At 48.1% G+C, this 70,801-nt stretch overlaps 4 protein-coding genes and 1 pseudogene across 4 annotated transcripts; 1 reads left to right on the top strand and 4 right to left on the bottom strand.

The window, feature by feature from the left end:
* Positions 1–30,586: 30,586 nt before the first annotated feature.
* LOC125507389 (chitin-inducible gibberellin-responsive protein 2-like) lies at positions 30,587–31,867 on the bottom strand. The gene has a single exon (XM_048671973.2). It carries the CDS (start codon positions 31,865–31,867, stop codon positions 30,587–30,589), a length of 1,281 nt encoding a protein of 426 aa, XP_048527930.2.
* A 741-nt stretch (positions 31,868–32,608) lies between these two features.
* On the top strand, positions 32,609–32,747 carry LOC125511811 (small nucleolar RNA Z247; annotated as a pseudogene).
* Positions 32,748–36,190: 3,443 nt separating this feature from the next.
* Positions 36,191–40,759, bottom strand: LOC125510778 (calmodulin-binding protein 60 B-like). The gene is made up of 9 exons (XM_087524556.1): positions 40,744–40,759; positions 40,618–40,681; positions 40,060–40,535; positions 39,321–39,481; positions 38,493–38,687; positions 37,601–37,793; positions 37,431–37,529; positions 37,193–37,290; positions 36,191–37,105 (listed from the first exon to the last, which is right to left on the bottom strand). The coding sequence occupies exons 1-9, from the start codon at positions 40,757–40,759 to the stop codon at positions 36,926–36,928; spliced, it is 1,482 nt and encodes a 493-aa protein (XP_087380682.1). The 3' UTR covers positions 36,191–36,925.
* Positions 40,760–40,855: 96 nt separating this feature from the next.
* Positions 40,856–42,382, bottom strand: LOC147973057 (cysteine-rich receptor-like protein kinase 44). Its single transcript, XM_087521845.1, has 4 exons — positions 42,198–42,382; positions 41,791–42,049; positions 41,437–41,665; positions 40,856–40,980 (listed from the first exon to the last, which is right to left on the bottom strand). Exons 1-4 carry the CDS (start codon positions 42,366–42,368, stop codon positions 40,953–40,955), a joined length of 687 nt encoding a protein of 228 aa, XP_087377971.1. The 5' UTR covers positions 42,369–42,382; the 3' UTR covers positions 40,856–40,952.
* An 11,964-nt stretch (positions 42,383–54,346) lies between these two features.
* LOC125506037 (putative purine permease 11) lies at positions 54,347–56,022 on the bottom strand. The gene is made up of 2 exons (XM_048670921.2): positions 55,832–56,022; positions 54,347–55,555 (listed from the first exon to the last, which is right to left on the bottom strand). Exons 1-2 carry the CDS (start codon positions 55,902–55,904, stop codon positions 54,504–54,506), a joined length of 1,125 nt encoding a protein of 374 aa, XP_048526878.1. The 5' UTR covers positions 55,905–56,022; the 3' UTR covers positions 54,347–54,503.
* Positions 56,023–70,801: the final 14,779 nt, after the last annotated feature.

The following is a 70,801-nucleotide window of genomic DNA, read 5'->3' as shown; positions in this document are numbered from 1 at the left end:
AAAGAGGGGGGCCGACCCCCTTGCCCTAAACCAATTCGGTTTGGGCCTAGGGGGGGGCGCCCCATACTCCTCTTGTTGCCCTCCTTTTCCACTAAGGCACATGTAGGCCCATTAAGCTCCAGTGGGGTTCCGGTAACCTCCCGGTAGTCCCGTAAAATCCCGATTTCACCCGGAACACTTCCGATATCCAAATATAGGCTTCCAATATATCAATCTTCATGTCTCGAACATTTCGAGACTCCTCATCATGTCCGTGATCACATCTGGGACTCCTAACAACCTTCGGTACATCAAAACATATACATTCATAATAAAACTGTCATCGTAGCGTTAAGCGTGCGGACCCTACGGGTTCAAGAACTATGTAGACATGACCGAGACACGTCTCCGGTCAATAACCAATAGCGGAACCTGGATGCTCATATTGGCTCCTACATATTCTACAAAGATCTTTATCGGTCAAACCGCATAACAACATATGTTGTTCCCTTTGTCATCGTTATGTTACTTGCCCGAGATTCGATCGTCGGTATCTCAATACCTAGTTCAATCTCGTTACCGGCAAGTCTCTTTACTCGTTCCATAATACATCATCTCGCAACTAACTCATTAGTTGCAATGCTTGCAAGGCTTAAGTGATGTGCATTACCGAGAGGGCCCAGAGATACCTCTCTGACAATCGGAGTGACAAATCCTAATCTCGAAATATGCCAACCCAACAAGTACCTTCGGAGACACCTGTAGAGCTCCTTTATAATCACCCAGTTACGTTGTGACGTTTGGTAGCACACAAAGTGTTCCTCCGGTAAACAGGAGTTGCATAATCTCATAGTCATAGGAACATGTATAAGTCATGAAGAAAGCAATAGCAACATACTAAACGATTGAGTGCTAAGCTAATGGAATGGTTCATGTCAATCACATCATTCTCCAAATGATGTGATCCCATTAATCAAATGACAACTCATGTCTATGGTTAGGAAACTTAACCATCTTTGATCAACGAGCTAGTCAAGTAGAGGCATACTAGTGACACTCTGTTTGTCTATGTATTCACACATGTATTATGTTTCCGGTTAATACAATTCTAGCATGAATAATAAACATTTATCATGATATAAGGAAATAAATAATAACTTTATCATTGCCCCTAGGGCATATTTCCTTCACTACCTAGCACAGAAAAATTGTCTCTTGCAGAAGGAGAACTCTTGGATCAAGAGGATGGCACCAGGTATAAAAGTTTAGTTGGTGCACTTCAGTATTTGACTTTGACTCGGCCTGATATTTGCTTTGCTGTAAACAAAGCTTGTCAATTCCTTCATGCACCTACAACATTACACTGGACAGCAGCTAAGAGCATACTGATTTATGTAAAGGGTACCTTGGGGCTTGGCTTGACTTTCAATAAATCATCATCCACATTGGTTAGTGCTTTCTCTGACTCTGTTTGGGCAAGGTGTGTGGATGATAGAAGGTCTACAGGAGGGTTTTCCATATTCCTTGGACCAAATTTAATTTCATGGTGTGCAAGGAAGCAAGCTACGGTGTCCAGGTCAAGTACTGAAGCAGAGTATAAAGCATTGGCAAATGCAACACCAGAAGTTATATGGGTTAAGTCCATGCTCAAGGAACTTGGGACATATTGTTCTCCAACTCCATGTCTGGTGTGACAACCTTGGTGCAACGTATCTTTCAGTTAATCATGTTTTTCATGCATGGACTAAACACATTGAGATTGACTATCACTTTGTAAGGGAAAGAGTTGCAAGCAAGGAATTGGAGATACGGTTTGTGCATTCAAAAGATCATGTCGCAGATGGCTTTACAAAAGCACTACCAACCAGACCATTTGAAGAATTCAAGCGTAATCTTAACTTGAACAAGTTATGATTATAGGAGGGTGTTGAACGTATAGGTACAGGTGGGTCCGCGCTGGTTCAGCTGTAACTAGAGATAGGTTGTAATCTTTTTCTTATCTCTATCTTAAACCCCCTGTATTCTCTCATGCGGTTGATCCCAACAACCTTTCTTGTATCACAAACCACAATATCAATATATAACATGCGGGTGCCTGTTATGGGCATTGAGACGCTTCGATACAATTTCACACACTGCGCCCTCCACAAGAATTTAGGTACGGAGGGAGTACAATATATAGTATTTGTTTCAAAGAGGCAGTAAGGATGTGCAGGCATCATTATTTCAGATGAACTCATGATGACAAGTTGCTTGTTTTTCAGGCACGGAGATTATTCAGTTGAGGTTGTGGCGAGAAAGAACCATAAATTCGGAAGGCAATGCCTAAGATGGCCTTTATGGACGGACTCAAGTACTCTGGGACCAGGGATGAAACAGAGCATGCATGGAGATGCAGCTAGCGGGAACAGAGGAGCTGCTGCTTCATGCTCTGTTTGGGGCAACCAATGCATGCCTTTTTACATTGGTCTAGAAAGATAATTTTGCCATTTTGAAATTTGACCGTAATGGTTGATTTGTTGAGAAAGCCAAGCGACAACAAATCGAAGTACTGGAGATCTATGACCTCTTCGTCGCTGCTTCCAGCTGGGTATATGCTCCTCACAGCCCCTTTTGATGTCATAGTAACACACCGATCATTATATTTCTTATATAATCCTTCACTGTAATTAAATTAAACTGTGTCGCACATACCAGAAATGAGAAGCACAGACGGTTGTTGGCAATTCTTCAAAAGACCCTTCTTTTTCAAATACACTCCTGGCTTGAACAAGCATCGGAAGATGAGCTTGGAGAGCTTTTTTTTATTATTTTAGATAAAAGGCCACAGCCCGACTTTATAAATAAAGCCATTAGGCAGAGTTAACATAGATCCAAAAGACCAGCATGAGAACATGCAGAGTATCAACCCAGACAACACAAGAGAATAGTCTAAGTACATGGCTCCCAGGCCAGTACACGGCTCGCAGGCCGGAGGTAGAAAGATAACGAAAGTAAGCCTCCAGCGCCTAAGTGCCTGCTTGGACTGGGGATATTGAGATAGCGGAATTTCGGATCTTGGCCAACATGGCGTCGAGAGTGTCCCTGTCTTCCTCCTTAGTCAATAATCTCCACTGCTGCAGGAATATACAAGTCTTAAATAAGCAATCAACAGGCTTAGCAGGGAAAACATGTTCAATAGTAAATTTATTCCTTGTCATCCAAAGGGACCAGCACATGGCTGCGAAGCCCACCCAAAACAATCTCCTCTGGGCCCCAACCAAAGAATTGACCAGGATGCGCAGGTCAGAAAAGGAGGTCGGTGCCCAGGAAACATGCATCCAGGATCTGATACAACACCAGAACAGATTAGCCAACACATAGTTGAAGAAAATATGTGACGTGTCTTCTCTCATTCCACACAAAGCACACCTATCAGATGCCGGTCCATTTCGCTTGCGAATTTGGTCACCCGTCGGCAAACGCCCACGAGAGGCTTGCCAGAGGAAAACCTTGACCTTAGGAGGAATACGAGCCCTCCAGATCCAATTGAATTTGGAGGTGGTGGACCCAGCAATGAGCTTACCATATAGAGATTTAACCGAGAAACGAGCAGAGGGGGAGTGGGGCCAAACAACTGTGTCTTCCTCCTCCGAGAGCGAAGGGAAGAGAGCAACAAGACACTGCCAGTCTTCCAACTCTGCGGGAGAGAGAGAACGACGCAGACGCAGGTCCCAATTATTCAACGCGAGCTCAAAGATTGAGATCTTAGGGTCCGGGCAGTAAGAAAAAAGCACAGGAAAAGCAGTAGCCAACGAAGAAGAACCACACCACCAATCCAGCCAGAACCTGGTGGACCTACCGTTGTGAACCACGAATTTGATGAGGCCAAGGTTGTCAGAATCGTGATTTTGAATCGGATCGGAGCTCCGATGGTAAGATCGCAAATTGTAGAATCTTCACTATCAGGATCGTAGAAACGTAGATTCTATGAACTAAAATCGTAGAATCATAGGGGTTAGTTTGGATCGTAAAGTCGTAGAATCGTATAACAGAATCGCGATTCTGACAACCTTGGATGAGGCCTTGAAAAATAGGCCCGAGTTTAACAAGGTTCTCCAGAATTGAGATGCCCCCGAGGCACGAGCAAACATAGGACTAGAAGAGGGAAAGTACTTCGTTTTGAGGATGTTGAACCAGAGGGGCTTGTCCCGGGGTATGGTCATGATCTTCCACCACCATTTGATGATCAGACATTTGTTCATGACAAGAGTGTTAATAATGCCCTGCCCCCCAAGGCTTTTTGGCTTACAAATAAGGTCCCATTTGATGAAGCGATATTTGCGCTTGTTATCAGCCGCGTTCCAATAAAAGGCACCTCTATGTTTATCAAAGCCAGCATGGGTTCCCATTGAAAGAAGGTACAAGCCCATCAAGAACATCGGGAGAGATGAGAGGCATGCATTAATCAAGCCCATCAAGCTATCATTTTGTGCAGGTACGAGGGACTTGAGCGTGGCCTCCTACTGGATTGATACCTTGGTTCTCAAAAACTGAGGGAAATACTTACGCTACTCTGCTGCGTCATCCCTTTCTCTTCGGGGAAAACCAACGCAAGCTCAAGATGTAGCAAGAAGGATTTCTGGCGCCGTTGCCGGTGAGTCTACGCAAAAAGTCAATATACCAAGTACCCATCACAATCCCTATCTCTCGCATTACTGTCGGGTGGTAGGTGCGACATATGCCAACGGGTGGCTTATCATTGTGGGAGCCAGTAAGACATCGCCGGTGCCTGGAAACGGGATGAGGCGAAGACATGCACGCCGACGAATCTTACCCAGCTTCGGGGCTCTCCGTGGAGATAACACCCCTACTGCTGCTCTGCGGGGTCTCCGCATGATCACTAGATGGACAAGTAACTACACAATGCTCCTTGAGCTGTTTGGGTGGAAGGAGGAAGAAGGGCACGGCTAGCCTGCTTCTTCTCCTCGTATGGTGTTTAAACCTAGCTTAGGGTCGAACCCTTTGCATGGGTGCCCTGGGGGGGTTTATATAGGCCTACCCCCCGGGGGTACAATGGTAATCCGACTGGGCGCGGGGCCCAGCCGTCTGTGACTGCGCTCGCCGGCTTCTGCGCCGGCCGCTGGGGCCCGCCGACTGGTGGGTCCCGCCGGCTGTCGGATCCTCGGTCGACAGGCAGGCCCCACTGGTCAGGGCCTGGTCGGTGGCTGGTTACTGTTGCTCTATTCTGATGGCGCGGGCCTCGTCGTGGTAAGCGTGGCTAAAGTACCGCCGCCTGGCGGGCGATTACTGTAGCCTTACCGTGTCTTGTCTCCTTAATGGGGCGTCTCCTTCGAGGAATATGGCAAGCCGGCTGCGGGGAGCCGGCTTTCTCTTAGGCCGACTAGGGGAGGCATGGCCGCCTTTGGGGTCTCTCTGCCCGGAGGGACACACCGCCCGTGGGCTGCGCTAGCAGTCCGTCGTGGATGGCGTCAGGGTCGACATGGCAACAGTGCCGCGCCGGACGGGTCATGGCCACCCGTACGGCGCACCGTGCCAGTCGTGCTCCGGGATTCGGGGGCGGCGGGCTTCACTGTAGCCACGCCCCGTCTCATCGCCGTTAGGTTGATGCAAACTTCGGGGGTACGGTCTTGACCTCTTTATAGGAGCCGGCTTCTTGGAGTCGGCCTTCTCGCGGCCGGCTTCATGAAGTCGGCCTTCCCATGGCTTTCTTCATGAGAGCTAAAGTCGGGCCGCCTCCCGAAAGCCGGCCTGGATATCAGCCGGCAAGGGGAAGGCGGCCCCACGTCTTGGATTCTTGAGAGCCGGACGATCTTGCAATTTTTTCAGAAGGGCCAGGGGAAGCCGGCTAGGCTACCCATGGCTATTTACTCCGACAGTAGTCCCCGAAGCTGATCGAGCTTCGAGGCGGACAGAGGGACGAGAAGCTTGGTCAGCTTCTTACCCTGAGGAGCCGGCTTTGCTGGTGTAGGCCGATTTCAGAGAGCTCCTGTGTCTCATAGACGGGATGGTGGTTGACTTGCGTGCTGACCGCGGGCCCCCCTGTGGGCCACGTGGCAGCGTAAACCTGCCAGTGCACGCGCGCACGACGGGACGCCGCCGCAGGCCCGGGCCCGCCACTCCCTGGCCTCGGCCCGAGCGCTGATCTTCTGCGGCCCAGGGGGACTGCTCGCCTTCCTGTGGCGGTTTTAATTCGCCATTAGGGCGTAATAAACGCGGGACGTGGGGGGAGTGGGCACGATCGATCCCCACGTTCCCCCACGCCGCGCCTCCTCGGCTCCGCCACACGAGCCTAAAAGTAGGGGGAGGAGGGGGAGAGGCAGAGGTTCGCTCGCCCTCCCACACTCCGCCCCTCCTCGTCTTCCTTCTTCTTCCTCTCACTGCCGTCACAGCTTCCCATTGCAGCACCCCCTCATCGTCCCGCTCCATGGCGCTGTCAAGCTCGTGGGACGGCTCCAACGTCCATGACGACCATGTGGAGTTCCTCTGCCAAACCCGGCGCCTGCCCGACGCCAGCCTCGTGTAGGTCCGCCTGGCGCCGGAGACGGAGATCTCGCCGGCACCGGAGGAGGGCGAGCGGGTCGTATTCCGCTCGCACTGCCTGCGCGGCTTCGGCCTTCCGGTGAGCGGATTTCTGTGCTCCTTCCTCGAGTTCTACAACCTCCAGCCGCATCACCTCACACCCAATGCGGTGATGCTGCTGTCGGCCTTCGTCTCCCTCTGTGAAGGCTTCTTGGGAGTGCTCCCCACGCTGGATCTTTGGGAGAGTTCTTCCAAAGCAAGCTCGGCACCATAGTCACGGGCGTGCCCGCCCCCTGCGGGGCCTACGTCGCCATGAGGAGGTCAAGTGAGAACAATCTGTTCCCGTCCATCCCCCTGATTCAGTCGGTGAAGCTCTGGCAAAAATCGTACTTCTACGTGAAGAACGTTGCCCCGCAAGGAGACCACGTCAACCTGCCGGCTTACGTAGCCGGCCCGCCGGCTGGGAGGCAGCCGTCATGGAGCTTCCGGTCCAGGTCCCTCTCTCCAGCCGGGAACGCCGCCGTCTCCCAGCTTCGGGTAATGATCCAGGCGGAAGGCCTGCGCGCGGCCGACTTGGTGGCCGCCTTCGTGGAGCGCCGGATTCTTCCTCTCCAAAGCCGGCCCCATATGATGTGCCAGATGAGCGGCCGCTTCGACCCAAGCCGGCTGAGCACATGGGAAATGCCTCATGCGGAGGTGGCGCTCATGGTCAATTACATCGCCAATTGCAAGCTCGCCGGGGACTGGCAATACGGCAAGCCGCCGTATTCTCGCGCCAATCCTCCGCCCGTGGTAAGTTTCCCTCTCTATCTTCTTTTTGTTGTCAACCGACTTCATAGCGGCCGGCTTCTGATCAGTCGGCTCTTTTTAGCAGAACCCGCTTCTTCCGCCGCCGACTGGGGCAGTAGGGATTGAACGCCAGTACGCCCCCGACCGCATGGTGGATGACGTTGACGACCCGAACTTGGGGGCGGCCGCCATGGAAAACGCCGTCGTGGGGGACAACATCGAGCCCGGAGGCACAGGGCTCTCCGCCAGCTTCGAGGACTGGCCGGATGATGCTGAAGCCGAAGAAGTCCCGCGTCGCCAGCCGGCGGCCAACCGTCAAAGCGCGGGCTCGTCCGCCGCGCCGGCTGCCGGCGGCGGCGCACAGAAGCGCTGGGCCGCGTTACCCCTCTTCGGCAGCCGGCCGAAAAAATCCAAAGCCTCCGTCGCAGCGACGAAACGAGACGAGGCAGCCGCGAAGGCGGCCCGCTTCCGGAAAGCGGTGAAGCAGCCTCAGGCGGTCTCAGCGTAAGTCATCGACTGCTTGTATGCATGCTTTTATTGTTTTCTTCTGTTCGAACATTCTTCCTGACCTTTCTCCGTTTTCTGGATAGGGCGCCGCTTTCCCTTGAGCGGGGCCCAGGCGGCTCCGTAGTCAATAAAAGCATGCATACACCCCCTCATCCGGCCACACTCCGCCCCTCCTCGTCTTCCTTCTTCTTCCTCTCGCTGCCGTCGCAGCTTCCCATTGCAGCACCCCCTCATCGTCCCGCTCCATGGCGCTGTCAAGCTCGTGGGACGGCTCCAACGTCCATGACGACCATGTGGAGTTCCTCCGCCAGACCCGGCGCCTGCCCGACGCCAGCCTCGTGTAGGTCCGCCTGGCGCCGGAGACGGAGATCTCGCCGGCACCGGAGGAGGGCGAGCGGGTCGTATTCCGCTCACACTGCCTGCGCGGCTTCGGCCTTCCGGTCAGCGGATTTCTGCGCTCCTTCCTCGAGTTCTACAACCTCCAGCCGCATCACCTCACGCCCAATGCGGTGATGCTGCTGTCGGCCTTCGTCTCCTCTGCGAAGGCTTCTTGGGAGTGCTCCCCACGCTGGAGCTCTGGGGAGAGTTCTTCCAGAGCAAGCTCGGCACCATAGTCGCGGGCGTGCCCGCCCCCTGCGGGGCCTACGTCGCCATGAGGAGGTCAAGCGAGAACAATCCATTCCCGTCCATCCCCCTGATTCAGTCGGTGAAGCTCTGGCAAAAATCGTACTTCTACGTGAAGAACGTTGCCCCGCAAGGAGACCACGTCAACCTGCCGGCTTACGTAGCCGGCCCGCCGGCTGGGAGGCAGCCGTCATGGAGCTTCCGGTCCAGGTCCCTCTCTCCGGCCGGGAACGCCGCCATCTCCCGGCTTCGGGTAATGATCCAGGCGGAAGGCCTGCGCGGGGCCGACTTGGTGGCCGCCTTCGTGGAGCGCCGGATTCTTCCTCTCCAAAGCTGGCCCCATATGATGTGCCAGATGAGCGGCCGCTTCGACCCAAGCCGGCTGAGCACATGGGAAATGCCTCATGCGGAGGTGGCGCTCATGGTCAATTACATCGCCAATTGCAAGCTCGCCGGGGACTGGCAATACGGCAAGCCGCCGTATTCTCGCGCCAATCCTCCGCCCGTGGTAAGTTTCCCTCTCTATCTTCTTTTTGTTGTCAACCGACTTCATAGCGGCCGGCTTCTAATCAGTCGGCTCTTTTTAGCAGAACCCGCTTCTTCCGCCGCCGACTGGGGCGGTAGGGATTGAACGCCAGTACGCCCCCGACCGCACGGTGGATGACGTTGACGACCCGAACTTGGGGGCGGCCGCCATGGAAGACGCCGTCGTGGGGGACAACATCGAGCCCGGAGGCACAGGGCTCTCCGCCAGCTTCGAGGACTGGCCGGATGATGCTGAAGCCGAAGAAGTCCCGCGTCGCCAGCCGACGGCCGACCGTCAAAGCGCGGGCTCGTCCGCCGCGCCGGCTGCCAGCGGCGGCGCACAGAAGCGCCGGGCCGCGTTACCCCTCTTCGGCAGCCGGCCGAAAAAATCCAAAGCCTCCGTCGCAGCGACAAAACGAGACGAGGCAGCCGCGAAGGCGGCCCGCTTCCGGAAAGCGGTAAAGCAGCCTCAGGCGGTCTCAGCGTAAGTCATCGACTGCTTGTATGCATGCTTTTATTGTTTTCTTCTGTTCGAACATTCTTCCTGACCTTTCTCCGTTTTTTGGACAGGGCGCCGCTTTCCCTTGAGCGGGGCCCAGCCGGCTCCGTAGTCAATAAAAGCATGCATACACCCCCTCATCCGGCCACACTCCGCCCCTCCTCGTCTTCCTTCTTCTTCCTCTCGCTGCCGTCGCAGCTTCCCATTGCAGCACCCCCTCATCGTCCCGCTCCATGGCGCTGTCAAGCTCGTGGGACGGCTCCAACGTCCATGACGACCATGTGGAGTTCCTCTGCCAGACCCGGCGCCTGCCCGACGCCAGCCTCGTGTAGGTCCGCCTGGCGCCGGAGACGGAGATCTCGCCGGCACCGGAGGAGGGCGAGCGGGTCGTATTCCACTCGCACTGCCTGCGCGGCTTCGGCCTTCCGGTGACTGGATTTCTGCGCTCCTTCCTCGAGTTCTACAACCTCCAGCCGCATCACCTCACGCCCAATGCGGTGATGCTGCTGTCGGCCTTCGTCTCCTTCTGCGAAGGCTTCTTGGGAGTGCTCCCCACGCTGGAGCTCTGGGGAGAGTTCTTCCAGAGCAAGCCCGGCACCGTAGTCGTGGGCGTGCCCGCCCCCTGCGGGGCCTACGTCGCCATGAGGAGGTCAAGCGAGAACAATCCGTTCCCGTCCATCCCCCTGATTCAGTCGGTGAAACTCTGGCAAAAATCGTACTTCTACGTGAAGAACGTCACCCCGCAAGGAGACCACGTCAACCTGCCGGCTTACGTAGCCGGCCCGCCGGCTGGGAGGCAGCCGTCATGGAGCTTCCGGTCCAGGTCCCTCTCTCCGGCCGGGAACGCCGCCGTCTCCCGGCTTCGGGTAATGATCCAGGCGGAAGGCCTGCGCGGGGCCGACTTGGTGGCTGCCTTCGTGGAGCGCCGGATTCTTCCTCTCCAAAGCCGGCCCCATATGATGTGCCAGATGAGCGGCCGCTTCGACCCAAGCCGGCTGAGCACATGGGAAATGCCTCATGCGGAGGTGGCGCTCATGGTCAATTACATCGCCAATTGCAAGCTCGCTGGGGACTGGCAATACGGCAAGCCGCCGTATTCTCGCGCCAATCCTCCGCCCGTGGTAAGTTTCCCTCTCTATCTTCTTTTTGTTGTCAACCGACTTCATAGCGGCCGGCTTCTGATCAGTCGGCTCTTTTTAGCAGAACCCGCTTCTTCCGCCGCCGACTGGGGCGGTAGGGATTGAACGCCAGTACGCCCCCGACCGCACGGTGGATGACGTTGACGACCCGAACTTGGGGGCAGCCGCCATGGAAGACGCCATCGTGGGGGACAACATCGAGCCCGGAGGCATAGGGCTCTCCGCCAGCTTCGTGGACTATCCGGATGATGCTGAAGCCGAAGAAGTCCCGCGTCGCCAGCCGGTGGCCGACCGCCAAAGCGCGGGCTCGTCCGCCGCGCCGGCTGCCGACGGTGGCGCACAGAAGCGCCGGGCCGCGTTACCCCTCTTCGGCAGCCGGCCGAAAAAATCCAAAGCCTCCGTCGCAGCGACGAAACGAGACGAGGCAGCCGCGAAGGCGGCCCGCTTCCGGAAAGCGGTGAAGCAGCCTCAGGCGGTCTCAGCGTAAGTCATCGACTGCTTGTATGCATGCTTTTATTGTTTTCTTCTGTTCGAACATTCTTCCTGACCGTTCTCCGTTTTCTGGATAGGGCGCCGCTTTCCCTTGAGCGGGGCCCAGGCGGCTCCGTAGTCAATAAAAGCATGCATACACCCCCTCATCCGGCCACACTCCGCCCCTCCTCGTCTTCCTTCTTCTTCCTCTCGCTGCCGTCGCAGCTTCCCATTGCAGCACCCCCTCATCGTCCCGCTCCATGGCGCTGTCAAGCTCGTGGGACGGCTCCAACGTCCATGACGACCATGTGGAGTTCCTCCGCCAGACCAGGCGCCTGCCCGACGCCAGCCTCGTGTAGGTCCGCCTAGCGCCGGAGACGGAGATCTCACCAGCACCGGAGGAGGGCGAGCGGGTCGTATTCCGCTCGCACTGCCTGCGCGGCTTCGGCCTTCCGGTGAGCGGATTTCTGCGCTCCTTCCTCGAGTTCTACAACCTCCAGCCGCATCATCTCACGCCCAATGCGGTGATGCTGCTGTCGGCCTTCGTCTCCCTCTACGAAGGCTTCTTGGGAGTGCTCCCCATGCTGGAGCTCTGCGGAGAGTTCTTCCAGAGCAAGCCCGGCACCGTAGTCGCGGGCGTGCCCGCCCCCTGCGGGGCCTACGTCGCCATGTGGAGGTCAAGCGAGAACAATCCGTTCCCGTGCATCCCCCTGATTCCGTCGGTGAAACTCTGGCAAAAATCGTACTTCTACTTGAAGAACGTCACCCCGCAAGGAGACCACGTCAACCTGCCGGCTTACGTAGCCGGCCCGCCGGCTGGGAGGCAGCCGTCATGGAGCTTCCGGTCCAGGTCCCTCTCTCCGACCAGGAACGCCGCCGTCTCCCGGCTTCGAGTAATGATCCAGGCGGAAGGCCTGCGCGAGGCTGACTTGGTGCCGCCTTCGTGGAGCGCCGGATTCTTCCTCTCCAAAGCCGGCCCATATGATGTGCCAGATGAGCAGCCGCTTCGACCCAAGCCGGCTGAGCACATGGGAAATGCCTCATGCGGAGGTGGCGCTCATGGTCAATTACATCGCCAATTGCAAGCTCGCCGGGGACTGGCAATACGGCAAGCCGCCGTATTCTCGCGCTAATCCTCTGCCCGTGGTAAGTTTCCCTCTCTATCTTCTTTTTGTTGTCAACCGACTTCATAGCGGCCGGCTTTTGATCAGTCGGCTCTTTTTAGCAGAACCTGCTTCTTCCGCCGCCGACTGGGGCAGTAGGGATTGAACGCCAGTACGCCCCCGACCGCACGGTGGATGACGTTGACGACCCGAACTTGGGGGCGGCTGCCATGGAAGACGCCGTCGTGGGGGACAACATCGAGCCCGGAGGCACAGGGCTCTCCGCCAGCTTCGAGGACTGGCCGGATGATGCTGAAGCCGAAGAAGTCCCGCGTCGCCAGCCGGCGGCCAACCGTCAAAGCGCGGGCTCGTCCGCCGCGCCGGCTGCCGGCGGCGGCGCACAGAAGCGCCGGGCCGCGTTACCCCTCTTCGGCAGCCGGCCGAAAAAATCCAAAGCCTCCGTCGCAGCGACGAAACGAGACGAGGCAGCCGCGAAGGCGGCCCGCTTCCGGAAAGCGGTGAAGCAGCCTCAGGCGGTCTCAGCGTAAGTCAACGACTGCTTGTATGCATGCTTTTATTGTTTTCTTCTGTTCGAACATTCTTCCTGACCTTTCTCCGTTTTCTGGACAGGGTGCCGCTTTCCCTTGAGCGGGGCCCAGGAGGCTCCGTAGTCGGGCCGATTGGAGGGTTAGGCCCCCGCCGCGTGGATCCCCACGCTGACCTCATGGAAGCCACAGAGCGGAACGCTCGCGAGGCGCGGGAAGAGAGGGAGGCGGCGGAGCGGGAGGCCGCTCAGGCGGCGAAGGAGCGGGCCGACGCGGCAGCCAAGGCCCGGGCGGAGGTGGTGACCGTGGAGACGGAGGCGGAGGGCTCGTGCAACCAGCCTCCACTGCTCGCCATCCCCCTCCGAACCGTGGCCCCGGACACCCCATTGCCCCTGGCGGAGGAGATCGTCCAAGACCTGCCGCCGGTGCAAAGGGAGGAGCTCTTCGAGGTCTTTGCGGGGAGGATGCCGCCGGCAGCGCCAACCGGAGCGGGCCAAGGCGGCCAGTCGTCGGCGACGCCAGAGGAGCTGGCCGGGGGTGTACCGGAGGCCAGAGCCGGCCTTGAGGTACAACCGGTGACGCGCTAGCGCGCAGGGGGGAAGCGCCGCTCCGCCGTAGTCGCGCCAAGCTGCGGGCGCCGGCCAGTCGGCGTAGGCTTTGGAGGCGGCCAGCTCCACCACGTCCGGGTGGACTCCCAGCGGGGGGACTGGCGAGCTGAATGTGGCGGCCCAAGAGGTCTGGAGCCGGCTTCAAGCTCAGGCCGCCCTTCTGCAGCAGTATACCCAGGAGTTCCTGTCGATGCGGGCCGCCATCCGGGTAAGTTTTTCGTTCTTGACCGCTCTGGTCTCTTGATTTCTTCCGTGGGGGCACGTCAGCGCACCCACTGGGTGTAGTCCCCGAGATTCGGGCCGACTGCTGCGCAGTCGGGTCGGATCTTTTTTTGACGACCATCTTATCTTTGCTTTGTATCTGAACTTCCAAAAATATCATAACTCTCGTGCTGCCGCCTTCAACTCCCAGGCTCAGGAGTTGGGTCGGAAGACCGACGACCTGGCCAACAGCCGAAGTAAGTGCTCGCTCTTATCCGTATCCTGTGGGGGCGCATCAGCGCACCCACTGGGTGTAGTCCCCGAGATTCGGGCCGACTGCTGAGCAGTCGGGTCGGATCTTCCTTGACGACCTTTCCCTTATTGGTTTTTTTCTCTTTGTCTTTCGTTCTTGCAGGGGCCAACGCCGACTTGACGAAGGAGCTCGGCGAAGCGCAAGCCGCCCTTCGCACCAGGGACGCTGAGTACGCCGCCTTGGTCCAGGAACGCGACCGCCTGGCCAAGAAGCTGGCTGACCAGGAGGAGAGCCACAAGGCGGCCCTGCAAAAAGCGCAGGATAGCGAGGCCGCCCTGAAGGCAGAGTTTGAGACCGAGGCGGCGAGCTGGGCTGAGACTCGTCATGCGCTGGATGAAGGCTTCGGCCGCATCGAAGACTTGATCGATGGTAAGCCATCTTCCTCGCCCTTCTCCTGCCCCTGGCCGCCTGGGGTTTTGCCTGACTTGTGTTGCTACCCGTTTTCTTGTGCAGACTACTTTCCCGGCTACTCCGTCCTCGCCGCCCAAGCCATCGAGGCTCATCGCGAGGCGCGCCGTCGGGCGGGAGTCAACATCGCGCCGGACGCAAATCGGACGCTGGAGGAGCAGCTCTTGGCCGTCCAAGCGCGGCTGCAGCTGGCTCACCGGATGCTTCGCCGGCTTCAACGTGCCGGGGCGCAGGTTCTAGCCGCCCTCTGGCCCGGCGAGACGATCCCCCGCACCCCGAGCCGGACCGCCGACTGGCTGGAGGTCGCAGTCGGCCGTTTTGAAGCTTGGAATGCGTCCGCGGCCCGTCTTGGAGCCGGGCGAGCGTTGGAGTTCGTCCGCGCCTGGTACCCAGGGCTGAACCTGGACCAGCTGCGTACTTGGCGTCTGGAGGCCGATGCGGAGCTGGAGGAAGTGCGGCCGGCTATCGCCCAGCGTGCCTCGATGATCGCCGAGTGCACCGACATCAGCGTCTTCGCGCCTGAAATCAATGATGATGGCGTTGCCCAGCCGGAGGAGTGGTTCGGTCTGAACCCGGCAGTGGGCGAGGACTCGGCCGAAGAGATCGCCTCCAGCGACGAGGGCGAAGATGACGAGGACATGGACGGTGAAGACGTCGAGCCGGCTAGTGGAACAACCGGCCGGCCTCAAGCTGACCGTGCCTCCAGCAACGAGGCGCGCGGAAGCGCGCCCTCTGCAGGAGGCGGTGATCAAGTCGAAGTTCGCCAGCCAGCCGCTCCTTCAGCCGGCACAACCGTCTCCACCGACCAGCCCAGCTCGTCAGCCGCTCCGCCAGCTTGACCTGCAGTCCTTATTTTTCCTACTTGTTGTCTTTTGAACAATCTTTAAGCTTTCGCAGTTCCACCCACTGGGGGTGTATCAAACTATGTTGGATGCTGGCCTCTTGGAGGTCCTTTATGTAAATATTATTATGTGCATGTTTGGTTTCCATTCGTGTACACTTTTTATCCTTAGGCTTTTTTACTTTGCCGCCTTCCCTTTTTGGGGAGGCAAGTACTCGAGCTTTATTGGATTGAAGTGAAGTGAATGGAAACCGGGCGGCCGGCTACTCTGGTAGCCGGTCGGCGGTAGGCGGCAAACCGGCTTTTGTTATATTTTGTCCTGTTGGTCCCTAGACATTTTTCGTGTGCGCATCCTTTCCTGCTTTTGACTCTTGCCAGCCGAACAGCCGGTTCTTCAAACTGCGACTTTGGCAAGAGCTAAGCCTGGGTGTCGGCACACTACTTGTCTGACCGTGGGTAGGACTTCTAATATAACTCCAGTCGGCCAGTCCCCGGGCCGACTAGTCGAACCCGGTGCCGGACGGAATGAGTAAATGAAAAGACAAGGTCATACGCAAGATACTTTTCATTCATAGATAAAAGAAGGCAGTCCCCGAGCCCTCCTCGGGGGGCCTATTGTCTCGTACTTAGTACAAAAGTTAGTGTGATACATACTGCATTTCAACTGTAAAATCTTCGAAGGAGGTTGGCGTTCCATGGTCGTTCCGACTCCTTGTCGGAGTCGTCTCTCTTGCGTGCCTTGGGCTTCTGCGCGTCGATTAGGTAGTAGGAGTCGTTGCCTAGAGCTCTGCTGATGACGAAGGGGCCCTCCCAAGGAGCCGAGAGCTTGTGCAGGCCGGCTGTTCGCTGGATCAGCCGGAGCACAAGGTCGCCCTCTTGGAAGGATCTTGGCCTGACCTTCCGACTGTGGTAGCGGCGCAAACCCTGCTGGTAGATGGCAGACCGGCTGAGGGCTAACAGCCGGCCTTCCTCCAGCAGGTCGACACCGTCTTCTCGTGCTTCCTTGGCCTCCGCCTCCGTGTACATGGTTACCCGAGGCGAGTCAAACTCGATGTCAGTTGGGATGACCGCCTCGGCACCGTACACGAGGAAGAAAGGAGTGAAGCCGGTTGATTTGTTTGGGGTAGTGCGCAGACTCCAGAGAACAGCCGGCAGCTCATCGAGCCAATAGCCGGCTGAACGCTCCAGTGGTACGACCAAGCGGGGTTTGATGCCGGAGAGGATGAGGCCGTTGGCTCGCTCGACCTGGCCGTTTGACCGCGGGTGGGCGACGGACGCTAGGTCCAGCCGGATACCTTGCGCGGCGCAGAATCGTGCCAAGGCTCCTTTGGCAAAATTCGTGTCGTTGTTGGTGATGATGATGTGTGGCACGCCGTACCGAGTTGTTATGTCTGCGATGAATGTCACCGCAGTCGGCCCATTCAGCTTCTTGATCGGCTTTGCCTCGATCCACTTGGTGAATTTGTCCATGGCGACGAGCAAATGGGTCATGCCGCCGCGCGCCGTCTTGAATGGGCCCACCATGTCCAGTCCCCAAACGGCGAAGGGCCAGGTGAGGGGAATGGTCTTGAGTGCCGAAGCCGGCATGTGTTGCTTGGAGCTGAAGAGTTGGCAGCCTTTGCAATATTTAACTAATTCTTTGGCGTCATCCAAAGCAGTCGGCCAGAAGAAACCATGGCGGAAAGCTTTGGCGACGAGTGATCTTGAAGCCGCATGGTGGCCGCATTCTCCTTGGTGAATGTCTTTGAGGATTGCAATGCCCTTCTCTTGCTCGACGCACCGCTGGAGGACTCCAGTGACACTGCGCTTGACGAGTTCTCTGTTGACGATCGTGTATGCTCCGGCTCGACGTTGGACTTGTCTCGCCTCTGTTTCGTCAGCCGGCAGATCTTGGTTTACTAGGAAGTTGAGGATGGACTGAGCCCATGACAGAGCTGTGACTTCTTCTACTGCCAATGTGGCAACTGCCACCAGGGTGGGCAGGCTAGGTGATGAAATGCTGGAGTCGGCCGCCGGCTGTTGCGTTGGTGCAGTCCCCGGGCCGGCTACCGCAGTCCCCGAGCTGGGTGCGGCAGTCCCCGAGCCGGCTGCCGAAGCCCCTGGGCCGACTACTGAAGTCCCGGGGTCGCCTGCTTGGTTCTTCGAGCCGGACCCGGCCGCGTCGGGGTCAGGCGGTACGAAGATGGAGTCGGACTCTGGAGACGGCTTGATGGACGGCTTGAGGAGGCGTTGGAGAGCGACGCCGGTTGGTATAGCTTGCCGAGTGGAGCCTATTCGAGCCAGGGCATCGGCTGGCTCGTTGTCGACTCGCGGTACGTGGAGGAACTCGCATCCTTTAAAGTATCCGCTGAGTTGCTGAACCAGGAAGCGGTAGCTTGCCATATTTGCGTCCTTGGCGTCCCAGTCGCCGGATGATTGCTGGACTACTAAGTCCGAGTCGCCATAACATAAGATCTGGCGAATGCCGAGTTCTTTGGCAAGCCGGAGCCCGTGTATGAGCACCTCGTACTCGTCCACGTTGTTGGAGGCGGCAAAGTAGATCTGCAGTGTGTATCTGAGCTTGTCGCCCTTGGGCGAGGTAAGGACGACGCCGGCTCCCAAGCCGGTGCGCATCTTGGACCCGTCAAAGTGCATGCGCCAATGGGTGGAGTCGGGAGCCGGCGGCAGGTACTGGGTCTCGGCCCAGTTGACGAGGAAGTCGGCCAATGCTTGGAACTTGATGGCGGTGCAGGGCTGATAGAAGATCGTGTAAGGGGCCAGCTCGATGGCCCATTTCGCCACCCGGCCGGATGCATCCCGGCTGCCTATGATCTCGGCCAGCAGGGCGGTGCATATGACCGTGACGGGGTGCTCTTGAAAGTAGGGCTTCAGCTTCTTGGCGGTGAAGTACAGGCCGTAGCACATCTTTTGGTAGTGCGGGTAGTTCCGCTTTGAGCCGGACAGCACCTCGCTCAAATAATACACCGGCCTTTGGACCGGCTATGCTCGGCCTTCTTCTGGGCGTTGGACTACGATGACGGTGCTGACCACCCGGCTAGTTGCGGCAATATAAAGGAGCATGGGCTCTTTCTCAGTCGGCGCCGCTAGGACAGGCGGCGTGGCCAGCATCTTCTTTAGCTCATGGAAAGCTTGGTCGGCCTGGTCGTTCCACTCGAAGTGAGTGCTCTTCTTCATGAGGCGGTAAAGGGGGAGAGCTTTCTCTCCAAGCCGGCTGATGAAGCGGTTCAAGGAGGCCAAGCATCCGGTGAACTTCTGGATTTCTCGTAGCTTGGTGGGGATCGCCATTCTCTCGATGGCCTTCATCTTCACTGGGTTGCATTCGATGCCGCGTTCGGAGACCAGGAAGCCTAGGAGCTGGCCGGCTGGCACTCCGAACACGCATTTCTCGAGGTTGAGCTTGATTTGAAAACGGCGCAGGTTCTCAAATGTTTCTTTGAGGTCTTCTAGCAAGGTGCCGCGCTTCTCCGTCTTCACCACAATGTCATCCACATAGACGTGAGCGTTTCTGCCGAGTTGCTTGAGGAGGCACTTCTGCATGCAACGCTGAAAAGTGGCACCGGCATTTCTCAAGCCGAATGTCATAGTCAGGTAGCAGAAGGCTCCGAATGGCGTGATGAAGGCGGTCTTCAGGCGGTCGGCCGGATCTAGCTTTATCTGGTGATATCCTGAGTAAGCATCCAAGAAACTCAACAGCTCGCATCCGGCCGTGGAGTCTATCACTTGGTCAATCCTTGGGAGGGCGAAGGGATCTTTAGGGCAGGCTTTGTTGAGGCTTGTGTAGTCTATACACATGCGCCACTTGTTGTTGTTCCTCAGTACGAGGACCGGGTTGGCAAGCCATTCTGGAAAGAAAACTTCCATAATGAAGCCGGCTGCCAGAAGCCGGGCTATCTCCTCCCCTACAATCCTTCTCTTCTCCTCTGACAGCCGGCGAAGGGGTTGCTTGACTGGTTTGGCATCCTCTCGGACGTGTAGTTTGTGCTCAGCGAATTCCTTCGGAACAGCCGGCATGTCCTTGGGGGACCATGCAAAGATGTCTCGATTCTCACGGAGGAAATCGGCGAGCTCGCCTTCCTATTTGCTGTTCAGGCTTGCCCCGATGACGGCGAACCTCTCGGGTTGCTCGGGGTCAAGGGGTATCTTCTTGGTTTCCTTGGCCGGCTGGAAAGATCCTTGGGCATCATACTCCTTGGAGTCGGGGGACTGGTTCGGCTGCTTGCTGGCCATGGCCACGACCCGGTCCAACATCTTCTTCTCTTCGGCGATCACAAGGGACTCGGCCAGCCGGCTGCTGGCTGCAGCGCACTCGGAGGACCTCTTGTAATCGCCGGCTATGGTGATGACGCCCTTGGAACTCGGTATCTTCATCTTGAGGTATGCATAGTGGGGAACCGCCATGAACTTGGCCAAAGCGGGTCGGCCAAGCAATGCATGGTAGGGGCTCTCCAGGTCCACCACTTCAAACCAGATTGCTTCCCGGCGGAAATGCTCCTTGTCCCCAAAGAGTACATCAATCTTGATCTTGCCAATGGGGGCGCAGGACAGGCTGGGAACGATGCCATGAAACACTGTCCGAGTTGGCACGAGCTGATTCGTCTTGACATTCAGCTTCTCCAGGGTATCACGGTACAGGATGTTGATACTGCTCCCGCCGTCTATCAGCACGCGGGAGAAGCAGGCGGCACGTCTGTCCGTCACGAGGGTGGCTTCCAGGACCAATGCATAAGAGCCGGGAGACGGCATCACCTTTGGGTGGTCGGCCCGGCTCCAACTGATGGGTTTCTCTGACCAATGGATGTGTCCGGCGGATTTTGCAGCGACCACGCTGACTTCCTGGTGCTCTCGGTGTTTGCCGCGCCGGTCTTCGAGCTGGCTCGTAAAGACGATGTAGGTCACTTACTCGTCGGGGAACTCGTCGTGCACGGCTCCGACTGTGGGCCAAGCAGCCGGGGGTGGCGGAGCCGGAGGCGGCGGGCCGGCAGGCGGAGGCGGCGCGAGCCCTTCGCCTTTGGAGATTCGGGTGAGCCAATGGCACTTCCGGGTTGTGTGGTTGGACGGCTTCGCGCCGCTATGGAACTTGCACGGGGCATCAAGAGTTTGCTCGTAGGAGAAAGCCGGCTGCCAAGCCGGCCGGCCGCCCCTGGGCTTCTTGGGCGCGGGCCGCCCCTCAGGCGGCGTGTCTTCGACCGTGGCCACCTGCCAACTGGCGGGAGGCGGCGCAGGGCCCTTGCCCTTGTGATCGTTCGGGTGTGGGCGTCGGCCGGAATCTCCTGCCGACGTCTTGGGCGCCGGGTTGAGTACTTTCCCGGACGCGTCTACCCAGAGCTCGGTCTTCATCGAAGAGTCGGCGGTGGCGTAATTGTCGGCTATGTCCAGAAGCTCGTTGAGGGTAGTCGGCTCGTCGCAGAGGAGCTTGTGCTTGAGGAGGGTACCTTCTCGGCACCCGGCAATGAAGTATTCGATGGCTTGCACCTCGTGCACCCCTTCGCAAGAATTGCGGAGCTCGGCCCAACGCGTGAGGTAGTCGCGAGTGGACTCGGCTGGGCCCTGTACACACAGGGAGAGCTGCCTGGGCTTGGGAGCCCGCTTGTAGGTGCTGGTGAAGTTTCGAACGAAAGTTTCGGTGAAGTCTAGCCAACCGTTGATGCTGAGGGGCTTGAGGCTGTTGAGCCAGGTCCGCGCCGTGCCTTGTAGCATAAGGGGCACGTACTTCACGGCAACGCGCCGGTTGCCGCTGGCTATACTGACCGCCGTAGAGTAATCGATCAGCCAATCTTCCGGCTTCACGGAGCCGTTGTATTTGGGCGTGTCTCTTGGGAGAGAGAACCCTTTGGGGAAAGGCTCGTCGCGGATGCGGGGGCCGAAACAAGGCGGGCCGACATCGTCTTCCTCTTCTAGCGCCAGGGATCGCGCTAGGCGGTCGATCCGATGGCGGGTGTCGTTCTCGCCGACTCCTTCGCGGCAACCTAGTCGGCCGCTGAGAGTCGGGTGCGCCACTGGCGGCGGGGTGGGATATCTCTCTCCACGGGCTCGAGGCGGAGGCGGGTTGCCCCGCCATTCCATGGCTCGGGGATGGCCGTCCGCGTCTCGCTCGATGGAGATTCGGGTCCGGCTTCGGCTGGCCGCCGGCTCTCTCTCGCGCCGCGCGCGGGTGTTGCTCGTAGTCGGCGTTCGGGACGTCGCACCGTGATCTCGGTGCGAGGGAGGGCTTCCCGCGCGGGCGTCGGCCTCGTGCCGCTGCGCGGCCGCGTCAATCAGCTGCTGGATGCGCCGGGTCATGTGGAGGAGTTCTTCGGCCTCCAAGCCGTCCAGCTCGTCCACGGCCGCTTGGGCGGCACGCAGGTTCTCGAGCGGAGTGGCATAGACCGGGCGGTCGACTCCCAGCGTGTTGGCGATGACGGCACCGCGTTGCTTGACGACGCCGGCCCGGCTGGGCCCAGCCGGGGCCGGCGTGCCGAAGGCGGCGCGGTCAGCTTCGCGCTGGTAGGCCTTAGTGAGGCGTCTCACGGAAGCCAGCCGCCGGCCCTCTGCGAGGAGGGCGAGGCGGCGTGCCTCCAGTGCTTCGTCGTCGGCATCGGCCGGGAGGGGGACGGACAAGTCGTGGGCCGCCGCGTGCGGGGCGTCGTGGGCGCTTTCGTCGGCCGGGCCGCCGTGGCCGATGACCATCACCTCGGCGGTGACAGTATCGCGGCCGTCGGTCCGAGGAAGTGGGTCGTTGTAGACCGCGACGTTGGTGGGGAAGGTGTCGAAGGAGGCCGTGTCGGAGTCGACAGGCATCGGGTCGGTGGAGCCAACCGACTCCAGATCTGCAGCGGGCTCGCTGGAGACATGGAGCTGGCCGAGGAGGTTGGCGAGGTGATCGGTGCCCGCATCGGAGGCAAGCTCGTCGGAGATGCGGGTTTCGTCGAGGAGATCGGCGAGGCTGCTCGCCGCGCAGATGTTGGTGATGCCTTGCAGCGCATTGTGGCAAGCGCCATCGGGCGTTCCGGGCTGGCTACGCTCGCTGGGGAGGAAGAGGGTTCCCGTCCAGAACAGGTCTCCGGACGACGGTGCACCTGCCCCCACGGTGGGCGCCAAATGTCGGGTGGTAGGTGCGACATATGCCAACGGGTCACTTATCATTGTGGGAGCCAGTAAGACATCGCCGGTGCCTGGAAACGGGATGAGGCGAAGACATGCACGCCGGCGGATCATACCCAGCTTCGGGGCTCTCCGTGGAGATAACACCCCTACTGCTGCTCTGCGGGGTCTCCGCATGATCACTAGATGGACAAGTAACTACACAATGCTCCTTGAGCTGTTCGGGTGGAAGGAGGAAGAAGGGCACGGCTAGCCTGCTTCTTCTCCTCGTATGGTGTTTAAACCTAGCTTAGGGTCGAACCCTTTGCATGGGTGCCCCGGGGGGTTTATATAGGCCTACCCCCCGGGGGTACAATGGTAATCCGACTGGGCACGGGGCCCAGCCGTCTGTGACTGCGCTCGCCGGCTTCTGCGCCGACCGCTGGGGCCCGCCGACTGGTGGGTCCCGTCGGCTGCCGGATCCTCGGTCGACAGGCAGGCCCCACTGGTCAGGGCCTGGTCGGTGGCTGGTTACTATTGCTCTATTTTGATGACGCGGGCCTCGTCGTGGTAAGCGTGGCTACAGTACCGCCGCCTGGAGGGCGATTACTGTAGCCTTACCGTGTCTTGTCTCCTTAATGGGGCGTCTCCTTCGAGGAAGATGGCAAGCCGGCTGCGGGGAGCCGGCTTTCTCTTGGGCCGACTGGGGGAGGCATGGCCGCCTTCGGGGTCTCTCTGCCCGAAGGGACCCACCGCCCGTGGGCTGCGCTGGCAGTCCGTCATGGATGGCGTCAGGGTCGACATGGCAACAGTGCCGCGCCGGACGGGTCATGGCCACCCGTACGGCGCACTGTGCCAGTCGTGCTCCGGGATTCGGGGGCGGCGGGCTTCACTGTAGCCATGCCCCGTCTCATCGCCGTTAGGTTGGTGCAAACTTCGGGGGTACGGTCTTGACCTCTTTATGGGAGCCGGCTTCTCGGAGTCGGCCTTCTCACGGCTGGCTTCGTGAAGTCGGCCTTCCCATGGCTTTCTTCATGAGGGCTAAAGTCGGGCCGCCTCCCAAAAGCCGGCCTGGATAACAGCCGGCAAGGGGAAGGCGGCCCCACGTCTTGGATTCTTGAGAGCCGGACGAGCTTGTAATTTTTTCAGAAGGGCCAGGGGAAGCCGGCTAGGCTACCCATGGCTATTTACTCCGACAATTACATTATTTGCCATTTGCCTCTCGTTTTCCTCTCCCCCCAATTCACCCTTACCGTTTTATTCGCCCTCTCTCTCTCTCTATCCTCCCTCTCTGTTTGCCTCTTTGTTTGCTTGTGTGTTAGTTTGTTTGCTTGTTGTCATGGCTAGTCCTCTTTCTGCTCCTATGTCCCCCGAGTTTGAAGTCCTTCACTTCAAACAAAGGCAAGGAGAAAACTTAAAGGATGCTTGGTTTAGAATGATGGAATCTTATCGTAAATGCACCCTAGAAGTAAATTTCAGAATTTTGCTTCGCAACTTTTATGTTGGGCTTAATATGTCTCATAGACAACTTTTGGATTGTGTTGCCAAAGGCAATTTTATTGAAATTGATCCTAGTATCGCGCATGAAATTATAAAAGGTATAGTAGGAACTTTACCTCAACAAAAGGGGCCCCATCATACCCAAGAGAAAATGCATGTTTTTGAGAAAATTTGCGAAGTAACTAAGATTTTACAGAAATCTTTGGAACCTCTTAAGAGCGTTAGCGTAAATCTTCACCGCATGAATATGTTGATTACTCTTTGCAATAAGCGGTTGGATTCCTTAGATCTCAAGATCTCTGAATATGAAGGGAAAAGTAAAGAACCTCCCGGATTTGAGCATAACATCGCTAAAAGAATTAAGAATCAAGATGACAATACCTAGATCTATCCTCGCTTGTTATGCCTAGGTAGGGGCGTTAAACGATAGCGCTTGTTGGGAGGCAACCCAATTTTAGTTTTATTCCTTGCTTTTTGCTCCTGTTTAGTAATAAATAAAGTATCTAGCCTCTGTTTTGGTTTTTTTTTGTGTGTGTTTAATTAGTGTTTGTGCCAAGTAGAACCGTTGGGAAGACTTTGGGAAAGTCTTGTTGAACTTGCTGTAAAAAACAGAAACTTTAGCGCTCACGAGAACTGTTTCCATTTTTATTTGAAGAGTGCTATTTAGTTAATTCTTTTTGAAGATTATTAATAGATAAATTCCTCACGTCCAGCAATTTATTTTAGAATTTTTGGGGTTCCAGATCTTGCGCTAGCTACAGATTACTACAGACTGTTCTGTTTTTGACAGATTCTGTTTTTCGTGTATTGTTTGCTTATTTTGATGAATCTATGGCTAGTAAAATAGTTTATAATCCATAGAGAAGTTGGAATACAGTAGGTTTAACACCAATACAAATAAAGAATGAGTTCATTACAGTACCTTGAAGTGGTATTTTGTTTTCTTTCGCTTACGGAGCTCACGAGTTTTCTATTTTGAGTTTTGTGTTGTGAAGTTTTCAAGTTTTGGGTAAGAATTTGATGGATTATGGAACAAGGAGTGGCAAGAGCCTAAGCTTGGGGATGCCGTTGGCACCCCCAAGATAATCCAAGGACACCAAAAAGTCAAAGATTGGGGATGCCCCGGAAGGCATCCCCTCTTTCGTCCACTTCCATCGGTAACTTTACTTGGAGCTATATTTTTGTTCACCAACATGATATGTGTTTTGCTTGGAGAGTCTTGTATTATTTTTGTCTTTGTTTGCTAGTATGCCACAATCATCGTCCTTGCTGTACACACCTTTTGAGAGAGCCATACATGAATTAAAATTTGATAGAATACTCTATGTGCTTCACTTATATCTTTTGAGCGTTATAATTTTGCTCTATGTGCTTCACTTATATATTTTGAGCTAAGTAATTTTGCTCTATGTGCTTCACTTATATCTTTTGAGCTAAGTAATTTTGCTCTATGTTCTTCACTTAGATCTTTTAGAGCACGGTGGTGGATTTGTTTTAAAGAAACTATTGATCTCTCATGCTTCACTTAAATTATTTTGAGAGTCTATTAATAGCATGGTAATTTTCTTAATAATAATATGCTTGGTATTCAAGATTTGTGAAACTTTCTTTTGAGTGTGTTGAATACTAAGAAAAAATTGAAGCATGATAATTGTTTTGAGATATGGAGGTGATAATATTAAAGTCATGCTAGTGGAGTAGTTGTGAACTTAAAGAATACGTGTGTTGAAGTTTGTGATTCCCGTAGCATGCACGTATGGTGAACCGTTATGTGATAAAGTCGGAGCATGATTTATTTATTGATTGTCTTCCTTATGAGTGGCGGTCGGGGACGAGCGATGGTCTTTTCCTACCAATCTATCCCCCTAGGAGCATGCGCGTAGTAATTTGCTTTGATAACTTCTAGATTTTTATAATAAGTATATGAGTTCTTTATGACTAATGTTGAGTCCATGGATCATACGCACTCTCACCCTTCCACCTTTGCTAGCCTCTCTAATACCGCGCACCTTTCGCCGGTATCATACACCTACCATATACCTTCCTCAAAACAGCCACCATACCTACCTATTATGGCATTTCCATAGCCATTCCGAGATATATTGCCATGCAACATTCCATCGTCTAGTTCATCATGACACATCCATCATTGTCATATTGCTTCGCATGATCATGTAGTTGACATAGTATTTGTGGCAAAGCCACCGTTCATAATTTTCATACATGTCACTCTTGATTCATTGCATATCCCGGTACACCGCCGGAGGCATTCATATAGAGTCATACTTTGTTTTAGTATCGAGTTGTAGTCATTGAGATGTAAATAAATAGAAGTGTGATTATCATCATTCAATAGAGCATTGTCCCAAAAAAATAGAAAGGCCAAAGAAAAAAAGAAGGTCCAAAAAAGGGGCAATGCAACTATCTCTTTTTCCACACTTGTGCTTCAAAGTAGCACCTTGATATAGCGAGTCTCATATATTGTGCTTCAAAGTAGCACCATGTTCTTCATATAGAGAGTCTCATATGTTGTCACTTTCATTTACTAGTGGGAATTTTACATTATAGAACTTGGCTTGTATATTCCAATGACGGGCTTCCTCAAAATTGCCCTAGGTCTTCATGAGCAAGCAAGTTGGATGCACACCCACTAGTTTCCTTTGTTGAGCTTTCATACATTTATAGCTCTAGTGCATCCGTTGCATGGCAATCTCTACTCACTCACATTGATATATATTGATGGGCATCTCCATAGCCCGTTGATACGCCTAGTTGATGTGAGACTATCTTATCCTTTTTGTCTTCTCCACAACCACAATTCTATTCCACCCATAGTGCTATATCCATGGCTCACGCTCATGTATTGCGTGAAGATTGAAAAAGTTTTGAAAAAGTTAGAGTATGAAACAATTGCTTGGCTTGTCATCGGGGTTGTGCATGATTTAAATACTTTGTGTGGGGAAGATGGAGCATAGCGAGGCTATATGATTTTGTAGGGATAACTTTCTTTGGCCATGTTATTTTGAGAAGACATAATTGCTTTGTTAGTATGCTTGAAGTATTATTATTTTTTATGTCAAGATAAACTTTTGTCTTGAATCTTTCTAATCTGAATATTCATACCACAATTAAGAAGATTTGCATTGAAATTATGCCAAGTAGCACTCCGCATCAAAAATTCTCTTTGTATCATTTACCTACTTGAGGACGAGCAGGAATTAAGCTTGGGGATGCCTGATACGTCTCCAACGTATCTATAATTTTTGATTGCTCCATGCTATATTATCTACTATTTTGGACTATATTGGGCTTTATTTTCCACTTTAATATTATTTTTGGGACTAACCTATTAACCGGAGGCCCAGCCCAGAATTGCTGTTTTTTTTCCTATTTCAGTGTTTCCGAGAAACAGAACATCAAACGGAGTCCAAACGAAATAAAATCTTCGGGAACGTGATTTTCTCACCGAACGTGATCCAGGAGACTTGGACCCTACTGCAAGGGATCAAAGAGGAGGTCACGAGGGTGGGGCCGCCCCCCTAGGGCGTGCCCCCTGCCTCGTGGGCCCCTCGGTGCTCCACCGACGTACTCCTTCCTCCTATATATACCTACGTACCCCCAAACGATCAGAACAGGAGCCAAAAACCTAATTCCACCGCCGCAACTTTCTGTATCCACGAGATCCCATCTTGGGGCCTGTGCCGGAGCTCCGCCGGAAGAGGGCCGTCATCATGGAGGGCTTCTACATCACCATAGCCTCTCCGATGAAGTGTGAGTAGTTTACCTCAGACCTTCGGGTCCATAGTTAGTAGCTGGATGGCTTCTTCTCTCTCTTTGAATCTCAATACAAAGTTATCCCCCTCTATCGTGGAGATCTATTCGATGTAATCTTCTTTTTGCGGTGTGTTTGTTGAGATCGATGAATTGTGGGTTTATGATCAAGTCTATCTATGAATAATAATTGAATCTTCTCTGAATTATTTTATGCATGATTGGTTATCTTTGCAAGTCTCTTCGAGTTATCCGTTTGGTTTGGCCAACTAGATTGGTAGTTCTTGCCATGGGAGAAGTGCTTAGCTTTGGGTTCGATCTTGCGGTGTCCTTTCCTAGTGACAAAAGGGGAAGCAAGGCACGTATTGCATCGTTGCCATTGAGGATAACAAGATGAGGTTTATTTCATATTGCATGAATTTATCTCTCTACATCATGTCATCTTGCGTAAGGCGTTACTCTATTTTTAACATAATGAAATCTTTTTCGTCGTCAGATGACATTTCCTATGTTCATATAGGTGAAACATTAAACACCTATTACTATCTAACATTAATTAATATCTAGCCAAATATATATTCATTTAACATTTGACATTAATATATCTAACTATATTCATCTCTAACAATTGACATTACTATATATTTAACTTTTCTATCTAATTCATCTAACATTCGACATTAATCTAACATTTATATAAACTCAAAATATATAAAAAAATTAAATAAACAGAAAAACTCATTAACAAATAATATTTTAATTAGATCATCAAATCTCAGATACCTAAATTTTCTTACTAAAAATAAACTAGTTATATTAATTATTGAACTAGTTCAAATCTCATATACCTAAATAAACTAGTTATATTAATTATTGAACTAGTTCAAATCTCATATACCTAAATACAAACTAGTTCGACGATTTTCTTACTAAAAATAAACTAGTTATATTAATTATTGAACTAGTTCAAATCTCATATACTTAAATAAACTAGTTCGATAATTTTCTTACTAAAAATAAACTAGTTATATTAATTATTCAACTAGTTCAAATCTCTAGTTCGACAATTTTCTATCTAGCTAATTCATCTAACATTCGACATTAATCAAACATTCGATCATCTAATTAACTTTTCTAAAAAACAGAAAATAAGTAAAAAATGTGTGTGTGTGTATGTGTGTGTAGTGTGTACGTATATATGTGTGTGTATGTGTGTATGTGTGCGGCCCCGTACGCCGCCGCCCCGTACGTACGAGCGGGGGCGCCGGCGTACGGGGCGGGGGCGGCGGCGTACGTACGGGCGGGGGCGCCGCCGTACGGGCCGGGTGTGACGACGACGGACGGCGGCACGGCTGGTATACGCGAGAGCGAGAGACGTACGGGACCGCGGCGGGACGACGACGGACGGCGGCACGCGGCGTTCGGGGCGGCGGCGGGGACAGCGACGACGACGACGGACGACGGGCGACGGGCGGCGAGGACGGGTTCGAGCGGCGCGCGAGAGGTTGGAGACGAAAGAAGTGGGAAGATCTAACTGAATTTTCGTAAGTGTTGTATATATAGGAAAAGCCTTTAGTACCGGTTGGAGCCACCAACCGGTACTAAAGGCCTCGTGCTGCCACCCCAAAGTTTAGTCCCACCTCGCCGGGCGAAGGGCAGCCGCACTGGTTTATAAACCCAGTCGCGGCTACCTCTTCGAACTCCTCTATATAGCAGGCTTGTGGGCATAAACTCTGCGCGTTGCCCTGTGAGTCTGCTGGGCCTTTAAGGCCTGTAATTGCACGCCTGTGGCCTAGCAGGCCCACAGGCCAGCGCCCCAATTTTTTTATAGTTTTTTTTCTTTTCTGCTTTATTTTCTTCTATTTATTTTTGTGTAGTTTTTTATATAGTTTTTTCTTTTCTGTTATATTTATTTTCTTCTATTTATTTGTGAGTAGTTTTATTCATCTAGTTTGCCAAAATTTAACATTTTCAGAGTTCATTTTGTAGTGATTTTCAATTTCACGGTCATTTTGTGAACGATTGAAAAATAGCAAATATAATTTTTTTTCTTTTCTGCTTTATTTTTTCTTCTATTTATTTCTGAGTAGTTTTTTCTTTTCTAATATATTTATTTTCTTTTATTTATTTCTGAGTAGTTTTTTTATATAGTTTTTTTCTTTCCAGCTATAGTTTTTTTTCTTTCCAGCTATTTTTTTCTTTTTTGCTATTTTTTCTTTTCTGCAAAACTAGATGGTCAAAGTCTGGAGTTATAACCAAAGTTTAAAAAAAAGAAATGCCGACGTGCAATTAGTTTTTGCCATAACAGAAGAAGTCCGGAGTTGTAATAAGTTAGTAAAAATAAAAAAGAGGTGCAATGCTCGTTAATTTGCTTCAAGCCTTTCGGAATAGTGTAAACTGCACTGTGCGAAGCTCCGTGCAATCTACCATATTCGTGAAGGCTTGAAGCTAAGCAACGTGAGCATTGAGCCTCTTCTTCATCATCTCTGCACTCAGGGCTTATAAACCGCTCCTAGTCCTTCTTTCTTGGCGAGGTGGGACTAAAAACAGCTTGTCATAACCTCATTGGTACCGGTTCGTGGTACGAACCGGCACTAAATGGTGATGGTGGGGCCATAGCCTGACCGCAGGCTGACACAGCCTCTTTAGTATCGGTTCATGGCATGAACCGGTAGTAAAGGTTCGCCACGAACCGGTGCTATTGATCGCCGCCACGAACCGGTGCTATTGTATACATTAGTGCCGGCTGAAATTCAAAGCGGCACTATTATGCTTCACGTTTGACCCTTTTTCTACTAGCGAAACATGCTCTAATTAGTACAGTATATTACGTACAATCATGTCAATCCTACAACGGGGGCAAACCACAACACACCAAATTCCTAGCTATAAACATATTTATTTAGGCGATCACTACGCCTTCTTCTACGTTATGGCTGTCGCGGTATTATCACAGCAACTCCTGGTGCCGATTCCTCTGAATTAGATGAGCAGTGAGTAGACAGGTAACTGAACCGACAAGCAGCAAAGCCCTTAATTATAAGCACAGGTTCCATCTGAAACTGGGGGCAGGATAAGTCAGGCTATAGAAATATCGTGGATCAACGTAACACAAAATCACTCAACGGTTCAGTTTCAACGATAAAAACAGTGCACATACATGAGCTTCTTCTGAAGACATGTCAGCACCATGCGGAAGACACGACCAATACTCTACTCTTCCAACCAAGGTAAAGGACTCCGTCCCTTTCCTCAAGCCTGTAGCAACTGTGGTAGTTATCCAGCAGCGTTTTGATGGTGTTGTTCACCAGCGAACTCAGTGGGTACGGCCTAAATCCAGCCATTGCAAACCTTGCCTTCCATTTCCCAAACGCCTCAAGCCTCTCAACCCTTTCAGCACCCTCACACGCTATTAAATTGATGACATCCCTTGCAAGACAGTGCTGCTCTGTGCTAATCCGTCTCTTATCATCCCTTGGGAGAGCAACATCTATTGACTCAAACATTGCCGTATAGTATTCGAAGGTCTCCAAGTATCTTGAGAAGAATGGAGCTGTGTTTGTATTCGACTCCTGCTCAACAAGAGTCATAACCCTGGGGGATAGGCTCTTGATCATTCTTATAATCCTGTTCCGGTGATTTTCCGTGCTCACGCTTTCATCAGGAGTATGATGCAGCTCATAGGCGAAATTCACTTCAATGACCTCCCCGGGCCTTATATCAAGATGCTCAAGATAAACCTCATGGCTAGCAGCATGAACAGCATTGAACTCAAAGGGCATGCCACACGACGCAGAGACACTATGCAATCTTGTCCCAACCATATCCAGTCCACCACCTCGGGCATAAGCAGAGTTTGAGTCATCTATGCCAGTGATTCTTAGGCATGGTGGACCCCCAGACCTCGCTGCAAGAGCCTCAATGATAGTTATCCACTGGCTCCCCTGTGCGATATGGAAATCGATGATGTGAACGAAGTTCTCGCTTTTGATAGCCTCTGCTATGGCACCATTGGCTGACATGTAACTAAACCTGTAGAATGGGCAGATCTCACAAAGGTGATGCATGTGAGATATTAACTCAGAGCTTGTAGGTTCTTTGCACTTCAAGGATTTATACAGCTTACTTCCAGAGAAAGAGAGCCTGGCCACAAGCCCTTCCAACATGTATGCTCCTAGGCGTTGCATTGGATCTCCAGAGATAGACACCAGCTGACGTAGCTCAGATATCAGCACTTCTGTATGTATATCATTCTCTGCAGCAGCCTTACCACATGCTATGATCACCTGCTTCAAGTCTCCTGTATTAATTCCCAGAACCTGTCTCCAGTTACCTTGTTTCAAAAGATTCTTGGCTTGCAATAAGCTCTTGGGGCTGTCACAGGATATGTCCAATTCAGGCCCAAGAATTGCATTTTCTAGAGTGTTGTTAAACCATATAATGTTCAGGTCCAAGGGGCGCATCACGCACCGGTTTAGTTGAGATAAGTTTCGGTCTAGGTTGGTTAGAGTATATGGTTGTAATCTCCTCATGTATATATTATCTCTACTTTCCTTGTACCTCAAGATGTAATCTCAACAAACTTGTATGCTTATCAGGGATATGCCCCTGCCTATATTAACACGAAACCGTCGCCTCGAGAGAGGTACGACGTTCTCCGCTGTTTCACATGGTATACAGAGCCACCTCTATCCATCGCATCTAGCAAAACCCATCCACCGCCAGCCATGTCGTCCTCCTCCAGCACCGTCCAGGCTTCCCTTGGGCAGGTTGCAGAAAACCTCACCCGCACCAACTACGTCTTGTGGCGTGCGTAGGTGACACCGCAGCTGAGAGGGGCTGGCCTCTTCGGCTACACCGACGGCTCCATGCCGGAACCTATCAAGATCCTCGTCACGAAGGACAAAGATGGGAAAGAAGAGCAGACGCCGAACCCTCTCCAACCGATCTGGTTCAAAGAAGGGTAGCAGGTACTCGGATACTTGCTCAATACTCTCACCAAAGAGGTCCTCGTGCAGGTTACCTCCATCGCCATGCCGCACGAGCTCTGGGCGGCTCTCACCCACATGTTCTCGTCGCAGTCTCGAGCCCGCATCAACAACATCCGGGTTGCTCTCTCCACGGCGCAGAAGGGGACGCAATCTGTTGCCGCCTACTTCGCCCAGATGAGAGCACTCGCCGATGAGCTCGCAGCCGCCGGAAAGCCCATCGATGACGATGAGCTTGTGTCCTACATCACCGCCGGCCTCGACATGGAGTATCAACCCCTCGTCTCCGCCAATGACAAGCGCACCGACACCATCAGCATCGATGACCTCTACGCTTAGATGAGCAACTTTGATCAGCTCTTCGCCCTCTACAACAACAACTCGGGTGGGGGCTTCAAGTCATCTGCCAATGTGGGCTCTCGCGGCGGCGGCCGCGGCGGTGGCGGCTCACGCTACCGTGGACCTCCGCGCGGCAAGGGCAAGCCGCCATCTGGCGGAAACAGCAGCGGCGGCAACTCCTCCCGTGGTGGCGGCGGTGGCGGCGGGCGGCCCTCCAACAACAACAATAGGGGCCGCCGTGGTGGCAGGCCTCGCGCCAACCTTGATGCGCCGCGATGCCAAATCTGCGGCAAGCTAGGCCACACCGCACGTGACTGCTGGTATCGCTATGAATATGATGGCGAATCCTCACAAGATGAGAAGGTTGCAGGTGCTGCTGATGGCTCCTACGGCATCGACACGAACTGGTACGTGGACAGTGGTGCAACTGACCACATCACGAGCGAGCTGGAAAAGGTGACAGTTCGTGAGAAGTACCATGGACAAGACCAAGTTCACACTGCCAACGGAGAAGGTATGAGCATTAGCCACGTTGGTCATTCAGTGACCCCCCATAGAAATATCCGTCTAAGAAAATTTTTGCATGTCCCTAGTGCTTCTAAAAATCTCCTTTCAGTTCATCGCATTGCCATTGACAACCATGTATTCCTTGAGTTTCATCCGTTTTTTTTGATCAAGGATCAGGTCACGAAGAAAATTTTGTATCGAGGTAGATGCGTTCGAGGGTTGTACCCGTTGATTTCGGAGCTTAGGAGATTGAATAAACAAGCCTATGGTGTCACCAAAGTCTCTTCAACACGGTGGCATGATAGATTAGGGCATGCATCTTTTTCTTTAGTTGAACATTTGCTTAAAAAGAATAAGCTCCCGTTTGTTGGTGAGCGAGATCGTGAAACAATTTGTGATTCATGTCAGTGTGCTAAAAGTCATCAACTAGCTTATCCTGTGTCTACAAGCATCTCCACCAAACCTCTTGAGCTCATTTTTTCCGACGTTTGGGGTCCTGCACCTAAATCAGTTGGCAGACACACTTATTACGTAAGTTTTATCGATGACTATAGCAAGTACACATGGATCTATCTCATCAAAAAGAAATCTGATGTCTTTCAAGTTTTTCACAACTTTCAAGCACTAGTAGAAAGAAAGTTTGATTGCAAAATCCTAGCTCTCCAATCCGATTGGGGAGGGGAGTACCGCAACCTCAACTCCTTTTTTCAGCAAGTTGGCATATCACATCACGTGTCATGCCCCCATGCTCACCAGCAAAACGGATCAGCCGAGCGCAAGCACAGGCATATAGTTGAAGTCGGCTGGCCTTACTTGCTGTTGCCTCTATGCCTTTGAAATTCTGGGATGAGGCCTTTCTCACCGTAGTCCACCTCATAACATGTTGCCAAGTAGAGTCATCAACAATGAATCTCCAGTAGAACGTCTCCTTCACACAAAACCAGATTACACATCTCTACGAGTGTTTGGGTGTGCGTGTTGGCCGAATCTTCGGCCATACAACAACCGCAAACTCATCTTCCGATCCAAACAGTGTGTTTTCTTGGGCTATAGTCCACAACATAAGGGTGTAAAATTTCTTGATGTATCCACCGGATGTGTCTATATTTCCCGTGATGTTGTGTTTGATGAAACTGTTTTCCCTTTTGCACAACTTCATCCCAACACCGGAGCCCTTCTTCAAAAGGAGATTCTTCTTCTACCTTCACACCTCACGGGTCGTGCCAATGGGGATGTTTTAGACACTAATGATCAATTGTTGACTAATCCTCTTACTGGTGATGGTCTTGAGTCTTGTGATGCAACAGAAAAAAAATTGTGCAGAAATCGGTGAAGAAATCAGCCCAAATCATCATTTTATGCTTCCTGGACAAAACAGCAGCATCATCGGCGCGGATCTACCTTGGGATCCAGGCGCATCCTCCTCGGGATCGGTTCTGCGCCAGTCTGCCGCCCTGGCCCCCACGGGATCCGCGCCCTCCGCGCCAGGCCGATCTGCCTCGAGCCCCGCATCGCCACACGCCACCAGCGGCTCGGTGGATCGCCCGGTCATCGCTCCGCGCCAACCAACCAGCGCCAACTCCAGCCGCCCGCGCCTGACCCCGCGCCCAGCCCCGCGTCTGGCCCCGCACCTGGTCGGTTTAGCCCCGACACGCGCTGCTACGCGCGGCGCCCATCGCGGCAGGATACGGGCGCTGATTCCGGTGCGGATCCCGCTGCAGCTCCTGTCCCACCGGCGCAATCATTGCGAAATCATGCGCCCCCTGCTAGATCGGGATCCTCTGCAACGACTTCTTCTTCAGCTTCACGTGCGCCGGCCACAGAAGATCCGGTCCGCATGTCCTCGCCCAGCGAGCCTGCAACTGTTCCTGGCGCTGGATCTTCTGCTGATCCTTCTACACCACCTCGCACTAGGCTTCAGAGGGGAGTTACTCAACCCAAAATTACAAGTCTTTAGCAAAGTTTGGACTTGCTTGTGTTTCACATGAACCAGATATTCCACACTCTGTTGCAGAAGCTCTAGGCGATCCCAAGTGGCAGAAGGCTATGGAAGATGAATACATGGCGCTCCACAAAAATAAAACTTGGCACTTAGTTCCAGCACGTCAAGGCAAAGGTAAAAATGTTATAGATTGTAAATGGGTCTTCAGAATTAAAAAGAAATCTGATGGCACCATAGATCGTTATAAGGCTAGAATAGTTGCAAAAGGTTTTAAACAAAGGTGCGGTTTAGACTATGAGGATACTTTTAGTCCTGTAGTAAAGGCTGCTACTATTCGCCTCGTTTTGTCTATTGCCGTATCCAGAGGATGGAGTCTACACCAGCTAGATGTTCAGAACGCGTTTCTTTATGGTGTTCTGGAATAGGAAGTGTTCATGAAACAACCTCCTGGGTTTGAAAATAGACAAAAACCCCTCCACATATGCAAGCTTGACAAGGCTCTATATGGATTAAAACAAGCTCCTAGAGCATGGTATTCTTGGTTGAGTTCAAAGCTTCAAGGACTTGGGTTTGCTCCATCCAAGTCTGACACCTCACTGTTTATTTTCAACAAGTCAAATACATCTATATTTGTACTTATATATGTTGATGATATTATTGTCACAAGCTCATCTGATGAAGCTATTTCAGCACTGCTCAAGGATTTGAACTCTGAGTTTGCTCTCAAGGATCTAGGAGACTTGCACTACTTCCTTGGCATTGAAGTAAAAAGAAATGGAGATGAGCTTCACTTGTCCCAAGAGGAGTATGCCACTGATCTTGTAGCAAGAGCAGGGTTGCAAGGTTGCAAGGCAGCTCCAACACCTCTATCCATCTCTGAGAAACTATCCTTAACAGAAGGGAAACTCTTGAATCAAGAGGACAGCACCAGGTATAGAAGTATGGTTGGTGCACTGCAATATTTAACTCTGACTAGGCCTGATATTTCTTTTGCTGTGAACAAAGTATGTCAGTTCCTTCATGCACCCACTACGGTACATTTGACAGCTGCAAAACGCATACTCAGATATGTCAAGAATACTTTCAGTGTTGGACTCACCTTCACCAAGTCACCATCAACACTTGTAAGTGCCTTTTCTGACTCTGATTGGGCAGGTTGTCTTGATGACAGACGCTCAACAGGTGGTTTTGCAGTGTTCTTTAGTCCAAATTTAATCTCATGGTGTGCTAAGAAACAAGCTACTGTGTCTAGATCCAGCACAGAAGCAGAATACAAAGCACTAGCAAATGCTACTGCAGAAATTATTTGGGTTCAGTCATTACTGAAAGAGCTTGGGATACATAGTAAACAGGCTCCATGCTTATGGTGTGACAATCTGGGTGTCACCTATCTTTCTGCTAACCCAATATTTCATGCAAGAACAAAACATATCGAAATAGATTTTCACTTTGTCAGAGAAAGAGTAGCAGAAAAAAAAGCTGGATATATTCGGTCTCAAGACCAAGTTGCAGATGGCTTCACTAAAGCTTTGTCTACCAGAGGTTTTGAAGAATTTAAGCGTAATCTCAACTTGTCCAAGTTGTGATTATGGGAGGGTGTTAAACCATATAATGTTCAGGTCCAAGGGGCGCATCACGCACCGGTTTAGTTGAGATAAGTTTCGGTCTAGGTTGGTTAGAGTATATGGTTGTAATCTCCTCATGTATATCTTATCTCTACTTTCCTTGTACCTCAAGATGTAATCTCAACAAACTTGTATGCTTATCAGGGATATGCCCCTGCCTATATTAACACGAAACCGTCGCCTCGAGAGAGGTACGACGTTCTCCGCTGTTTCACAAGTGCCAAGAGAATCAGTTGTCGAGAAGTATTCAGTCTGTTCGTCAGTTAGACTTGCACCTGTGATCATCTCATCCGTTGGAACCTAGAATCCAGGAATCGTTAGGTGGTTCATGGAAAAATGCAGGATGGAATTGTTGATTGTGCCATAGCAGTAGGTAACTTTACTTACTGGTAGAAAATTGTGCAACGGAGTTGGCTGTGCTGAAAGTGATCCCTGATCATTTAAGATATTTGCATGTGTCATAGAAGCATCGGGCTGACCATGTCCTACAGCAAGTTGATCCCCAAAACTATCAGAAACAACAACAATAATAGTAGTAGTAATAACAATAATAATCTTGCAATGAAACAGAAATTACAGTATTGAGGATGTGTGATGCAAAACTAGGCAGGTGTTTAATATTGACCTTGATGCACCGTCTGTTCTTGCTTCGAATCACCAGCGTCATTGTTTGACAGGACTTCGGCCAGTGAGAACCCAATCAATGAATGTCGATCACCAAATTCTGCAATAAATTGAATTTTGAGAAACATACAACAACGAAGTTCATTGATGGAACGCAGTATTAAAGCTCACCGTTCTGTGCAGCTATGTCATTAGGATATTGCGATGTCCTTTTAGCTTGTACGGAAGGACCTGCATCATTGTTCAGAGGCACTGCACGGACAGGGCAGCCATTCATCATCAAATAATCAGGAATAAGAACCCCTGATTTTTCCCGCTCCTCGAGTTTCTTTAATGCGGACATTTTCCTGCTCTTCACTTTAAGCTGTAACAGAATCTTTCTTTTATGTCATCACCGTCATAATGTACTAGAACATGCTTGCTTTTATTTGGACTGCAGCAAAGCATCTGATGATCATAACTTTATAAAGCTTCTACATCATCGAAAAGCAATATTTTAGTGTGATAGCAATGTATTGGTGCCAGCAAAATGCTTCTATTTTCCCTGCTATTTTTATGATGAATTTGTCTTTTTATGGGTTTTCTTTAGGTGCACCGGGGTTGTCGCTAGCTCCCCCTTATGTTGAATTCTACTGTGATTGAAGGGGTTTAACAACACGCTTTTATCATACGCTTATAGGAAATAATAAACTCCACATTAGTAGTTTACCTTTTTTGGAAGGAAAACTGTAACGGGGGCCCCGGCGGTATAAATAGGATACAAACCAAAATTCATGTCCTCGGGTACTTGAACCCCGGTGGTGGGATTGTATTCCACTCCCCCAACCAAGTAAGCTAGGCTCACTTCTCTAACATCAATTTACCTTGTTTTTGTTCAGCAATGCAGTTATAGGTTAGCCAATAGCTGTTCATTGTGACGCTGAAGTATTCAAAGTTCCACAAGCAAATTTTGCTATACCTTGTTACCGTGACAACATTTGCAAGTTAATTGCCAGCACACTATTACTTTAGTGTATATCAACAGCCTAATTATGATGGACATGGAATAGTGTCACATGCATACCTGCTGAAACTGATCAAGGTCACTGACAGGAACATAATCTCCATTGGTCAGCACACCGACAAGATCATAAAAAACATTGAATAAGAGTTCACAATTTTCCTCTGCAACTCCATAAGAATAGATCTCAACCCCAGGATCACACGTGGTGGCATGTGTTACCATGGTACTCCAGTCCTCATCCTTCATGCCAGTAAGCTATTTGCCAGAAGTTAAGAGTTTTCTCAGCAAATAATGAAGTGCTTGTCATCCAGCACACTCCTCTTCGACGTGCGACTGCGCCATCTTTAAAATATGTGGTTTCTTGCAGCTCTGGCGGCCGCTTAGCCGCATCCAGGATTGGAACGCCATCAACACCCTCATCTCCGACCTTCGAGCGATGGCCTTCCGTGTGGCGCCCCCGCTTCCGCCGCCTCCTCCAGAGCCAGACTAGGCTTCCGGCTATCTCCGTTGGGCCGGTGTGCCGGCCTCTTTTTTTTTTTCCTTTTTTGGGCTTGTTGAGCTGTGCCCTCAGCATTAACCTTGGTACCTTGTTGTGTGTGTGAGTGCATTTGTGAACCTTCACGCCTTGTGCGTGTGTGTGGCTGTATTCGTGTTCCATGTTTGTGGATTGGGCGGTTTGCTTTACATACAAAGCGGGGCGAAAGCTTTTTTCGGTAATAATGAAGTGCTAGCAGATATTATAGTCCACATGAACATTTAGCATTATGCAGTCCAAACAAGTCCTAGGAGGTACTGGGCGTATTAATTATATCTGTTGCAGGTAATTTGAAACACTAAAGACTGTAGAAACATCATTACATTTTTAAAAGTCTATAACTATACATTTACCTTTTGGAGACCAGATTTATCTCTGTGATAATGACGCATCAAGCGCTTCACTGTAGTAATATTTTTATCAGCTAGGTCATTGCAAAGCTTCTCCTTTAGAGAAATGTTCTCCAAACGATGTACCGCTTCTTCTGTAGATGGAGGATACTTCTTTCCATTTACTGAAAGTAAACAAATGTTGGATGTCTTATGCCAATATATAGGATCGTTTCATTATGGATACCACTGTGTCTGATGATAATAGCATTCAGCAAAGGATTAATGTACATGGTAAGCTGCAAATCGATTTACCATGCATATTACTGATCTACGACCAAATATACAAACATTAGAAAATTAAGACGGTCCCATTCTTTCGGTATTCCACAGGAAATGGATAACTCAAAATAAAATATGTATTGAGCAAAGAAAATTGCAATCTCAATTTTGTTACAGAACTAGCCATTCCCTTCCAAAAGCAGAACATTAGTGCCAAGACTTCATATTTCCAGATAAATAATGCCACTGCATGTATAAGGCCATAAAACTTTATGAAAGATATGATGTGTGCTTTAATTATTTTTTTACTTGAATAATCTTGGCAGCCACTTAGAGGAGGAACATGTTTCTCAGCTGACAATGTCAAACAATAAACGTTTCATTGAATGAGCAGATTGCACCACTGTATTAAAATTTCCAATGCAGTACAATTAAAAATATTGATGCCCCGAATAGATAAAGGGTATACTCGTATACTCACATGCGCTTTGGTGGTCTTTGACGACAAAAGGATCAGTAATTGCTTCTTGAACTCTGACCGCAAGATCCTGTCTTTCAACTCTTGCTGTCAATCTTAACTTTTTCCTGTAGCTCTCCGTGAAGAAAAAGGAGCCAATACAGGCCTCACCATTTGTTAAATTAACTACAACTGTTAAGACTGACTCTTTCCCATTATACATATGTATCTGCTTGTTGAATTCCTCTTTGGTGAAGTCCGCTTGTCCTCGCTCAGTAAAGAAATCAGCATGGACTGCTAAAATCTCAATTTGCAATTTAGAAAGGTCGCCCTGTGTGATTTGCTTATCGTTTTCAAATATCACTACCTTAGCATTTTCTCCATTCAGCCATTGTACTGGACAACCAGTGTAAAGGGGGTCTTTTGGTCCTTCAACATCAACAAAGCGCAGCTTGACTCTAGTGGTGCCTCCAGATTCAGGAAAACCTGCCGATATCTGCCTAAATTTTAAAAGAAGATGAGTGAGACAGTTCCAAAAGGAAAATAAAAACATGTACGGCCAGAAAAAAAAATGCCAGATACCTAGGAGGCTCATAAATTCCATTAGGAAGCAAAGCTGCTTGTCGTTCACCAAGTTCTGCAATAGCTTAAATTTTGAGAAAAATGTAACAAACAAGATCAGTGGTGGAACATAGTATTAAAATTCACCTTGTTGTGCAGTCATGTCTGTAGGATATTGCCATGCCATTCTAGCTTGTTTGCCATGCCATCATTGTTCAGAGGCACTTCACTGACAGGGCGGCCATTGTTCATGAAATAATTAGGGGTGAGCCCCCCTGGGTTCTCCTGCACGTCAAATTTCTTATACGCATAGGTACACTCAGTTTCTGTCTCATTCAGTCTATCAACAATATTCTTTACAGTTGGCCTTTTGTGTCGATCCTCCTGCACACAACTTAAACCTATTTCAATACACATCTTTACTTGCTTGGAATATGCCTTCATCAGACTCGATGTTTCATGTGGTCTATTTGTCCAATTTTCCTGTACCTACCGATTTAGAGTACAAAAAAATGATAATATCTTAGAATAATCAAAGTATTTTTATGAATTACATGCACATTATCTTGATAAAGGCAGCACGTTCTCTTACCAAATTAGTGAATTCGTGGGAAGACATTTCAGCGCTTTTGTAGTAGCCCGCCCGTCCTGCCATTATCTTTATGATTACGACACCCAGGCTGAATATGTCAAATTTACTTGAGATTAAATAGTTGCGTATGTATTCCGGCGGTAAGTACCCTCTGCATCACACATGTTATACAAATGTTACTGTTACTACACATCTAATCCAAAATACATTTACCTTCTCCAATTTCAGTTCATATGAAGAATGCTTACTGTGTTCCTAAAGTACTTTTTGTAGCTCGCGTTCGTTCATCTCCAAACAGCCTAGATATCCCAAAATCTGCAATTCTGGGAACCATGTTCTCATCCAGCAATATGTTGGCTGGCTTTAAATCCAAATGATAAATAGGTGGCTCTAATTTAGTGTGGAGGTATTTCAAACCCTGGCAAATCCCCTTAATTATTCCGTAGCCTGTGTGCCAATCATATTTATCACATTCATCTGCAGCACCAAATAAGGGGAATTCTCGAGAGGTAAATTCTAAGGATGATACCTTAACATGCTATGGTCTCGAAAAAAAAGAAACCTTAATATGGTAAGTAAAACAAGGAGAACAACATCTTTACCAGAAATATATTTTTCAAGGCTTCCATTAGACATATACTCCAAGCAGAGCGCCCTATGTATCTTTTCCGCAAGAACCAATTTTCCTTCGTACATTGCTGGTACTTCCTGAATATGGTGGCAATAGCCAACTAACCGCACAATATTTCGGTGCTGCAGCCTTGCAAGGTTCTTAAACTCATTATGAAATTGCTCCTCGTCAACCCCGGGCATATCATAGATCTTCTTCACAGCAATCTTTTGCCCGTCTGGATGCACACCCTGCACAACATTTCACATGGTTTAATTTACTGTTTGTAAAGTAGAAAATGCTATGCTTGAATGTGGAAACACAAATCATTTACTGCTACAGGAATGTACGTGAGTTCATCATTAACAAGACCAGTAGAGAAATATATATAGTACTCACTCTGTAAAGAAATATAAGAGCGTTTAGATCACTAAAGTTGACGGGGCTGGTGGTCGACAAGTTTACTCCCGGGGTCCATTGTTGCTGGGGGTTGCCGGACTTGGAGATGACGGAGACGATACAAACCGAGTGGAAATCCTTCTGAATGAAACCAGGTTCATAAGTGGTCATTGGGATATATATATATATATATATATATATATATATATATATATCTTTTGCAGCCCTATGTCCTGTTGTAAAAAGAGGTTTTGTTAATACTCCGTGTTTGCTGTTACTTAGTTTTTTTTTTCTGGTCTACTCACGCAGCTTGAAGCCTGGAACTTCTAGTTATAATTTTATCAGCGATAGGCGAAATCCTTTGTGCTCAACTGAACCTGATGCAGACTTTGCTGATCTTTGTTATGGTTAAATCTGGCCTAAAGGTTATATGTAAATAGAGTATACAACTTGTAGACTCATGCACACATAGGCACTCATATGCGACACCTACTAAAGACAATAGTCGGTAAATCACGGATCTTATACATTGACCAAATCACCAAATACCTCTTGTTCAAAATACGGTAGTAGTATGATACTAGTTTGATATTGTTGATGTCAGGAAGCCATGTAAACAATCTATTATCTTACCAAGTAAACCTCTCCAAACGAACCACTACCAAGTTTCCGCTCCTCGGAAAAACCATCTGTGATTTGTAGTAATAAATCGAGGGGCACAGCCGTTGACTCTGAACCTGCATCGTCCATGCTGTTGCAGAAAGAAAGAAATGTTATATTTGACTCCTCATCAGTTGGGCGACTCACCTTCTCCTTATTGACCTCTAACAATAGGCAAATCGAGCCTTCCCAAAAATATGTATAGATGAATGGAACTTGCACAAATAAGATCCAGCTTATACAGCAGTTCTTATTGAAATCTCTAAAAAGGCTTATATTTAGAAACGGAGGAAGTACATGATAATTTACACATAGAGCAAACTGTTGTCAACTGCAAACCCGACAGTAACACAGAGCTGTGATGATAGCAAAAATGCATTGACTTTCAAAATCATCCGATGGATCTGAGGGAGAGTTAGCTATGGGGAAAGCATTAAGAGTGAGGATATTGGTAGAGGCCGGCGAGTGGGGGGGGGGGGGGGGGGGGGGGGGGAGGAAGGAGAGCGCGGCGGTGCCTGCTGCTGGCCGGCAGAAGATTGGAGTCTCCACGAAGGCGTCCAGGCCTGCTGCTTGCTGGCGGAGGCGGCGGTGAGACTGGTGACGCCGCGCCCTGAACCGTAGCCGAGTATCACATCCAGGAAGGAAGGGATCGACCAGAATATAGCGGATGAACTCGGTAGAAAATTGGGGAGTTGCTTTGCTTTTTGGCAAAAGAGTCGGTCAAGATGGCAGTCATTGTACTATAAACGATGTAGAACGCGCTGCTTTATTTCATTGGGTCATGCTAGTCGTCGGCTAGTCCACCATCATATGATCGTTTGATTGGCGCCTCATTAGCAGCCGTATTTACAGAGTATGCCATGGTTCAGTGGAGGTGGGGGGGCCGTGTGTGTGTGTGTGGGGGGGGGGGGAGCGTTTACAAGTGATATGAGGAGAGGAACTCACGCCACAAGCCGGTGTGCCCTTTAAGGGATCAGACTTAAATTGATGAGACCAAATAACCAACTCATCCATGATAGCTCTAACAGAAATAGACGTGTCAATATCAAGGCCTTGGGAAACTTTCTTGTTCTTGGCATCTCATATTTCCAAAAGGATGAGAAGGAACATGAAGGGATGAATTGAAGTGGGCAGCTGCGCGGGAAGCGGAGTGTTGAAGAGCTCGCTAATGGGCGCTGTCGTAGGCCAAATGCCCGTTGCACTCCAAATCCCTTGGGCTGCTGGACAGAAAAAGAAGAGATGGTCGCGATCCTCCACCAAGTGACTACATCTTGGGAAAACTTCAGTATCTAGGATGTTTTTCTTGTGCAGGTTGTGCCTTGTATTAAGGCGATCAAGGTAGAACAACTAACCAAAAATCATAAACTTTTTTGGCACCTTTGAATCGCAAATTTTAGCAAGCCTTGGTTCAGCAAGCTGAACCGAGAGAGCAGCATACGTGCCACGAGTGGAGAAGGCAACACCGTTGAGCAAGCGACAGGTATCCGGGACCTAAGAAAGCAAACAGTCCTGCAACAACGAGTTTAAAGAAGTGAGTTTTGCGACGGCAGTAGAGGTTAGCCGATTACGAAGAATAAGCTTGATCCCATCAACGGAAGGAATTCGTTTAGTCAACGCCAAGCGGAGACAGGGGGGTGAAGGGTGGGTTGCGCTTGTGGGAGAAAGGGAGAGATTCCCTTTTCATCATCTGAAAAAAGGGTAGCCTAGTAGCTATTCCATCCGCGATTTAAAAGAAAAAAAGCTATTCCATTCGTGATTAAAAGAAAAAGAAAAAGCTATTCCATCCATTCACCGTTACACTTACAACCTTCTAAACACGTCAAAGGAGATCTCTTTATACCCCTTTCATAATAAGGGGTAGGATGATCTTTTTCAAAAGTATGTCACCCGCGCCGGTATGTGTACATACTGCTCGTACATACACAAACACCTCTACGTTTAAAAAAGTGCGCGGGGCGTGATTCAAACCCACGACATCCTTGTTAAGCGTACGCTGTAGTAGCCAACCAGACAACTCACCTAATGTGAATACTTATATTTCTTTCTTTCTTCTTTCTTCTGTTCGTGTCCCACTAAACGAGGAGGTCGCAGGTTTACATTTCTTCTTTTATGGTTTTGTTTGGCCGAGGAGGTTGAGGGTTATTTTGTTTTCCATTTTTTCTGGTTTTGCCTAGCCGGTCTTACTTCTTTTGTTTCTTATTCTCTTTCTCTTTATTTTTTTTCATTTTCCTTTGCTTTTAATATTCATGATTTTTTAAAAAAATTAAGAAAAATTGTATTTTGTATTTTTTAATTCACAATTTGTTTAAAAAAATTGATGATAGCGACCAGTTTACCATAGCGAAACTGGTCTTTCTCGCATTATTTAATTTTTGTTTCTTTTTCAAAAAAAAAATCCTTTTTTGATTCTTTTCTCTTTTCCCAAAAAATTGAACTTTCAAATTTTATTCAAAACTTACTTTAAAATCTTTTACATAAATTTGAAAAAAATATATTTGTATGTTTAAAAATTGCTCAGGATGTCAAAACATGAACATTTTAAAAAAGAGCAAAGAAAATTTGGAACACAAACATTTTTGAAAAATAGACTAAAAAATTGAAACTAAAAAACTCAGAAGTATGAACAAAAAAATTCAAGCGATTTTTTTGAATTTCCCTGAAATTATTTTATATTTGCATAGAAAAACAATTAAAGATAGGAACATTTTTAAATTCCTAAAAAACATTAAAAGCATGAACATTATTTGAAACTCCCCAGAATTTTTTTGATTATTTGAACAAATTAAAAAAACATTTTTTTGAATTTGTGAACAACTTTGAAAACAGGAACATTTTTGTATCGATGAATTTTTCCAAATCCGCGAGAGCTTGGGCTTCCCCAATAGGCGCCTGAAGGGAGCGATATCGTCGCCTAGTTGGTGCCGGAAATGATTTAAATATGTCATGGATGCCTATCATGGGCATGTCCACCTGCTTGCAAAAGTTGGGGTCATTTTAAGAATGTCCAAAAATAGACCATATTCAAGAGAGGATGTCCAGATAGGCCAGAAGGCTCTGTCTATGAGCTCGTTGTTTCTCGACATCCTTGAAATGCCGTCAATTTTTTTCATGTTATTTTATGACAAATTCATGGCATCATGCCAAGTTGTTTGGGTTTTCGACAAGTTTTGTCTTTTCTACAGTTTCTTGGTGAAAAAAGGCCGATAAATGGACGGATATGCCGCAACGTACAAACGGTGTCAGAAGTCGTTCAACCTAGCATGGATGCCTCATATTTTTGTGCCAAGCTGCTGCAAGAAGTTGGGCTCATTTAACCATAGTCCAAAAATCCCCAGTTTAGAGGAGTGTGCCAGACTAGGCTAGACGGGGGCATCCCTGAGCATGTAGTTTTTTCTGATTTAAATACTTGTGTTATTAGCAATTTCTGTCATTATCAACCAACATGAATATTTATTATGCCCAAAACATTTCTTGAAATTTGCAAAAAGAAATTTGAATTTCAAATTTTGTATGAAAATTTTACAAACCTGAACACTTTTTTAAAATTATTAAAAATATCCAACAATTAATGAAAATTTTGAATACAAATTGCAAAATTCGTACCTTTTAAAATATATCATTTTTTAAAACACAAACTTTCTTATATTGGTGAACAAATTTTTTTTTGAAAACAAGAACATTTCTTGAAATCTAGAATATTCTTAAAAAATAGAAAATATTTGAAATAAGAACATTTTTTGGTATTCCAAATAATATTTCAAACTTTTTAACAGATTTGAAGTGGAATAATAAAGTTCAAAAACAAGAATAATAAATTAATGAAAAAAGAGAAGCAAAACAAAAAATAGAAAATAAAAAACGCTTAGGCCTTGGGCCAACTAGGCAGCGAAATCGCTCTCATCGCGTATTTGACGCTTAGAACTTTTTGTCAAACTTGTAAATGTTTTTGTCAAAAATTGTGAATTTTCCAATTTTGTGAATTTTTTAATTTCGAAAAAGTTAAATTGTTTTTTAAAAAGTTCATGGATTTGATAAAAAAATTCGAAGTTAAGAGAATGTTCATGGTTTTTAAAAGAATGTTCATGAATTAGAAAATTTCATGAAACTAAGAAAAGGGGAAAGAAAATAGAAAAAGAAGAAAAAAGTCCAAACAAAACCAAAAAAGGAAAGAAAACCAAAGTGGGAAAGCACGCAACACGAAGAAAAAAAGTAACTATGCAAACTAGTTGGCTTCCCAGTTGGTTACAGCGGGTTGAAATAAACCAGTAGGTCCAGAAATTCGAACTCACTCCGCACACCTATTATTTTAGGTTAAAAAAAGGAAAACGTAAAGTACGGCTCATATGTTCCAGCGGCTTTCGAGTGCTAAAAAAAGGAAAAAAAACGTAAAGTAAGGCATATGCGTTCCAGCGGGTGACCCATCACACATGCGAAAGTGAGTACGATTTGCCAAAGGTACATATTACCTTTTATACATTTATTAGTGAGAGGGGGGGGGGGGGGGGGTATATATTGAAGCGGGGGCTCTTACCGTTATAAGATGTTTTTAACTTATTTTCTGAATCGGATGTATATAGACACATTTTAGCGTTTGTTTATTCATTTTAGTTTGTATGTAGTTCATATTAGAGTATCCAAAACATATTATAATAGTGAACGGAGGGAGTAGGTTGGAGGAGAGATATCCAAATGTCAAAGCCGCCGAAAATGCTCCACTTACGGACTCTATCTACACTAAGAGTCTTATAGGCAGACGTGTTGCCTCCTAATTCATCCCTCCCTCCCAGATTTTCAGGGTGGGGCCTCCTTCTTCCAAATTAAGTGATGCCACCTCCGCTTGTAGGTCTGGCTCTGTGAAAAAATGTCTCTAGCTATAGGATTGCTCCAACGCCGCCATGCTTTTTTTGTGCTGGCAAGCTTTCCAAGCAAGAGGAAACGACAGACAAGTCTTGAATTCAAAATCTTTTGGCTCTGATACTAGCAACAACTTGTCATATAGCTTGTATACAATTTCTCTGTCATATTGTTAGCAGGCCGTTTAGTATAATAATGCTCCTGCGTCGAGAAAAATGCAAAGACCACCAATTAACCAGTATAAAAAAAATACAAAATGCGTAGTAACTTACAAAGGTACCACACACGTACCGATCCCAACCAGCTTGATGCATCGATCGATCATCCCTCCGAAACAAAGTGAGAGGCTGCAGCGTGTTACCAGCTAGCTAGCGCGCGCGAACATGAAGAGCAGGAGACGGCACGGGCCGTCTATATATCTCGCACAAGCCGCCATTAGCTGAAGAAGTCGTGCATGTGTGTGTGAACGATGGAGACGCTGCGTCGCCTGCGCGGGTGCGGGGATTGGACGGGGTTAAAGAGGACCGCGAAGACGGGGAGCGGAGACTTGACTTGGCGGCGTAGCACGTTTTTTTTTTTCTGTGCCTTTTCCGTCCATTTTCCGTGAGGTTTCAGGGCGTCTTCTGGGCGTTTTGGTCAGACTATGCAGGACTGCATTTCATCGAGATTAACCTATAGAGCCAGTCTCCAATCCTCCAACGGAGGAGCGCTGATCGGCCGGCCTTTTCCTGATATGCATTCTTCCTGGAAAGCTGAACGAGGTTTCTACCGTTTTTTACTTCACTATTCTGGACGGATTTTAATAAATGAGTTCTCTAAAGTAGTGAAATAATGGAGTAAAGATGCAGCTGGATGAAGTAGCTTTGTCCCGTCTTGTCAAAAACTAGTTCTAAGTATCTCTCGGAACAGCCTCGGAACGAACGTCAAAGCAGATAAATAATGTTGAGAGAAATGAACCGGCCAGTCAAAAAGATTGGACTCTGCATCCAACTCAACATCAACATTCGTCGGAACAGTCTCTCGTCACGCTTTGTAGATAAAGCACAGATCGAAGTACATGACCGAAACAGCCAACTGAACGTCAATATTCAGGCCTCAGTGTTTTTGAATGCCAATGGATGTAGGATCTTTATTGTCATTTTCGATTTTGGAAGAAAAACTAACTAGTAATGATCATGTAATGAAAAATTGAATAATCCAATCTCGACGTATTTGAGCAATCAAATCTCACAGCATATAATTTTTGAGACATCTTGTAAATTTCAACTAAATATTTTTCTAGATATCCTAACAACAATAATGTCATGCAATCATGCAAATGACTCCTAATGATATCTGGCGGGCGCATACACACAACCAAACACCATAGCCTTCATATGACATGCCTGGTCGATGTTGATGCAACCTACCTATCAATCTAGCATGCCCAAGATCTCATGAAGTTTTTATGGCTGCACCTAGCCTCTTAAATGTTTCCACCTTTCGTTACTCTTTTTTTTGTTACTCTTCATTATTATTTTGCATCTATAAATATATACATACACGCTTCTGTTTTTACTCATGTGACGCACAAGCTCAATCCTCCCTCGGTGAGAATGCATTAGTTTCTTAGATGCTCAAGCGGAGGGAGAAATTTGTTTTGCTTTGCTTCTTCGGAACAGGCGGCATCGAGAAGTGTGTTAACACTTTGCCTCCGTATGAATGCACATCGTAGGTCCTAGCTAAGCCCCTGCTCCTGCATCGAGAAAATGAAGAGATTGTTAAGTAGTATTAGGAATACGGAGATCATTAATTAGTATAAGGAATATGAGATGAGTATATCCCAAAAGAGACTGCATACCAACAAAGACGACCATCGGCACTGGCAGTGTATCTCGCGCGGCCTGCCAGCAGTGTGTTAGCAGCGTGCAGGAACATGACGAAGTTGTTGGACGGCAAGTTATAGTTGATGGCGATGATGGTAGACGGTAAGATGAGGAGTTCATGTCCCTTCACCATCCATTTTCCGGCGGTTTTCAGGGGATCTTCTCGGTATTTTGGCCTTGCCTTTGTGGGATGCGAGACTGCATTTCATTGAGGTTACGAAGAATCCCCTAATCTTAGACAGAGGAACATCGATCGAGTTGCCTCTTCCTGGAAAGTCGAACACAATTCCGGAGCCTTTTTTTACACTTGAGATCCTTTTTCACTGGCCAGAATTTATGAAGATGCAGATGGATGAAATAGTTGTGTCTTCCTGCAAAAAGCATAGTCATACACTTCTCAGAACAGACCTCAAAAGATTCAGAGAACTAAACTAACCAACTGAAAACATTAGGTTTGAAAAAAACTGAAACATATTGAACTCCTCAATGAGTGGAACATCAAGTCGGGCCTCAATATAATTAAACGGCTAATCACAGAAGGTTATAAGCGAATATAATAATGTGTCTTAATTTGACTAGAAATGATTATGTAATTGAAAAACGGATTGATTTATAAATTGTTGTGAATAATCCAATGTGGCTGAATATTGAGTAAGTGCATCCCTCGGTTCATAGTTTCTGTGATCTTGTAAAATCCAATTGATAGGATGATATTCACAAATATTTTTTGAAGCTATCTACAAATTCATAGTTTCTTCCGATGTCTCTTACTATGTGGTCGTCAGTTTTTTTAACTACAAAACCCACTGTATAACTATATACTTTTATGATAAGTCTGTATTATAATAAAGTGCAAGAGTCCTCAAATATCTCTATATTTATTGTACATGCCCAGATGTTCATGTGTCTTTTAACGACCTCAAAGGTTCAAGCAATCAAACAACTCCTATTAATATCTGGTGGGAGCAAACAGACGACCAAACAACCATATAGCTTGCATCTGACATGCATGATCAATATTTTTACAGAGCAGTACCTCCTCTTATTTATGTGACATAGGCTCCTAAGGGTGTGTTTGGTTCCAGAACCAAATGGAATGGAATGTTTGGTCCCATTCGAGTGGAACAGGTCGGTTCTATTCCTGTGTTTGATAGCTGTAGAAATGTAGAATGAGTTGATTCCGTTTTTGTGTTTGGTTGGAGAGATCGAATCAAAAGAATCTGGTTGAGCTTACTTTCACACCATGTATAAAGTGGGCCAATGTATTCATGGGATGTAGAATCTCAAGATTTACAACTCTTTGTATTTTTAGCAGCATATTATTTCAAATTTTAAAAGCATCCACTACTAGGGAAATTCCTATTGACAATCACTTAACAGTGGCGTGGGGTAAAGTGGCAGCGCTACTGCTACTTAGCAGTAGCGTGGGCTAGATACAAGTGCTACATGTAAAGTTTAGCAGTAGCATGGGCACAGGGACCCCGCGCTACTGCTAAGTGGTCCTCATCATGTCCCCAGGATAGGACACAACAACAACATGGGGTACAAAACTTGCGCTACAGCTAACTAGATAGCAGCAGCGGGGGCCCAGGAACTCCGCGCTATTGCTATGGGCCCCACTTGTCACTAGCACGACCCAAACGTCCCGCGCTGCAACTACTAGGCTTAGAAGTAGTGCGGCCCTATACCCCGCGCTACTGCCAAGCGCAGTAACCACCTTTTTACCTTCCCCTCCCCCTCTGTGTCCCTCCCCCCTTCCTTCTCTCCTTACTTTCTTCTCACACTTGCTTTCTTCTCTTTTTATTCTCTCCCCTCCATCACCTCCATTAATGTCTCATCTTTCTCTCATTTACATTCTTCTCTCTCTCCCTTCTCCCCATATCTCTTACCCCTCCATTACTCCATTCACTCACTAGCTCTCTCTCCCTCTCCACTAGCTAGTTAGACTCGTCTCCTCAAAGTAGTACATCTACTACTTGACCTCTTCCAGTGCATGAGTGCTTGGATGAGGTGCTAATTGTATTAAAAGGCTTAGCAACTAGACTTCCCAATGCATTGGTTCTTAGCTTTTGATTGCCAAGCTCCCTCCATTTAATTAGGTATAGACTCGGATTTGTGTTTCCACCTAGGTACACGCGCTTAGCAATGTTTCTGTCTGAGGTCACCTTACTTCTTAATTAACATGTCACATCAGAATTTTTGCTTAGTTGACAACCTTCGCACTGGTACAAGGTGGAGCATTAGGAGGGGCTATAATCACCTACCTCTCACACTCATTAAATGAACTAAGCTAGCTACACTAGTAGAAGACATGGTTTTGGTCACAGGGCAATATTCACATTAGTCCCGGTTCAGTCACGAACCAGGACTAATGTGAGCATTGGTCCTGGTTCGTCCGGCTAAGGCATTAGTCCCGGTTCACCTGAGCCCTTTAGTCCCGGTTTGAGACACGAACCGAGACTAAAGGGTGCGATGCCCTTTAGTCCCGGTTCGTGTCTCAAACCGGGACTAAAGAGACCTTTAGTCCCGGTTTGAGACACAAACCGAGACTAAAGGGTTGTTTGAGACACAAACCGAGACTAAAGGGTGCCCTTTAGTCCCGGTTTGTGTCTCAAACCGGGACTAAAGGTCCCATTTTCAAACTCTAACCCACCCACCCACCCACCCCCCCTGTGGATCGCCTTTTTTGTTTTGAAAAAATCAAAAGAAAATGATAAAAACTTCAAAAAATAAAATCCTTCGAGAGGTAGTTATATTACTACATCTACTATTTAGGAAAATTTAAAAACTTAAATTTGGATATGTGTGGATCGCCTTTTTTGTTTTGAAAAAATCAAAAGAAAATGATAAAAACTTCAAAAAATAAAATCCTTCGAGAGGTAGTTATATTACTACATCTACTAGTTAGGAAAATTTAAAAACTTAAATTTGGATATGTTTTGCAAAAATGTAGGGAAAATATAAAACGGCTACGTATAATATATCAAAATGTTCAGAACGAAATCCGCTCCCGATTTTGACAGCCTACGGCATGTTTGCAAATTTTTAGAATCCTCACATTCTAAAAGGAAAAAAAGTTATGCTCAAATTTCAGTTTTTTTGTATTTTCGTTAAATCTGGTCAAACTACTTATTCAAGAAGTATTAGTGTTACTAAATAATTATTTCAGATTTTTTTGAATTTTTGTCAAATCTGGTCAAATTGTGGTCTAACAATGGTCAAACTATGGTCAAACTACTTATTCAAGAAATATTAGTGTTACTAAATAATTATTTCGATTTTTTTGAATTTTGGTCAAATCTGGTCAAACTGTGGTCAAACTATTTATTCAAGAAATATTAGTGTTACTAAATACTTATTGTTTTGTACAATAATAGTTTCAAACTCAAACAGTGAAATGTGTGACTTCATGCTCAAGCTAAACTCCCGAGGGTTAATAGGATTGACATCTTACTATTGTCAGGAAAACAACAAGTGCAGACTTGGAAACGAAGGAGAATAGAACCCGAAAGTTAAGCGTGATCGGGCTGGAGTAGTGAGAGGGATGGGTGACCGGTCGGATGATTTGGAATGATGAGGGGTGATTAGAGATTAGAGGTTAAATTGAGCAGTGATGAGGGGTGGGTGATTAGAGATTAAATTATAAAATAATTCAGAAATTTGAAAATCGAGAAAAAAATTAAATTTTTTTTACCTTTAGTCCCGGTTGATGTTACAAACCGGGACTAAAGGTGGAGCTGGTGGAGCTCTAGCCAGCGGCCACGTGGAGGGCCTTTAGTCCCGGTTCGTGTAAGAAACCGGGACTAAAGGGGGGGCCTTTAGTAACGACCCGGTTCGAAAACCGGGACTAAAGGCCCTTATGAACCGGGACTAATGACCCTTTTTCTACTAGTGCTACCCCCCTCATTAATAAAGGAGCATTAAATATCTTTGTCCACTTCGATCCCAAAAGCGGCACTGGCCTCACCGTGCTCTCTCTCGAGATAGGTAGTGAAAGATATTGTTGTGCAAGAAATAGAATTTGCGTGTGTGCGATATGACCGAATTCTGCATCCATGATGAAATTGACACTAGTAGAAAACAGGGCTATGGTCCAGGCCGGCTCAGCCTATTAGTCCCGGTTCAGTCTAGAACCGGGACTAATGTGAGCATTGGTCCCGGTTCGTGCGGCTAAGGCATTAGTCCCGGTTCATCTAGACCTTTTGGTCCCGGTTGGTGGGATGAACCGGGACCAATGGGCCTCGCTCCTGGCCCACAACCATTGGTCCCGGTTCGTGCCACAAACCGGGACTAAAGATTAGACCTTTAGTCCCGGTTTGAGGCACGAACCGGGACTAATGGGGATGAGACCTTTAGTCCCGGTTCGTGCCACGAACCGGTACTAAAGGTCCCATTTTCAAACTATACCCCCCCGGATCGCCTTTTCAGTTTTAAAAAAAATAAAAGAAAATGATGGAAATGTCAAAAAAATAAAAGAAAATAAGTTTCACATGTGATATGTGGTCTAGTTGTTGGGAAAATTTACAAATATGAATTTCGACTTTATTTACAAGATCTCTCTGGAATTTGTAAAATGGGCATAACTTTTGCATACGAACTCGGATAAAAAAGTTTTTTATATGAAAAATCATCTACTCGAAAAGTTACATTATGGGACGGAGGAGTAGAAGTAAGTCTGTATTGGTAATTTCCAACTTCTGACATGGAGTGGAGACAAGATGATAGAAATAAGAGAGTTTTCAATGGGAAGATTCTATTATTATTCAGTAGCATACATAGATAATACAGAAGGCAGTACTCTATGAAGAAAATCCTGCAACATATATAGCATTAGCAACACCTCCTAGGTCCTCGCAGCTAACAGATTAGGTTGGAAGAGAGCAAAAATATTAATTCCTAGCGCACCAAGGACCATATATATACTATACTAGCCACCAGCTGCCGCCTTCCTAGCTTTCTTGTCATCGATGAAGTGTTGCATGAGATAGGAAACGAACCCCCAGGCGGCGATGAGCATGGATATGATCTTTATCCCATCCATGGTGTCGTGGAAAATGAGCACGGCGAAGAGGGGCACGATGGGCAGCGACACGGTGCTGATGACGTTGGAGAAGAGGGAGGAGACCTCGAAGACGAGCCCCACCACCCCGACGGAGGTGATCTGCCAGGACACGGCCGTCCACACCAGCGTCATGAAGTAGGAGAACTGGCCGGAGCGGAAGGTGTCCATCTCCTCCGTCATCATCCTCCACTCGCCGCTGGCGAAGAGGCCGACCATGGAGGCGATGGTGGCGACGAGCGCCGTGTATATCTGCATGTTGAGCACGGCCGTGTAGGTGTGCTTCTTGATCACGTTCTCGAAGGTGAGCTGCATGAGGGAGAGGATGAGCGAGTAGGTGCCCGACGCCCCCAGCGTCAGCAGGAAGCCCATGAGGTACTTGCCCCGAGGCATGCCGCTCATGTCCTCCGTCTCGTCGTGGTTCACCCCGAGGAGCGCGTCCGACAGCGTCAGCAGGATCACGGCGTTGAAGATCAGGCCGGTGAGCTTCTGCGAGTTGAGCACGTAGGAGAAGACGACGTTGAAGGCCAGCTGGCTGGCGCAGATGAGCGAGTAGGTGGAGACCGGGAGGTACTTGAGGCCGCTGGCGTACATCATGTCGTCGGCGGCTATGACGAGCCCCAGGACGACGTAGATCACCGCGACCTTGGCGACCGGGGCGTCGCCGCTGGCGCCGCCGCCGCCGGACGACTTGGGGAAACACAAGAGGGCGAGGAACAGTATGGGGAAGCCAGCGGTCTGCACGAACGTTGATATCCACTTGCTGCTGCCGCCCTGGTGGTAGTAGTACCTCCCCAGCAGCGTCGCGGACGTCTGGCCGGCGACGACGAAGAAGACGTCCACCGACACCATCATCCACCACCGCCAGTTCTTGGCGCCGGAGTTCTTGGATGGTGCCCCCGGCTCGGCTTTGGGTGGCCCTGTGGTTTACAGCGAGAACTGTAAAATTCAGTGACGTCAATGACAGAATCACTATGAGTTTGACAAGTAAAATTGTTTCCTTTCATTCCCTCATGTTCACATTTCACCCTTGGAAGAACAACACTGTAAATCAATTTAAGCCCGCGTTCGCGCCATTGGACCGTGGGCTTAGCGAAGGCAACGAACAGCCCAACGTACGGCCGGACGGATTGAACAGAAGTAAACCGTCCAAAACGGATGAAAATTCGACAAGCGGAGAGTGATGGCAATCTGACCTGCAGGGATCTGTATCTGGACCTCGGCGTTGCTCGTGCTGCCCGCATTGTTGCCGGCGCTGGCGTCGGCCATCTCATCCGATCGAGATCCCAGTCAGGAGAAGGGGGAGGAGGAGGAGGAGGAGGAGGAGGAGGAGAGGGGAGGCGATTGCAGATCGAGAGGACGAAGAGGTTTAGCGGTGGAGAGGAACAAGAGGGACATGCGGAGGTGGAATGGAGTGGAGATGGGTGGGAAGAACAAGAGCCCGAGTCCGCCCGTTAATTTCTCTGTCGCTTTCCTCGTCTCGCTGTTGCCCTCTCACTGTGCAGCATGCAGAGATCGATCGATGCAAACGCAGAGTTTTACGGGTCAATGCAAGAGCTGTCCGTCTTCATGCATGTATTGCTGCAGAGGGCAGCAGGTATGTGTACTTCCGTCGTCACGTTTGACAGGCCACCGCCAGGGAAAACCGATGTGTGTGAAGTCCTGCATGTGTGTGTGAACGATGGACACGCTGCGTCGCCTGCACGCGTGCGGGGGTCGGAAGGGGTAATCCCTGCGATGCTTCCCTCTGCTGAATGGATTAAATAATTAAATAAATAAATAAGAATAAGAATTCGGGGAAATTGAAAAGGAATGTGACTCCGCGGCGTAGGACGGGGTTTTTTCTGTGCCTTCTCCATCCATTTTCCGTCAGTTTTCCGGGGATTTTCATCGGGATTATTATACGGTAGCGGTAGAGCAAGTCTCCAAATCGTCCTACGGACGAACACTCATCGGCCGGCCTGTTTCTGATGTACACTCTTCCTGGAAAGCTGAACCCTGATTCGAACGTTTTTTACTCTTGAGACTTCCCTTCAGTAGCCTGGGCAGATTATTATACGTACATGAGTTTTCTGCCATAGAATAAGAAATGAACAAGATGCAGTAGCTGGATGAATTAGTTTTATTTATCCCGAATAGTCTCACAACGGACGTCAAAGCAAGGAATATTGCTAGGAGAAATTAACTGGCAAATCACAAAAAAATGAACTCTGTAGTCATCAACACTCGGGCCTCAGTGTTTTTGGGCGTCGGTGCTCCTAGCCTTGGGGTACTCCTGGTGCTCCAACGTCAAAAATATATTTTTAAATGTTTAAAATAATTCCAAAAGAATTGTGAATGTTCACAACGAATATGACTACGCTCCCTAAATTTTTTAGATCCGAACTCGAAATGCACATTAAGAAACAAAAAAGTGAAATCTAGCATGAATAGTGTAAAAAAAGACAAAAGCAACCTTGACACTATTCACATATGAATTTGTATTTTTTTTTGTTTATTAATGTGCATTATGAGTTTGGACCTGAAATGTTTAGGGGTTGTAGTCACATTCTTGTGAACATTCACATTATTTTCAGAATTTTGTTGAATATAAAAAATGTTTTTTGACATTGGAGCACCGGGAGCACCCGATACTTTCCCTATGAATGATTATGTAATGTAATGTAATGAAAAATAAAAAATAAACATGATGTTAGTGGAGGAAAGTTGGATCCCTTTATAAGGATTGCTCTCCACATGCCGTTGGGAGTTTGAAAAGAGGAGACGTACACGTACGCTCCTCCTCCTCCGCCGCGCGCGCCGCTAGAATGAGCTGAGCCGATCTCACACCTATGCGCTTTATTTTTATCGGTTAGGAATGATTAATTAACCTTGAATTAATTAATGAGTCACTAACAGAAGTGTCACTGTCCAAGACGTTGGACCGTGGGCTATTCACGGACTCGGTCGTGGGCCTATATAAGGAGGCGTTGGCCAGTGCAGCCAGCACTTTCTTCCTCCTCGCGCAACCCTAACCGTCATCTATTGTTTCTCTCACTGTGCCGTCTCCGGCGATCCCATCCGGACGACCGCGTGCATGGTTGGTCGGGAGACCAGGTGCCTTCGGAACCCCGTCCTTCGGGATCCTGCCCGAGAGAAGGTCGATAAGGTTTTTGGGGAGTTTCTCAGGGTGACTACTTCGATACATCCCCGTCCTCCTCTGCTTGGACTATTTCCCTTGCATCGACTCCATGGCCATTGGCGAAGCCGCCAAGAAGAAGGCCGCGGACGATGCTGAGGGTGCGGTTGCCGCTGCCACGTTGGCCTAGCCAACCGGAGGGTATGATTTGTTCATTCCCTAGTTGCTCGTTCATGTTCTAGCCTTATATATTGTGTTCATAGATGTTTCGCTTCTATGTATTGTATGTACTCACATGCTTAGATATCAGTATGAGTTGCATAATGTGATTGCCATGTTTATTATCTCTACTTCTGGATTACATTAATCCAAAATGTGCTAATATATCCAGTATTTAGTTCCTCTATGGAGGTGTTCTTGTGGCTGAAGATAATTTAGATAAATAGAACAAGAATAGAATGGTAGTGAACTTTGTGCATCCGGCGATCAATAGGAGACTAATTTGTTTTTTCGAGAACAAAAGACTATTGGACGTATATTCTTTGATGCCACTTTGCGTTATGGCTTCGTTTATGCTACGGATAAGTATTTAAATTTAACATGTCTCAATTTAAGGTATGGAGAAATGCATAAGCGTTATGTCTTGGTTTATCGATTCTACCAAAAGTGTGGGTGCAACCTGGGTTCTGGCCATCTAGGTCGTGTCGGCGTTATAGCTTGCAGTGTGAGTGTTGAATGTAGGGGCGGTGGCTTGGAAAAATGGTGCCCACATGCTGTGTAGGGTGTTGTGGTGTATTTGGAGGCTGGAAGTGTTGTTGTGCTTCGGGTGTAGTTTAACTTGGCAGGTCTACCTTGTCTTCTGGATTTTCGGCCCATTTTCCACTGGTTGTCAATTATTGTTATTGAAGACCCAGGTGTTCCACCCCTTCCAAAGCTTGAGCAAATTGACAAGTATGATCAATATACAAAGTCCCTTCCCTGAGACCAAGTAGTACTGCGCATGACGCTTTCCACTACTCTTGAAAATGCGTACCTATATGCTTGGAGTAGAATAAGTTCCGAGTGTTTTGGTGAGGTGCCAAGGCCTACCACACATGCAACATGAGTTGTAACATTTGAACAAAATGTGAATTGATTCATATGCCATACTACAAAGATGGCATAAGTGCTAGTAAGGTCACTCCCCTTTGACAAGTCTAACAGATGGTATACAATACAGTAATTTTTGTAACTACAAGCCCTACTATAGAACTATATACTTTTATCTTAAGTCTAAATGATAAAGAAGTGCAAGAGTTCTCGGATATATCTACATATATTCTACGTGCACAATGATGCTTTATGGTTCATGTTAGTCTAGAGTAGTCATATGCAAGCAACCAAATGATTCCTATTAACATCTGTTGGGCCATACAGACAACCAAACACCCATAGCTTGCATTTTGACATGCCTGATCGGTGTTGATGCAGCCTACCTATCAATCTATCATGCCCAAAGTAGTTCACAAAGTTTTTATGGAGCAGTACGTCCTCTTATTTATATGCACCTAAACTCTTAAATGTTTCCACCTTTGGTTAGTCTTCCTTGTTTTTCTCTTTTCTTTTTGTGATGACTCTTCTTTCTTATTCTGCATCTATAAATATATACATGCACAATTCTGTTTTAGTCATGTGAGGACACAAACTCAATCCTCTCTCGGCGAGAATGCATTAGTGCCTTAGATGCCCAAGCGAAGGCAGAATTTTGTTTTGCTTTGTTTGTCCAGAACGGGGGGCATCGAGAAGCATCTTAATAGTCTATCACTCCTGTTCTGTAAGGCCTTCACGGGATACGAGAAAATGAGAATGCATTTCACCAAGGTTAGCAAGAATCCCCTTGTCGTAGACAAAGGAACACAGATCGGCCTGCCTCTTCCTGGAAAGTCGAACACAGTTTCAGAACCTTTTTTCTACACTTGAGACATTTCTTCATTGGCCAAAAATTAAGAAGATGCACAGCTGGATGAAGTAGTTGTCCCTTCTTGCAAAAAAAGTCATACACATCTCAGAATCGGCGACAAAGAATTCATGTTCAGAGAACTAAACTAACAAGCTGAAAATATTAGGTTTAAATAAACTAAAAATATTAAACTCCAAAATGACTGGAACATCAATATGGGCCTCAATATAATTGAACGGCTAATCACATAAGGCTATAAGTGCATATAATAGTGTGTCTTTATTTTATTGTCCTTTTTGGGAGAATAGAAATGATTGTGTGATTGAAAAACGGATTGTTTCTGAAATTATTTTGAATAAATCCAGTGTGGCTTAGTATTGAGTAATTGTACGGTTCATAGTTTTGGTGATCTTGTAAAATTTGACTGATATAGGGTGATATTCACAAATATTTTTTGTAGATATCTACAATTTTAGCTATTTAGCTTCAAGAATTTTTTTTTTGCGAGGTTAGCTTCCAGAAGATTGATGTCTCTTACTATGTGGTCGTCAGTTTTCATAACTACAAAACCCACAGTACGACTATATACTTCTATGATACGTCCAGATGATAAAAAAATGAAAGAGTCGTCAGATATCTCTAGGTTTATTGTACATGCCCAAAGGTTCATGTCTTTTCCATTTTTTGATGATCAGAAAGGTTCATGTTAGCCTGGTCTAGAGTTGTCATGCAAGCAATAAACAAGTCCCATTAATATCAAGTAGGCACATACAGACAACCAAACAGCCATATGTGAGGCGATGGCGTTATATTGTATTTTGGCATTATAGACATGTTTTAAGATTATGACATCAACCAATTTAATACTAGTTTGAATCTGCATAACTCATCTCATAATGCTGGTCTAAGCTATCCGCATGTCAGCATGCAAGGGAATTTTCGATGCAAGAAAGAAACAATCATGGGGATTTATGTCTTTAGCGTTGTATCCGGTACTTGCAACCTGCCCAAACATTGCTGAGCAACTGCACTATGTTCAAAGGCATCGAGCAACAATTACTTCAGAGATGTAAGGGTTCGTCTCATTTCCTCACTTAGCACATGTACGATCTAATCATTTCCTGCTATGTTGTTAGACATCTAATTGGTTATCAAGCTCTTTCCTAACTTTGTCTTGATTAATTGTACTACAGCAAACCTTCCGCAAGTCGGTTGCGCCATTGATGGAGGTGGGGAGCTTGGATTGGAGAGGCAGGGTGATGAAGTGGGTGAGCAAGAAGAAGAAGAAGAAGATATCATGTGCATACACCTTTGCAAGATAACACGTGCATCTTCATAGAGGTACATCGTGTATATGTGTGACTGTCTTCCACCGTGAGGGAGACAACCATCACTTCATAAGTCAATGGCCACATGCACCCCTTAATAATGACATGGCATATTAATCCCAGGTGCCAACTCCATCTCGTGACATATTACCGTCGTCTTCTTGCTTTGTATGTCTCCATCTCTTATATATGAGACCGGTGTTCCTGTTGCATCCACATCCATCTTTTATTCGGTTACTCTTTTACTCGATCGCCATATCTCTATGAGAGAAGAGCGTGTAGGAAGGAATTAAATATAATGCTTTCCAGCCAATTAATTAAGCCTTGAAACTAAGGCCTAGACCATGGCATACATCCTTATTCTTACATTGATTCCACTTGGGAATGAGTGGCATCAGAAAGAGATACATGATGCATGCCATTATCGCACCAATGTGTCATGTGGCATCAACCAGGTTTGCTGTGTGTGGTTTAACAGATAACATAGTCTTTAGTACAAAGTCGAGCCGCACAATTATGGACCCAGCATAGGAAATGGATCGTGTGTCCACTGTGACGATCATTGGCCGGGTTGCAACCACCTCTGGTGACTTTGCAGGCATGAGGACTGCGTCTTATCGTCATCCTGCAGGTAGCTAGTCTCAGGATCGGCCAATGCATTCTTCGTGGAAATCTAAACACTGCTTCAAGCTGTTTTTACACTTACTTCTTTTACTAGCTTGGCTAGATTGTAATAAGACCTGAGTTTCCTTTTCTTAAGCCTCAGACCCGAGACTCCTTCACTAGTCTATATTAACAAGACTGATGTGGCTTAGTTGTCCCTTCTCAGCAAAAGGTAAGAAGTTTCAGCAATATCTGAACTGAAGCAGAGGAAGAATGTTCAAAGAACTAAAACTAACCTCTAGAAGTTGAACATCAACAATTAGGTCAGAAATTAGAACATCGAATGGTTAATCACAGAAGCTGGTAAGCGCATAATAATACTGTATGTTCTTTATTGGGAAGAAAACAAAACTAGGAATTAGTATTATGTTAATGGAAAATTCAGATTGTTTCGAAGTGTCAAACATCAATGGTACGACAGGATTGTTGTGTACGTGACAGGAGGTTTCCTATAGAGTTAGGCTAGGTAGTTAGAATATCTTTTATCTATCTGTACCTAGACTTATCTTCTTTCAACTTTCTCCTCAAGATGTAATCTCTCCTCTACCGAATCCTAACTGTATGCGCTATCAGGGAGGTGCGCCCCTGCCTATAACATGTACGGCGTCCCCTCAAGTTGAGGCACGATGCTTTCCGTCATCACACATGGTAATCAGAGCCATTCTCTTCCACATCATCTAGTTTCAATCTCCACCAGTGCAAACCATGTCGTCCTCCTTCGGTTCCTCCCAGGCTGGCCTCAATGGTCAAGTCACAAAAAAGCTATCCCGCACAAACTACGTCCTTTGGTGCATGCAAGTTACGCCGCAGCTAAGGGGCACAGGGGTCTTCGGCTACGTCGACGACAGCATAGCGAAGCCGGTCAGGGTGCTTCCCGCGAAGGACAAGGATGGGAAAGACAGCTCTGCGCCCAACCCTCACCATCCCATCTGGGTCAGGGAGGATCAGCAAGTCCTTGGATACTTGCTGAACAATCTTACCAAGAGGTGCTCGTCCAGGTGACCGCGATCACCACGGCGAGCGAGCTCTGGGCGGTGTTGGCAGGTATGTTCTCCTCGCAGCCCCTCAGCCGCATCAACAACATCCGTACTGCCCTCGTGAACGCGCAGAAGGGCAACAAGACGGTGACCTCCTACTTCGCCGAGATGCGCGGCCTCGCTGATGAGATCGCTGCCGCTGGCAAGCCACTGCAGGATGACGAGCTCGTCTCCTACATCCTTCACGACCTTGACATGGAGTACTTGCCCCTCGTCTCAACGCTTGACACTCGCGTCACCGCGGACTCCATCGACGAACTCTTCGCCATGTTGAGTAACTTCGACCAACACATGGTGGCGCACCAGCGATCTGGCAGCGCCGGTGGGTTTAAATCCTCCGCGAACGCTACCACCCGTGGACGCGGCGGAAACTCCCACTACCATGGACCTCCCTGCAACAAGAGCAAGATGGGAGGCGGCAGGAATAACAGCGGCAACTCCAACCCTCGCAGTGGTCGGCCCTCCTCCACCAACAATCAGGGTCGCCACGGTGGTTCCAGTCGGTCTCATCCAGATGCCATGCGTTTCCAGATCTATGGTAAGCTCGGGCACTCTGCGAAAGAATGCTGGTACCGCTTCGATGAAGACGGGGACTCCTCCCAAGACGAAGAAAAAGTTGTTGCTGCCGCTAATGGTTCCTATGGAATCGATACCAATTGGTATCTTGACAATGGCGCCACAAACCATCTCACGGGCGAACTTGAAAAAGTAAACCTAAGGGAGAAATACCATGGCAAAGATCGGATCCACACTGCTAGTGGTGCAGGTATGAGAATTGGTCACATTGGTCATTCACTTATTAATACCCCTCATCGTAAAATTCATCTTTGATTTTTTTGCATGTTCCTAGTGCTAATAAGAATCTTCTATCAGTTCATAGAATCACTATTGATAATCATGTCTCCATTGAATTTTATACTTTCTTCTTTTTGATTAAGGATCAGGCAATGAAGAAAGTACTCTATGGAGGTAGATGTGTTCGAGGGCTTTACCCATTGATTCCAGAGCATAGAGGATTCAATAAACAAGCCTATGGTGTTGTCAAACTCTCGTCAACACAGTGGCACGATCGATTAGGCATGCATCTTTTTCTTTAGTTGAACGTTTGCTTAGGAAAAATAAGCTCCCGTATGTTGGTGAGCGTCATGTTGAAACCATTTGTGATTCATGTCAATGAGAAAAAAGTCATTAATTGCCTTATCCCATATCCACTAATGTTTCTACACAACCATTGCAATTATTTTTTTCCTGATGTTTGGGGTTCTGCCCCTAGCTCTGTTGGTAGACACACGTACTATGTGATCTTCATTGATGACTTTAGCAAATATTCATGGATTTATCTTCTTAAGAAAAGATCCGATGTCTTTCAAGTTATTCAAAACTTCCAACCATTCATTGAATGCAAGTTTGACCGCAAGATCATTGTTGTCCAATCTGACTGGGGAGGGGAATACGAAAAGTTAAATTCCTTCTTCCAAACTCTTGGCATCTCCCATCCTGTGTCATGTCCTCACACTCACCAACAAAACGGTTCTGTTGAACGCGAGCATAGACACATAGTTGAGGTTGGCCTCGCTCTTTTAGCTGGGGCCTCCATGCCCCTCAAATTCTGGGATGAGGCCTTTCTTACTGTTGTTCACATCATAAACATGCTCCCTAGTAGAGTTATCAACAAAGAAACACCAGTAGAAAGACTTCTCCACACAAAACTAGATTACACCTCACTTCGTGTATTTGGATGTGCTTGTTGGCCAAATCTCCATCCATACAACAATCGCAAGCTCATGTTTCGCTCTAAACAATGTGCTTTTCTTGGATATAGTGCTCAACATAAGGGTGTAAAATGTCTTGATATCTCAACTTGTCACGTTTATATCTCCCGTGATGTTGTTTTTGATGAGACCAAATTCCCTTTTGAGGATCTTCATCCTAATGTCGGAGCCCTACTTCGCCAAGAAATTCTTCTCCTACCACCTCACCTTTCCGGCTATGATCAAGGGGGAAATAATAATCGGGATGATCATATGTTGACTAACTCTCCTAATAGTGCACATGAGCCTTGTGATGACACAGGAGACAAGCAGCGAAGAAAACATAAATAAAAATGATGAAGAAAATAGCTCAAATGAGCCATATCTCATGTGTCGCGGCATGGGAAGCATATCTTCCTCGAGATCTGCGTTGGAGCAGTGCAGGGGATCTGCCTCGGGATTGGCTCCTTCGGCAGAACCGACACCACCAGGTGCGGCAGGCGCGGGTGGTCGCGCAGCTGCCCACGAGTCAGCACCAGCCATGTGGGCGTCTCCAGCTGGGCCAGGCGCGCCCCTGGTCCGCATGAATCGTCAACTGCCACGCGGCAGCCTGCGGCTGGACTGGACGGTGGGCGCTTTGCAGCCCAACCCATGATCTACAAGCGGCGCATCACGAGTCACTCGCCAGCCGCGGGGGTCGGGCACTGTTTCCCACAGCTCCGAGACGCCCGCTCGCCTGGGATCTTCTGCGGCTCGCACTTCAATGGAGCAGATGTCAGTTGCCATAGAGGATCCGACCCGCGTGGAGACAACTCCCAACCACGCGGAAACTGCTGCTGTTGATGGATCCGCCTCGGGATCGCCAGCAGGTTCATTGTCTCCTGCTCGGGCTCCTGGATCTTCTACGCCACAAAATACTGCTGCAACAATACCACATCGCACAAGGCTACAACAAGGGTTAATTCAACTTGTTAATTATAAGCATGTAACCAAATATAGTCTCATGTGTTCTACAAGTGAACTAGGTGAGCCCAGTGTTGGGGAACGTAGTAATTTCAAAAAAATTCCTACGCACACGCAAGATCATGGTGATGCATAGCAACGAGAGGGGAGAGTGTTGTCTACGTACCCTCATAGACCGAAGCGGAAGCGTTGACGCAACGTAGAGGAAGTAGTCGTACGTCTTCCCGGTCCAACCGATCCAAGCACCGTTACTCCGGCACCTCCGAGTTCTTGGCACACGTTCAGCTCGATGACGCACCCCGGGCTCCGATCCAGCAAAGCTTCGGGGAGGAGTTTCGTCAGCACGACGGCGTGATGACGATCTTGATGTTTAACCGTCGCAGGACTTCGCCTAAACACCACTACAATATGATCGAGGTGTAATATCGTGGAGGGGGGCACCGCACACGACTAAGGAACGATCACGAAGATCAACTTGTGTGTCTATGGGGAGCTCCCTGCCCCCGTATATAAAGGAGTGGAGGGCCGGCCCTCTCTATGGCGCGCCCTAGGGGAGTCCTACTCCCACTGGGAGTAGGATTCCCCCTTTTCCTAGTCCAGCTAGGAGTCCTTCCATGTAGTAGGAGTAGGAGACAAGGAAGGGGAAGGGAGAAGGGAAGGAAGGAGGGGGCACAGCCCCTCCCCCTAGTCCAATTCGGACTAGGCCTTGGGGGGGCGCGCGGCCTGCCTTAGGCAACCCCTCTCTCTTTCCCGTATGGCCCAATAAGGCCCAATACTTCTCCCCCCGTATTCCCGTAACTCCCCGGTAGTCCGAAAAATACCCGAATCACTCGGAACCTTTCCGATGTCCGAATATAGTCGTCCAATATATCGATCTTTATGTCTCAACCATTTCGAGACTCCTCGTCATGTCCCCGATCTCATCCGGGACTCCGAACTCCTTCGGTACATCAAAACTCATAAACTCATAATATAACTTTCATCGAAACCTTAAGCGTGCGGACCCTACGGTTCGAGAACAATGTAGACATGACCGAGACACGTCTCCGGTCAATAACCAATAGCGGGACCTGGATGCCCATATTGGCTCCTACATATTCTACGAAGATCTTTATCGGTCAGACCGCATAACAACATACATTGTTCCCTTTGTCATCGGTATGTTACTTGCCCGAGATTCGATCGTCGGTATCCAATACCTAGTTCAATCTCGTTACCGGCAAGTCTCTTTACTCGTTCCATAATACATCATCCCGCAACTAACTCATTAGTTGCAATGCTTGCAAGGCTTAAGTGATGTGCATTACCGAGAGGGCCCAGAGATACCTCTCCGACATTCGGAGTGACAAATCCTAATCTCGAAATACGCCAACCCAACATGTACCTTTGGAGACACCTGTAGAGCTCCTTTATAATCACCCAGTTACGTTGTGACATTTGGTAGCACACAAAGTGTTCCTCCAGCAAACGGGAGTTGCATAATCTCATAGTCATAGGAACATGTATAAGTCATGAAGAAAGCAATAGCAACATACTAAACGATCGGGTGCTAAGCTAATGGAATGGGTCATGTCAATCAGATCATTCAACTAATGATGTGATCCCGTTAATCAAATAACAACTCTTTGTCCATGGTTAGGAAACATAACCATCTTTGATTAACGAGCTAGTCAAGTAGAGGCATACTAGTGACACTCTGTTTGTCTATGTATTCACACATGTATTATGTTTCCGGTTAATACAATTCTAGCATGAATAATAAACATTTATCATGATATAAGGAAATAAATAATAACTTTATTATTGCCTCTAGGGCATATTTCCTTCACCCAGTACACTTGAAGAGGCTCTTGGTGACGAGAGATGGAGAAAAGCAATGCATGAAGAATACATGGCATTGCAAAGAAAGAAAACATGGCATTTGGTCCCCCCACAACAAGGTAAAAATATCATTGATTGCAAGTGGGTTTTTAGGATCAAAAGGAAGTCTGACGGAACTATTGATCGCTACAAGGCGAGACTTGTTGCAAAAGGTTTCAAGCAACGGTATGGTATAGACTATGAGGACACTTTTAGTCCGGTTGTAAAAGCTACTACCATTCGTCTAGTTTTGTCTATTGATGTTTCCAGAGGATGGAATCTTCAACAGCTAGATGTACAGAACGCGTTTTTGCATGGTGTTCTGGAAGAGTAAGTATACATGAAACAACCTCCTTGGTTTGAAAGCAAAAATGCATCCTCTCATGTATCCAAACTTGATAAAGCACTATATGGGCTTAAGCAAGCTCCAAGGGCATGGTATTCACGTCTCAGCAGAAAGATGCAAACACTTGGTTTTGTTCCTTCAAAATCTAACACCTCACTGTTTATTTATAACAAGTTAAATACATCCATATTTTTTCTCATATATGTTGATGATATTATTGTCACAAGCTCATCTGATGAGGCAATAGCAGGATTGTTGAAGGATTTAAGTGCAGAGTTTGCTCTCAAGGACCTTGGAGATTTGCATTATCTTCTAGGGATTGAAGTGAAGAAACATAAGGATGAACTCCACCTTTCCAAAGAAAAATATGCAATTGATTTGGTAAGAAACGGTGGCTTACAAGGTTGTAAACCTACACCCACTCCTTTATCCAGTACAGAGAAACTATCTCTCACAGAAGGTACACTCTTGAGTCAAGATGACAGTACAAAATATAGAAGTCTAGTAGGCGCACTTCGGTATTTGACACTTACAAGACCTGCTATCTCTTTTGCTATTAACAAAGTATGTCAATTCCTTCATGCACCCACTACAGTTCATTTGACTGCTGCCAAACGTATAGTCAGATATGTGAAAAATAATTTGGGCATTGGCTTGAACTTTAGTAGATCATCTTCTACTCTTGTTAGTGCTTTCTCAGATTCAGATTGGGCAGGATGTCTGGATGACAGATGCTCAACTGGTGGCTTTTTGAAGTGTTTTTGGTACTCATTTGATATCTTGGTGTGCTAGAAAACAAGCCACTATTTCCAGGTCAAGCATAGAGGCAGAATACAAGGCACTGGCTAATGAAATAGCAGAAATCATATGGGTGTTGGGGAACGTAGTAATTTCAAAAAATAATCCTACGCACACGCAAGATCATGGTGATGCATAGCAACGAGAGGGGAGAGTGTTGTCTACGTACCCTCATAGACCGTAAGCGGAAGCGTTATGACAACGCGGTTGATGTAGCCGTACGTCTTCACGATCGACCGATCCTAGTACCAAAAGTACGACACCTCCGTGATCTGCACACGTTTGGCTCGGTGACGTCCCACAAACTCACGATCCAGCAGAGTGTCGAGGGAGAGCTTCGTCAGCACGACGGCGTGATGACGGTGATGATGATGTTACCGGAACAGGGCTTCGCCTAAGCACCGCTACGATATGACCAAGGTGGATTATGGTGGAGGGGGGCACCTCACATGGCTAAGAGATCAATGATCAACTTGTGTGTCTATGGGGTGTCCCCTGGCCACGTATATAAAGGATGGAGGAAGGAGGAGGCCGGCCCTCATAGGGCGCGCCCAAAGTGTGGAGTCCTACTAGGACTCCCTAGTCCTAGTAGGATTCCACCTCCCACATGGAATAGGAAAAAGGGAAGGGAGAAGGAGAAGGAAGGAAGGGGGCGCCCCCTTTCCCTAGTCCAATTCGGACCAGTCCATGGGGAAGGGGTGTGGCCACCCTTGAGGCCTTTCTCTCCTTTCCCGTATGGCCCATTAAGGCCCAATACGAATTCCCGTAACTCTCCGGTACTCCGAAAAATACCCGAATCATTCGGAACCTTTCCGATATCCGAATATAGCCTTCCAATATATCGATCTTTACGTCTCGACCATTTCGAGACTCCTCGTCATGTCCCCAATCTCATCCATGACTCCGAACAAACTTCGGTCATCAAATCACATAACTCATAATACAAATCGTCACAGAATGTTAAGCATGCGGAGCCTACGGGTTCGAGAACTATATACACATGACTGAGACTCATCTCCCGTCAATAAACAATAGCGGAACCTGGATGCTCATATTGGTTCCTACATATTCTATGAAGATCTTTATCGGTCAAACCACACAACAACATCGATATGTTACTTGCCCGAGATTCGATCGTCGGTATCTCAATACCTAGTTCAATCTCGTTACCGGCAAGTCTCTTTACTTGTTCCGTAATGCGTCATCCCACAACTAACTCATTAGTCACAATGCTTGCAAGGCTTATAGTGATCTGCATTACCGAGAGGGCCCAGAGATACTTCTCCGATACTCAGAGTGACAAATCCTAATGTCGATCTATGCCAACTCAACAAACACCATTGGAGACACCTTTAGAGCACCTTTATAATCACCCAGTTACGTTGTGACTTTTGGTAGCACACAAAGTGTTCCTCCGGTATTCGGGAGTTGCATGATCTCATAGTCATAGGAACATGTATAAGTTATGGAGAAAGCAATAGCAACAAACTAAACGATCATTGATACGTCTCCGTCTTATCTACTTTTCCAAACACTTTTGGCCTTGTTTTGGACTCTAACTTGCATGATTTGAATGGAACTAACCCGGACTGACGCTGTTTTCAGCAGAATTGCCATGGTGTTATTTATGTGCAGAAACAAAAGTTCTCGGAATGACCTGAAACTCCACGGAGATTATTTTTGGAAACAATAAAAAATACTGGCAAAGAATCAAGGCCATGCGGCCCACACCCTATCCACGAGGGTGGGGGGCGCGCCCCCTACCTCGTGGGCCCCTTGGAGCTCCGCCGACCTCAACCTTGACTCCATATATTTGTGTTCGGGGAGAGAAAAAAGGAGAAGGATTCATCATGTTTTACAATACGGAGCCGCCGCCAAGCCCTAAACTCTCTCAGGAGGGCTGATCTGGAGTCCGTTCGGGGCTCCGGAGAGGGGAATCTGTCGCTGTCGTCATCATCAACCATCCTCCATCACCAATTTCATGATGCTCACCGCCGTGCGTGAGTAATTCCATCGTAGGCTTGCTGGACGGTGATGGGTTGGATGAGATTTATCATGTAATCGAGTTAGTTTTTGTTAGGGTTTGATCCCTAGTATCCACTATGTTCTGAGATTGATGTTGGTATGACTTTGCTATGCTTAATGCTTGTCACTAGGGCCCGAGTGCCATGATTTCAGATCTGAACCTATTATGTTTTCATGAATATTTGTGAGTTCTTGATCCTATCTTGCAAGTCTATAGTCACCTACTATGTGTTATGATCTGGCAACCCCGAAGTGACAATAATCGGGACCACTCCCAGTGATGACCGTAGTTTCAGGAGTTCATGTATTCACTATGTGTTAATGCTTTGGTCCGATAC

The sequence above is a fragment of the Triticum urartu genome, chromosome 5A (assembly GCF_056163025.1).
Source record: "Triticum urartu cultivar PI428250 chromosome 5A, HENAU_Tu73, whole genome shotgun sequence".
NCBI lineage: Eukaryota > Viridiplantae > Streptophyta > Magnoliopsida > Poales > Poaceae > Triticum > Triticum urartu.
This window is presented reverse-complemented; position numbering and strand designations above follow the sequence as displayed.

Coding starts and splice junctions, on each gene's coding strand:
- LOC125507389 (XM_048671973.2), bottom strand. CDS start 31,867: ATGCGCCCCTTGGACCTGAACATTATATGGTTTAACAACACTCTAGAA.
- LOC125510778 (XM_087524556.1), bottom strand. Junction 39,482..40,059: donor CAAAGACCACCAAAGCGCAT/GTGAGTATACGA, acceptor GTTTACTTTCAG/TAAATGGAAAGAAGTATCCT. Junction 37,794..38,492: donor ACCTTGATCAGTTTCAGCAG/GTATGCATGTGA, acceptor ATTCTGTTACAG/CTTAAAGTGAAGAGCAGGAA.
- LOC147973057 (XM_087521845.1), bottom strand. CDS start 42,368: ATGACCACTTATGAACCTGGTTTCATTCAGAAGGATTTCCACTCGGTT. Junction 42,050..42,197: donor CTCTTATATTTCTTTACAGA/GTGAGTACTATA, acceptor AATGTTGTGCAG/GGTGTGCATCCAGACGGGCA. Junction 41,666..41,790: donor CCTTGAAAAATATATTTCTG/GTAAAGATGTTG, acceptor TTGGTGCTGCAG/ATGAATGTGATAAATATGAT.
- LOC125506037 (XM_048670921.2), bottom strand. CDS start 55,904: ATGGCCGACGCCAGCGCCGGCAACAATGCGGGCAGCACGAGCAACGCC. Junction 55,556..55,831: donor CCAGATACAGATCCCTGCAG/GTCAGATTGCCA, acceptor TGTAAACCACAG/GGCCACCCAAAGCCGAGCCG.